The following is a 70,834-nucleotide window of genomic DNA, read 5'->3' as shown; positions in this document are numbered from 1 at the left end:
CGACCCGAGTTCAATTCCTCCGCCCCTCTCGGAGAGCCCGGCAAGCTACTGAGAGTATCGAGCCCGCGTGGCAGAGCCTGGCAAGCTACCCGTGGCGTATTCGATATATTCGATATGCCAAAAGCAGTAACAATAAGTCTCTCAATGAGAGACATTACCGGTGCCCGCTTGAACAAATTGGACAGTGATTCAAGGGCATAAAATCCCCACCCCCAACCCTCCAGTGGGCAGCAAGTAAAATGGGTTACAGACACCATTTAGATGTTCAGCTATTCACGGACAAATGAGCACAGGCTATCGGTCACACATTTGTCTCCGGTTTACAAATCATTTGCAGGAAACTTTCCATATTCATCTCACGCACAGGTATCAAATCACTTCTCTTTGCTTTTTTTTTTTTTTCTGGCGAGGGGAGGAGCAAACTCCACAGACAGCATAGCACGCAGCTTCCGAAGCAGCAGGAAGTAGAATGACCAGGCCAGGGGTGACCCCCACCTTCAGATCCCCCCCAATTTCTCCAGCCGGGGCTTATGTTCCAAGTCCTTCTTCCTTGCCTGCCTCGGTTGGTCCCGGAGGCAGCCTGTTCCCCTTGGCTGAGTGTCCATACGGCGGGTGGTCCATTGTCAAGGCGAGGAGAAGATTCTAGACACTTCGACTGGATTGAGCAGGTGTGGAGAGCCTGGCAGGAGAGGCCGTGGCTAAGTCATTCTCCTTCAAGAGCCAAGGCCTCTCAGGGGCTGGAGCGATAGCACAGTGGGTAGGGCGTTTGCCTTGCACGCGGCCGACCCGGGTTCTAATCCCAGCATCCCATATGGTCCCCTGAGCACCGCCAGGGGTAATTCCTGAGTGAAGAGCCAGGAGTAACCCCTGTGCATCGCCGGGTGTGACCCAAAAACCAAAAAAAAAAAAAAAAAAAAAAAACAAGAGCCAAGGCCTCTCTCTTTCTGCTCACAATTTGGGTTGCTTCTCTGGAGTCTTTGTCACTTGTTTTGTGACTTATTTCTCTCCTGGTGCAGCTTCTGCACTGAAAACTTGCTGGTTTTTTTTTTTTTTTTTTGGAAGGGGTAAGAGTTGTAAAATAGTATGTATATAACATGAGCCTCTTTACAGAGCCCCTTTACGGAAATACAGAGTGTGTGTGTGTGTGTGTGTGTGTGTGTGTGTGTGTGTGTGATGTTTGCTAAAAGGTTAATTATAGTTCAATCCTTGGTCTTCGGGCCTAGCTGGGTGACTTACTGGGCTGTGGTGTGGGAGCCTCTGTATGGAAATGCAGTGTGTGTGTGTGTGTGTGTGTGTGTGTGTGTGTGTGTGTGTGTGTGTGTGTGTGTGTGTGTGACGTTTGCTAAAAGTTCAAACCTTGGTTTGCGGGCCCAGCTGTGTGACTTGTGTGACTTACTGGGCTGTGCTGTGGGACCAGGGATTACAAAACCTCTCGAGGGTGATTTCCTTATGCCCGGAACCAGGCTATCGAGCCGCTGTTGGGGTTACGTAAGACAGCCAGCCCTCCTCCGAGTCCCTCACGGATCTGCCCCGGACCCTGAAGAAACGGTCCCCGCTGTCAGCACGCCACAGGACAAGTGTGCAGGTGACACCGAAAAACACTTCCGTGGGCCACATGCTCTCAACTTAGCAGGTTCCGGGCACATAAGGGCTGTCGGCGTGCAGGGCACATGACCGGGGCCCTGGGTTCCAATCTGGATACAACTGCACCTCCCCCCCCAAAAGCTATAAGCCACAACTCAGTGACATCAGGTGCCCCTTGGAGGGTGCTCAGCCCAGGGAATTTGACTCAGCCTCCCGGTTTGGGGCCAAGTTCAAGGAGAAGAGAGCGGAGACGCACCCAGGGCCACGGGGCTGTGACATTCCAGGGCTCTGTGGCCTGCTCTGAGGCCTGAACCTTCACTTCCAGGAGGCCAAACCACGGAGGGAATAAGACACCGCTTCTGGAACATTCTAACCGCCACGCCACACACACCGTTTCACTTGCTGAATCTAGCTGCCCCATCTCCCACGGAGGAGAGTACCTGCCTGTTTACAGATTCTTGGTGCTGGGCGGTAGCTCCTGGTGTTCTCCTCGACCAGCAGGGGACAGGGAGGGACTGGCCAGCCCCAGGCACCGCGTGGTCAGACCAGGGCCGTCTCTCGCACGCACCGCCACAGGAAGCCCCGTGTGACTCTGTGACTCTGTGACTCGGCGTTTTCTGTGGCTGGCCTGGCCGCGCTCCTTCGGGCACATTTTTGAGATGTGTTTTAGTAACGCCAGAGGGTTTGGGTAAATACCTCCGGCTCCTGATCTCCAGTTACAGCCACGGCTGCGTCCAGTGGCGCCCGCCTTCCGACGGGGCCTTGGCGCCTCTCTCTTCGGATCCCGATGTGTTCGCCCGGGGCTCTGAGTTTCCGGGGAGGGGGCAGGATGCCCAGCTATGTTCAGACTCAGAGAAGCAGCAAGGACCTTTGGGGTGCTGGGTCCTGCCCAAACTAGCTGCTCAAGGCTTCCTCCTGGCTCTGTGCTCCGGGATCCCTCCTGGCAGGGCTCTCTTGGAAGGACCCTCTGCAGTGCCAGAGGTCAGACCTGAGTCGGCTGTGGGCGAGGCAAGAGCCTTATCCTTAAGCTGGGCTCTCTCTCCACGCCCTGAGATCTAAAACACACAGTAGGGGAGCAACGAAAGGCCAGCGGCGAAAGAACTGGAAAGCTCATCCGCAGGACTGAGCCGGGAGGTTGGATGGGACGATGTCTTGGCGAGCAGGCGGGGGCAGGAACTTCATTTTTTTATTAATTTATTTATTTTTTGCTTTTTGGGTCACACCCGGAGATGCACAGGGGTTACTCCTGGCTCTGAACTCAGAAATTACTCTTGGTGGTGCTCGGGGGACAATATGGGATGCTGGGAATCAAACCTGGGTCGGCCGAGTGCAAGGCAAATGCCCTACCCACTGTGCTATCCCTCCAGCCCCAGGTGAAGCACTTCAGTGGTTACAGGTATTGAACCACTGGGTGCAGGGAGTTGTCATTAACAATGAACAGCATTGGAAGCCACTGTGTACCTCAATAAATAAGGGGGAAAAGAGGGAAAGTAAGAAATAAAAGGAAGGGCAGAAGGAAGGGGAGAGGGAGGGAGAGAAAGAAAGAGAGAGACAGAGAGAGACTGGAGAGATAGTACAGCTGGAGCTGGTGAGGCGCTTGCTTTGCAAGCAGCTGACCTGGCTTCAATTCCTGGCACCACACACGTCATACACCCACCACCACTGTCCCAAGCAAGCCAGGAGTGATCCCTGAGCACAGAGCTAGGAGTAAGTCTTGAGCACCACTGGGTATTGCCCCCATCCCCAGAAAATAAAAATATAGGGGCTGGAGTGATAGCACAGCAGGTAGGGCATTTGCCTTGCACGCGGCCGACACGAATTCGATTCCCAGCATCCCATATGGTCCCCTAAGCCCTGCCAGGAGTAATTCCTGAGTGCAGAGCCGAGTCACCCCTGAGCATCGCCGGGTGTGACCCCCCAAAAAGCAAAAATAAAATAAAATAAAATAAAAACAACAGGGGGGGTGGGAAGGAGAGAGAAGGAAGGAAAGAAAGAAAAGAGGGAAGGAAGGAAAGAAGGAAGGAGGTGGCTGGGGGCTGGAGTGATAGCACAGCGGGTAAGGCGTTTGCCTTGCACGCGCCCGACCCAGGTTCGATTCCCAGCATCCCATATGGTCCCCTGAGCACCGCCAGGGGTAATTCCTGAGTGCAGAGCCAGGAGTGACCCCTGAGCATCGCTGGGTGTGACCCCCAAAAAAAGCAAAAAAAAAAAAAAAGAAGGAAGGAGGAGGGAGGGAGGGAAAGAAGGAGGGAGGGAGGGAGGGAGGAAGTTGTTTTGGGCGCTGAATCCAGGCTTCTGCCACCTTGAAACAGGAGGATCCGGGGAGCTTAGAGGCAGATCCCCCACTCCCGCCCAACCCAGGAACCGCAGAGGTGGGTGCTGGGTGCTGCTCCTGTGTGATCTCAGGGAGGGGCACTGGGCCAGGAGAAAGGAGGGGCCCCCCTCTGAATTCGGGTGCAGGGAGGGCCCTGGGCTTTGGAGAGGCCTGACCTTGGGGGGAGCAGGGGGCCGGGGTATTCACGCAGGAGCCAGCCCAGGGCAGAAGCAGGGGCGCAGGGCTCCCGCCCCCGGGAGGGCGAGAAGGAGCTGGGGACCGGGAGGCAGGGGAGAGACACGAAAGTGGGCACTGGGACCCGGCTCGGGTCCAAGTTGGGCCTGGCTTGGGTCGGCCACGGACCCCAGCCACACAAGCACGTAACAGTTGCTCAGGAAGTGTCTGCTGGACAGGTGGACTTGGCTTCTAGGACATGGAGGGGGGTGGCCGCGGGGAGTGTGTGGACACAGAGGGGCGTGGACAGAGAAGGAAGCTTGGAGTCTCCCCCAGGGGAGGAGACAGGGAAGGTCGGGATGGGGAGGGGGCAGCGCAGGTGAAAATAAAGAGGTAGCTCTTCAGCAGCGGGAGCACTTTAAGGAGCACTTCTGCAGTGGGAGCACCTTAGGGTGCTTTAGGGAGCACTCATGCAGTGGGAGCACCTTAGGGTGCTTTAGGGAGCACTCATGCAGTGGGAGCACCTTAGGGTGCTTTAGGGAGCACTCATGCAGTGGGAGCACCTTAGAATGCTTTAGGGAGCACTCATGCAGTGGGAGCACTTTAGGGAGCACTCATGCAGTGGGAGCACCTCAGAGTGCTTTAGGGAGCACTCATATACAGTGGGAGCACCTTAGGGTGCTTTAGGGAGCACTCATGCAGTGGGAGCACTTTAGGGAGCACTCATGCAGTGGGAGCACCTCAGAGTGCTTTAGGGAGCACTCATGCAGTGGGAGCAGAGGGGCCTGGGGGACCTGGGCTCTGGCCAGCTGAAGAGGCTGGACGTGACTGTTTCCTCTGTCGGAGCCTTGGTGCTGCTGAACGCTGGTGACTCATGTGACGCGTAGGTGGGTGGCCTGGGGGCGGAAGGGCCATCCAGGGTCAAAGACGGTTGTGAGGAAGGTGGTGGAGAGAATGAGGCGCCTGTCAGCAGAAACAGGAAGTCAGGAGGAGGGTGAGCAGGGGAGGTGACACATTTGCTGCTGAGGAAGTTTGAGGGGACCAGGGCACATCTCCGGGCAAGGGGAGGTGTACGCACAAGCTGGACCGTTTCCTCTGGGTGCCCACAAAGGCTCCCCACATCCTAGTCTTTGGGACCTGTGAAGGTGACTTAATGGGGTGGTGGGCGGTGCATGCAACAAGACCTTTGCAGATGTGATTAAGTGAAGGTCTTTTTTGCTTAGTCTGGTTTTGGGGACCAAAATTTCTCATTCTTACCAGGCACAGATCGTGTCCTTCAACCAGCCTGCAAAATCCTGGGGAAAGTGGCCCCAGTGCCTTTGCACCTGCGCAGTCTTCTTAGTCTTCCCTGATGTGCTCCCTACCTTCCATCCTCCTGACAGATGGGGATCTTCTGGTGCTGGGGGCTGGGGAATCATTTCTCCCCTCCAACTAGCTGTTCAGTTCAAAGAAAATTTTTGTGTCTACGCTCATCCACCATGCGGCCTTTGTTTAATTTGTTTTTATATTATGGGGCGGGGGGGGAAGCTTCCAAACAATTCTCAGAGGAGCCTGGGGGCCCCTCCAGGTGATTCTCTGCCAAGCAGCCTGTTGGCCCAGTGCAAAGGCCCGAGGGTGTGGTGCTGCTCAGACTCTGCCACGCTGGGGAACCCCCAGGATATCCTGGTGGTGCTCAGAGGCTGTGCCCAGAGCTGCTTGGGGGACCCTGCGGTGCCGGGACTCGAACTCAGGTCAGGCGTCTGCCAGGAAGCTCCCTAACCACTGAACTCTCAGCTGGCCCCTAGAGCAGAACTTTCTGGTTTAATTTTTAGTGTTTGGGCCATACCCAGTGGTGCTCAGGGCTTACTCCTGGCTCTGCGCTTAGGGATCACGGCTGGCGGGCACAGGGGGCCGTGTGGGATGCCGGGGATCGGACGGACAGAGGTCAGTCGTGTGCCTGGCAAACACCCTCCCTGCTCCCTCTCAGCTCAGCCCCCAAGGGGAGGTCTTGAACTGGGGGACTGTTCTGGATTATCCGGGTGGCCGTGCAATGTTCCTTAGAACAGGGAGTCCCGGTGGATCCCATCAGCAGAGGGGAAGGGAGAGGCGCGAGCTCGGTGGTCTTGCAGGTGGGGGGGGGGGCACGAGCCCAGGAGAGTGAGCAGCTGCCCCAGAAGCAGAAGTGGTGAGACTGACACTCCGGGAATGGTCGCGGGCAGCACCCTGGTTCACAGACTCCCAGAAGTGCGACAGGGGGAGGTTTCTGGGGCTCCCGACCACCAGGAGGGCGTGCCGTGATTTGTTGCAGCGGCCGTAGGCCGTGAAGACAGAAGGCCCTGGTGATCCCCCAAACTTGGGGGGTTGTTTCCAGACAGCTGCTGCCCTCCTGCTCGGGCCCCCCGAGTCTTGGGAAGAGAAGACAGGCAGAACTTCAGACAGGATCCGGGTAATTGGGTCCCCCACAGAACCCACACACGGCCACGCCAGGCCGACCAGGGGACACCCCAAAGGTTAATTCTTCAAACCACGTGGCCAGGCTTTCTCCCAGCGGAGAGCGTTTTCCTAACCACAGTCACGGGTGCGAATCCCCGGGTCCCCGGAACGCAATGCGAGTCTCGCCCTTCTGAGGTAGACGTTTCACTTCCTACCGCATGAGCCGGCCTCCCGTGGGCCAGGCAGACTTGCAAAGGTCGCGGGAGCGCCCTCGAAAATAACTAGGGCAGGAAGACACCCCCGCAAATTCCACTTGATCACACCTGGTGGGGCAAAAAGAGAGGAGGACTGGGGGCCAGGCCCCACCCCCCGCCCCGAGATCCCGTTTTCTCTGTATCCACCTTGCCTGGATTAGAAAAGTTTGTGAATGGAGGGGGCGGAGCAATAGCACAGCGGGGAGGGCATTGGCCTTGCACGTGGCTAACCCGGGTTCGATCCCCGGCATCCCACCTGGTCCCCCAAGCACCGCCAGGAGTAATTCCTGAGCAGCTTCTCCATCGTATGTTTCCCCACAAAGAAAGAAGAACTGGACGTCACGGACATTCACCGAGTCACGATCCATGTTCGTGGTGCTTAGCCACTCACGTCAGTATTTTGCGGACATGTATTTTGCTGACAGATCCTAGCACTCTAAGACCAAGTTCAACTGCTCACGAGCCCTCCAGCCAGCCCCGGAGACCCACACAGCTCTTGCCTCGGGGACCTTAGCAGCGACGTGGCACCTCTGAGTTGCAATGGTCTTTGGAGACTTCTCGATGTCCAGCTCTTTTATTTATTTATTTGCTTTTTTGGGTCACACCCGGCTATGCTCAGGGGTCATTCCTGGCTTTGCACTCGGGAATCACCCCTGGCAGTGCTCGGGGACCATATGGGATGCTGGGAATTGAACCCGGGTTGGCTGCGTGCAAGGCAAATGCCCTACCCACTGTGCTATCGCTCCAGCCCTCTTTTATTTTTTAATTTGTATTTATTTGTGTGCTTTTTGGGTCACACCCAGCGATGCTCAGGGGCTACTCCTGGCTCTGCACTCAGGAATTACCCCTGGCGGTGCTTGGGGACCCTATGGGATGCTGGGAATCGAACCCGGGTCAGCCGTGTGGAAGGCAAACGCCCTCCCCGCTGTGCTATCACTCCGGCCCCTCCAGCTCTTTTAGGAGGAAGTTAGGAGGGCGAGTGGGAAAGCGGGCAGGGACAGGAGAATGAGACAGGGAGAAGGGAGACAAAGATGCCCCCGGGAGTGGGATAGACAGAGACGAAAACAACTGTCGTGTCCTCGCCTTCCCATCCCCTGCTGGGTACTGCGGCCGCTTCTGCTCTCCATGTCTCATAAAAATAATACTTTGGGACTGGAGCGATACACAGCGGGGGAGTAAGGCATTTGCCTTGCATGCGGCCAACCCGGGTTCGATCCCCGGCATCCCATAAGGTCCCCAAGCACTGCCAGGAGTAATTCCTGAGTGCAGAGCCAGGAGTAACTCCTGAACTTCTCTGGGTGTGATTCAAAAAGGAAAGATAAATGACTTCATCAATGAAGCAATCGGTGGCCAGAAAGGCTTAGTTATTTGTCCAAAGTCACACAGCTCGGTGAGTGGAGGAATGTGCGCATGAATCCAAGTTCATCTTCAAAGTTTTTTGGGGGGAGGGGAGGCGGGGGGCCACACCAGGTGGTGCTCAGGGATTACTTCTGGCTTTGCACTCTGGGGTCACTCCTAGCAGGCTCAGGATCCATATGAGTTGCTGGGGATTGAACCTGAGTCTGCCACATGCAAAGCAAGTGCCCTACCACTGTGCTATCACTCTGGCCCCAAAGTTCTCATTCTTACCAGGCACAGATCGTGTCCTTCAACCACCCTGCAAAATCCTGGGGAAACTGGCCCCAGTGCCTTTGCACCTGCTCAGTCTTCCCAGTCCTCCCTGAGTCCTTCTCAGTCCTCCTTGGTGCTGGGGGCTGGGGAATCATTTCTCCCCTCCAACTCCCTTCAGAAGCTGTTCAGTTCAAAGGAAATTTTTGTGTCTACGCTCATCCACCATGCGGCCTTTCTTTGATTTGTTTTTATCTTATGGGGCAGGGGGAAGCTTCCAAACAATTCTCAGAGGAGCCTGGGGGTCCCTCCAGGTGATTCTCTGCCAAGCAGCCTGTTGGCCCAGTGCAAAGGCCCAAGGGTGTGGTGCTGCTCAGACTCTGCCACGCTGGGGAACCCCCAGGATATCCTGGTGGTGCTCAGAGGCTGTGCCCAGAGCCGTTTGGGGGACCCTGCGGTGCCGGGACTCGAACTCAGGTCAGGCATCTGCCAGGAAGCTCCCTAACCACTGAACTCTCAGCCGGCCCTAGAGCAGAACTTCCTGATTTAATGTTTAGTGTCTGGGCCATACCCAGCTGCGCTCAGGGTTTAACTCCCGATTCTGTGCTCAGGGATCATGGGGGACCATACGTGGTGTCGAGGATCGAACCCTGGTCACCTGCCTGCAAGGCAAGGGTCTCCCCCGCTGGACTGGCTGATTTTATAGTAGACACGACATGTGTGGTGCAGGCCTGTTTCTGGCACTTCTGCAGGGCGCACGGGCCTCGGCTGGGTCGTCTCTGCCTTCTGGGAGTTTCGTTTTCACTCCGCTCCAGGCAGAAAACAAAACCCTTGCACACGTGCTGCGTGAGGGAGACAGGGCGGGCCAGTGGCAAGCAAGCGAGAGGCGGCTCTGTCCTGCTGCTCTGTACAGTCGCCCTTTGATTGGCTGATTGATTGATTGATTGATTGATTGATATTGAATCACCGTGAGATGCAGTTACAAACTCTCATGATTAAGTTTCAGTCACATAGTGATTGATCACCCATCCCTCCACCAGGGTACATTTTCCACCACCAATGTCCCCAGTATCCCTCCTGCCACATCCCCCCGCCCCATCCCATCCCACCCCCTGTCTCCACGGCAAGCACCTTCCATCTTATTCTCTCTCTCCTTTTGGGCATTATGGTTTTCAGTACAGATGCGGAGAGGCCATCATGTTTGGTCCTTGGTCTACTTTCAGCACGCATCCCTCCGACCATCACTTCCTTGGTGGTCCCCTCTCCATCCCAGCTGCCTTCTCCCCTGACTCAGGAGGCCGGCTTTCAGCCGTGGAGCCATCCTCCTGGCCCTGTCTCTACTGTCCTTGAGCGTTAGTCTCCTATTATGCTACTTCATATTCCAAATGAGTGCAGTCATCCTATGTCTGTCCCTCTCTGACTACAACTGCCCTTTTATTTATTTTATTATTTTATTTTTTTGCTTTTTGGGTCACACCCGGCGATGCACAGGGGTTACTCCTGGCTCTGCACTCAGGAATCACCCCGGCGGTGCTCAGGGGACCATATGGGATGCTGGGAATCAAACCCGGGCCGTCCACGTGCAAGGCGAACACCCTACCCGCTATGCTATTGCTCCAGTCCCCTACAACTGCCCTTTTAAACACTCATTCTGTGGATGAAAATAACAGATGGGCTCCGGGGGAAACGGGAAGATGGAACGCAGATGGGATCTAGGCTGGGCAGTGGTCCCGGGGACGGTGTGCGGGGCTTTTGCGGGCGGGCGAGGCCCTGCGCTTGATCCCCAGGACTCCAGGCGACTCCCAGCCCTGCTGGGCGGAGCCCTTCTGGCTGCCGAGGGGTGGCCCCGCCCCTGCCAGCAAGCCCTCTAAAAATTCATAATGAATAAAGGAAGATGAAATGCCTCCTGGCGCTCTCGCGCTGGTAGAGAGGTGACACGTTGGGGTCTATTTGTGGCCGTGATGTCACAGGCATTGTGACATGTCACACACCAAAAGGCTCAAATTCTTTTTTTTTTTTTTGGGTCACACCCGGTGATGCACAGGGGTTACTCCTGGCTCTGCACTCAGGAATCACTCCTGGCGGTGCTTGGGGGACCCTATGGGATGCTGGGACTCGAACCCGGGTCGGCCGCATGCAAGGCAAACGCCCTACCTGCTGTGCTATCGCTTCAGCCCCTCAAATTCTTTTTTTTGCTTTTTGGGTCACACCTGGCAATGCTCAAGGGTTACCTCCTGGCTTTGCACTCAGGAATTACTCCTGGCAGTGCTCAGGGGACCATATGGGATGCTGGGAATCGAACCCGGGTCAGCCTCATGCAAGGCAAACGCCCTACCCGCTGTGCTATTGCTCTAGCCCCTCCCTCAAATTCTTAAAAGGCTTGATCGTGCCTGGAATTCCCAGTCTAGAAAGAAGGAAGGGATACAATTCAGTGGCTTTCATACCCACACAAGAGCTCTGTGTGACCTAAGTGGAGAGAGGGGTCCTCACCCCCCAAAGAAGGCCCAGGCCAGCCCGCCCAGGCCACCAAGCCCGGTCCATGTTCGGTGTCTGCAGACCTGCTGGTCTGGACACGTCCCACCCTGGCACAGGGCGGCAGAGATTTCGGGGCGGGGGGGGGGGGTGGCTGCTTTCATTTACCATCGTGGTTTCATTTTCTCTTTTCTCGGCTTTTGAGCCACACTCGGGGGTACTCAGGACCTCCTCCTGGCTGTGTGCTTGGGGGTTGGGGGGTTGGTCAGGCCGAGCGGCACTCTTAGACGGTGTGGGGTGCCGGGGATGAAGCCCAGGCCTCCCGCATGCAAAGCATGCACACGGGCCCACGGGGGTGCCACCTCCCTGGGGCCCCCTGTCACGCTTTCAAGGCTCATCTCTGCGGTAGCCCACGACCACACTTCCTAGTACCTCTGAGTAAGAGCCTCCATCCTTGGGTTCCACTCGCCAGCTGGACACGTGGGCGGTTTCCATGACTTGCCGATGATGACTAGTGCTGCGGTGAGCACGCAGGTTCACCGCTTTGTACGGTGGGTTTTCATTTCGCCCAGGCACACATTAGGCAGAAGCTGCTGGGTCAAACACTAGCCACTTAATGGCGTTTTGGGATGTGTGTGTGTGTGTGTGTGTGTGTGTGTGTGTGAGAGAGAGAGAGAGATGGGTGTTGGGCTATTCTCAGCGGTGCTCGAGGCTTTCTCCTCTATGCTCAGGGAGTGTGTGTGTGTGTGTGTGTGTGTGATGGGTGTTGGGCCATTTTTGGCGGTGCTCAGGGCTTTCTCCTCTCTCTATGCTCAGGGCTCCCTCCCCGCTGTAACCAGGGGACCATCTGCAGAGCACTGGCCAGGGACAACCACATGCAAGGCAAGTGCCTGACCCCCGTGTACCATCTCTCCGGCCCACGTCGAACATTTCCATGCCAACACTTGAGGGTCCTGCTCTCCGACTCACCCATGACAAGGGGGGGTTCCAGTTCCTCCAGAAAGGCCTGGAGTGAACCAGCCTGAGTCCAGACATCAGAACATACTCACGCCGGCTCTGCCGTCCCCCCAAGTGGGCAAAGCCCATCACTGGGCTGTGGCAGTGCCCACTCGCCCGCCAATACGCGCCAGGTGAGACAAGGAATACGCCAGCAGTTCCCCAGTCACTGTGAACGCTGCTCAAGCTGCCAAGGAGCGAGGCTAGTGGGCGTCCCGCACAGGACTTGCGAGAACAGCCTTTCCCTGTGCCCCCCTCCCCGCCCACCGAAAACCTCATCTGGCCACCAAAAAAGCACCGGGCAGATGCCAACAGTGACAATCCTGAAGGGCTTGGGTAGCATTCCTCTCCCCAGAACCGCCAAGGGGATCAGAGCCGAGGGAAGCATGGGACACAGATGTCAGAGCTGAGGGGGACACCCCGGAGATACCCCGAGTACCACCGAGGGCTCACACTTGGGTGTGGTTTAATGGCAGCTCCAAAACTGACGTTACAGCGACAGGACAGTGGCCTGGCTGAACTCTGGACTAGAAGGGGTCGTCAGGGAAAGACGAAGGGAATGGGAGCCAAGCATGGGCATCCCTTAATTTTTTTAAAAAAAAAAGGTATCGCATTTGGTCCATCAACTTTAACAAATGCATTTTTGCTCGTTCGAGATGCAATTAGGGGCAAGCAATTTTTAAAATATTTTTGCTTTTAGACCACACCTGGCCTGGCTCAGGTCTTATTCATGGCTCTGAGCTCAGGGATCAGTCCTGGCAGTGCCGGTGGTGGTGGGGGGGGGGCATATGGGATGCAGGAGGTCAAACCCAGGGAGGTCAGTTGCAAGGTAAACACCTTCCCTGCTGGACCAGCTCTCGAGGCCTCTTCTGCAGGCGAGAGAGTTGGGAGCCCACTTCCTTGGATGTGGTCCAGGCCTGCATCAAGTGCAGCCTGTGGACGTGTCCAGGCGGCTTCGTGTGCCCAAAGGCCGGGTCTGCAGTCGGTGGCCTGCCAACACTTCTCAACGCCAGCACCAGATGTTATACGAGTCTCAAAATCGAAGTTTAAGGGCTGTAGTGATTGTCCAGCGGGGAGGGCAGTAGCCCCGCACACAGCTGACCTGTGTTCAATCCTTGGCACTGCCGATGGCCCCCCAGACTCCGTCCAGGGGTGGTCCCTGAGTCAGAGACAGAAGCAAGCCATGACCACTGCCGGATGGTCCAAAACTTAAAAAAAAAAAAAAAAATCAAATGCAATCTACCTTGGTTTTTTTTTTTTTCTTTTTGGGTCACACCCGGCGATGCACAGGGGACCATATGGGATGCTGGGATTCGAACCAGGGTCGGCCGCGTGCAAGGCAAACGCCCTACCCGCTGTGCTATCACTACAGCCCCTGGTTTTTGTTTCTGCCTTAGCCATGTCAGCTGGTGGGTGAGATATTTTTCCTTTTTCCAGTGAGAAGGCATAAAAAAGTGGAAGAAAGCTGCCTCAGGCGCTAAATGGAACTTCAGCTTTCCGACTTCAAACCAAGATTCTGTCTTACGAGTCACATGGATCAAACTGTCAATTTAAATACCATTGTAGTACTGGGTAGTTTGTAAATGTTTATTAAACGTCAGTATTTTTTTTTACAAAGCAAATATTAATAGCAAGAGGCAAAAATTTTGCAAACTATGTACAAAAGTAAAAAGCCTTAATTAATGAAACCAGCCACTTATTTTTATAAAACCAGACCATTCTTTACCACATGTACAGCTCCCTTAGAAATCATTTATTGCCGGTCCCAAACACAAGCCATTTTACAATATCAGATCGTGTGCTTAGTTCCAGGAGTTATAAAAAGATAAATGTGTAAAAAAAAAAAATCTCAAGGCACAAATACTTTTATACAGAGCTAATACAAATCATGTTTTTGTTAGGTACAATAATGATGAGGTTGTTACAAAATATACTTTTGGATAAGGCTTCTCCTGGGGAGTGGGCTTCTAACCACCTCCGAGCACAGGAGATCCAGAGAACATTTTGCGATTGTGCTTTCAAGTAAAGAGGTAAAAGAGAGGGGAAATGGCAGTTTGTCGCACTGCTACAGACAGATACTTTCAAAGACTCCAGCCTACCCAGCCCTCCCTCTTTTATTCCCTGTACCATCAACTAGAATGAGTGGGGGGTAAATGCATCACCTAGGACCGCGAGAAATCGTCTCCGCGAGCTTCTAAACGCAACCCCCAAACACGTAGCAAGTAGCACACTGCCAACACATCCCTTCATTGAAGATGTTCGTGGGCCGGGTCTTGTCTATCGCAACGCATCTGGGCATTTTCATCGACAATAGATTTGGAAAACTTACAAAATCTGTTAGCCCAGCGGGGGGTGGGGGAGGGGCGGGGGGAACTGCCTTATCATTAATGCTTTCTGATCTGCCTACATTCTGGTATTTGAAATCAGGTTAGACCTGGATGTCTCAAGAGAGAACCTATTTTAGCATGTTAACGATACATTCAAGTACAGACAGAAGGCGGCTAGTGGTACAAACACGGGTCTGCAAGTGGGTTATCACATACCAGCCGCAGGCTGGCATCAACCTGACGGCACGAGGGAGCCATCAAACCCCGCCTGTTTACATGGTTCCATACAGACACCTACTTCAACCTCTACTCTGCATTTAAAGTCCTATCGTACCATAAAAGAATGGACATGTTCTTTATCATTATTTGGAGATGCACACACGTAGTACAGACACACAGACACACCACGCTAGAGTGAGAAACCGACCTGTCTCCGATTGGCTAAAAATAAAATCAGTACGTCAAGCAGCACAACACATGGACAGAGCGTCCATGCCAAGTGACATCTACAGTGGCCAGAGATGGCGACCCAGTATTGAGTCAGAGCTCCAGGTGAAAAAAAAGACATTGGCAAATTTCTGTTCAGACTCCTCCCAGGAAACCAAGAGAAAAGAGCAGGGAACAGAGCAACTTTCTCTAGATTTATTAGGGAATTCATTACAAATGTTTGACTGAGCTTTAACAGGCACGATTTCGTGGATCCAAACAAGAAATGAAGAGTTAACACTGATATTTAGTCTTCTCATTACATAAACAGATAATAAAACATGGCTACAAACTGCACGGGCAGAGGTTCTTGGTCCAGGGCTGGTTTGGGGTTTTGCTGAATGTGTCATTATATAACAAAAGCACCCGCGCGAGGGATTTTCAGAGTGATTTGAGCTTCAAGACGTTAAGTTGGTAACTTTATTCTTCATATAAATAAGGCATAATCAGATATGTGTACTAATGCTGAAAATACATCTTATCAAAAAGCATAAATACAAATACTTGGGTTTACACTGGAAGTTAAGATTGATTCCCTCTTACCAAAAAAAAAAAAAAAAATTATAGGGCGTATGATTTCGGTTGCATTTGATTCAATACTTCTAGTTATTCTTGTTTTGGTATGAAGGTAATCTTCCTTCTTTCGACTTGAAACCGAGTGAGGCGGATTTCCCTACACAACCTCACTGGGAAGGCTGGCCAGAGACTCTTTCCTGTGAAAATCAAGGCCCAAGGCAAGTTCCCAGGAAACAAGGACTCTGCCACTCTGGCAGGCCTTCCCTGGCGGCCAAGTGTCCTTTCCAGCTAATGCAACTGGAATGAAAGAAGTTCAATCTCACACAGGACTTGGCAGAAAGCAGTCATTTGGGCTAGTGGAAATTATATGGAAGTGGCACGGGCATATCTTAAGGAAACATGGCACAAAGCAACTTGCCCCCATAAAAGTCAAGGCCCAAATCTGTGGTGTTCTTTGATTTATAAGGCAACTCTGTATGGTATACATTTCCTCAAAGTCAATGAAGACACTTGTGTGAGAGGTCTTAAGAAGTCACCGAGGAGAACTTTTAGATTCAAGAACAGAAGGGAATAGAAAATTAGGCACGTTTTATTCCAAATCACAAGCACGAGAAAATCAAACACATATAAAAAAATTCTAAATGATCCTTTTTAAGGGGAGGGCAAGGGGATTCAGCAGAGTGAAAAATAAGAGCACCCTTTGAATTCCATTCACTAACGTTCATCTCCCTCTTCACTTAGTGGTTCTTTAAAGGCTCTCTGTTTCCATGCTTTAGTCATCAAACTTATCAAAGGGATCAAAACCAATCTGTGAACCTGGAGACCTTCCGATGGAATCAGACGGTTCTACTGAGGGTGTAAACAGGCCTGCTAGGAGACACTGCCCCCAGATCACACTCCATACTTACTGGAAAAGAATGGTAACTCTGAGACATCACACACCCGAGGAACGAGAATCGCCAGCGCCCTACAAGACTCTTATCCCTGTGGTAGTTACTATTTCTCTGTGGGAGTCAACGTGGGGAAACGTGGATGCTTTCTGCTTTGTCAGGCACAATTTATTATCTATATTCACAGATGTGACCTTAAATATAACTTAAAGAAGACTAAGTTTTCTCTTGACACCGAACACTTAACTTTGGCCTACACTGGAGTTAAAGAAGTTAAAAGTTATGCCTATTTGATAAAACTCTGTGTGTTCCACTTACGAGTAGACTAGTTGAGAAAAAAGTCCAAATGTTACTGTGCATGTATTCAGATATTCTTGACAACTGAATGATTCTGATCCTGTGTATTTAATCAAATGTACTTGCTTTCTTTTTTTTTTTTTTTGGCAAGAAGCTCTAGCTGAAGAACTATGCAACATGCATGGCTTCTACTCTGAGCACTTGGTAGGGTGTCGGACTGCTATGCTGTAGCTCGCGCATCCCCGCGGCAGGCAGGCGCTGGGGACACAGTGACGGCGGAGCTTCAAAGGCAGAACAGGTCAGGGCTGGGACGGGCGGCCCTGGCCACTCCGGGGAGCCCTCCTCCTGTCGGGCCGGGGGGGCCCCCACAGGGTGAGAGCTGCCGTCCAGCGAAGGTGGGTATAAGCCGTATTTCTGACCAGTCTGTGGAGGACTTTCTAGCCAACAAAATACCTGAGAACAGTCAGCAATACAGTAAAGTGACAGATATCACAGTCTTCATCACAAGTTTCAGGAAAAGGAGAAAAGCTGTCAGGACTTCCCAAGTGCCCCCACCGTGGCATTCTGCTTCTCCCATCCGATTCCCAGCCCGCTCCCCACCCCCGAGGCAGCAGCCCCTCGGGCAGACTCGCTGAGGACATTGTGGCGGTCACCAGGCTACTACATGGGCGCGTTTCCATTGCTAAGTGGTGGTGGTGGGGGTAGGGAGCCAAACGTAAATCCTCTTCCGGTGTGAACCGAGAAAGCGACTCCTACTCACAAGCATCCTTAAGACATTCAAGAAAAAGGTACCTCAATAAAGCTGGACTTTTCACAAACAATAATGATACAAACATGTACATACTGTAGTTTTAGAGACACACCAAGAATAAATAGGAATCTCAAATAATGCCTCCTCGAATAGACTTGACAGAGAAATACTGCCCTTGGCAACCACCTCGTGAACAGCCAAAAAAAAAAAAAAAAAAACCAAAACAGTCCCTCACATGCCACAGAGCAGGGCTGCGGGAACGGCCAGGGGGGACACACAGGCCACGAAGAGCCGGCAGGGAGCGGCCGAGCCCCAGAGACAGGACTTGGAGTTGAGTGGAGGCCCCCCTGGTCCCCAGCGGGCAGTTCCCGAGCCAGCCCGGCCACCAGCTTGCCCGCCCTCTCCCGTGGCTGCCACGGCCACGGGAACAGGGGCGTGCCCGTTTCCCCCGAGACCCCTGCCCGCCTTCCGCTCCCTGTACCACTGCGAACGCCCACCGGCACCAACCAGAAACCCTTATGTAAACTTTAAAACTCGAAGCACACGACCTTCGGACACCCGCGAGATCTGAGCAGGCGGGAACAGCAGTGGACCTCGGCAAGCGGAAGAGGAGGAGGGTGGGACCTGGACACCACCCCAGCCCGCCCCCCACCCTGAGCCCGGGCGGGGCGGGGCGGGCGTGAGGAACCTTGTTTGGGAAGCGCGTAGGCGTGACCTCGGACTGCAGGCCCGGAGGGACGCCCGCTCTACTTGGCACGACAGGAGAGAGAGTTCAGTCTGCGAAGTCGGAGAATTTAAAGCCCGGAGGACACCTCGGCTGCGGGCTGGCAGGAAGCGAGGCCGTCCCCTCCCCCGCCAGACCCCACCTGCAGTGGACACCGGCGATGCGTTACTCAGCAGCTTTCAGCCACAAACCCAAGTCCGCAGAAGGACTAAGATTTCCAAGAAGTTAAACAAGAAAATCAAGGCCTCTTAATTTTTTTTTCCTTTTTTTCCTAATTCCTATTGTAAACGGCTATTTAAAAAAAAAAAACAAAACCAACAGGAAACAATCGAAAAGACAAAGAGCTAGGAGCAGAGCCCGCCCCACGGCCGTCACTGCAGCATGAGCTGCTTGAGGTTGTCGTGCAGGATGGTGTCCTTCACGTCGCGGAAGACCAGGCGGATGTTCTCGGTGTTGATGGCGGTGGTGAAGTGGTGGTACAGCGGCTTCTGCTGCTGGTCCCGGCGCTTGCTGCGGAAACACTCCACCAGGAACTTTTGGACGTCTCTTAAGCAGTGCGGGTCTCCTTCGAACTCCAGGAAATAGTCTTTGATGCTCACGATCTGCACTTTCTCCTCAAGCAAGTCTGTCTTGTTCAGGAAGAGAATTATGGAGACGTTGCTGAAAACCCGGTTGTTGACGATCGTCTCGAAAATGTTCAGGGACTCGGTGAGGCGGTTGGTCAGTCGGTCTTCCATGAGCACCTGGTCAAATTCACTGGAGGAGACGAGGAAGAGGATTGATGTCACGCTGTCGAAGCACTCAAACCAACGTTTCCTTTCTGACCTCTGCCCGCCTACGTCAACCATTTTGAAAGGGACGTTTTTAATTTCAAAGTCGTACTCATGGATGCCCTTGGTGGGTCTTCTCGCGAGCAGAATATCCTGTTGGGATGGAATGTAATCCTGGCAAAGAAAAAAAAAACAATTGTTCTGTATTTAGCAAGGCAGATGGAACCGATGTTACGTGTTTGTCGTGCATGCACTGTCAGTCTGGTGAATTAAGAGGTTGGCACAATCACCTAACAGCGCTGACTACAGGAAAACACCAGGCTGGAGCCACAGCAGAGCGGGTTGAGCGTTTGGCTTGCACGTGGTTGACCCAGGTTTGATCCCCGGCATCCCATACGGTCCCCTGAGCACCTCTAGGAGTAACCCCTGAGCATCACTAGGTATGACCCTCCCCCCCCAAAAAAAATGACCATCACCACTGTTCTCATTAAGAATTGTCAATACTTGGGGCTGGAGCGATAGCACAGCGGGTAGGGTGTTTGCCTTGCACGTGGCCGACCCGGGTTCGATTCCCAGCATTCCATATGGTCCCCTGAGCATTGCCAGGAGTAACCCTTGTGCAACGCCGGGTGTGGTCCAAAAAGCAAAAAAAAAAAAAAAATTGTCAATATATTATTCTTAACAAAGACTGCCTTAGGGGTCAGAACAGCAGCACAGTGGGTGTCTGCAGTGGTTCTAGCCCTGGCGCCCACTATGGTTCTCCGAGCACTGCCAGGAGTAACCCTGAGCATCACTGGGTGTGTCTCCCCACCCCCACTGCATAAAAAAAAACCCAAAACAACCACAAGCGCTTCAAACGTCACTGCACATGAGCCACATCTCCGCTTTTTCTGGCTCCTGCACTGTAATCCTGCTCCAAGTCTAAGCCGACACATCACGGCCGCCGCCACCTGTGCACCTCGCCGACTCCCTGGCACCGCCCACTTTCCGGCAGAGCCGAGTGACGAGCAGCTCACACATCCTCCCGAGCTACAAGGTGTGAAACGCCTGCGGGGACCAACCCCCAGTTCCCGTTCTCGGTTTCTCTTCTCCCCCGCCCCCCTCCCACCCTCCCTCCCACTCTCTTCTTCCCCTTCTTTGGACGGGGGCTGGCAGTGCTCAGGGCTTACTCCTGGCTCTCGACTTGGTGATTAACCACTGAACCATCTCCCTGGCCCCTCTTTATAGCACTTTTGAAATAAACGGTTCTGCAGTGCACCCCTCCAAGAACCCCCCCAAATCACACTTTCACCAGGGCACTGCATGGCGCCGCTCGTACTGGACAGCGTGTGTGGGAATCACTTTCTCAACCGGCGCCCACGAGCCCAATGTCCTTGGGGTCCTTTCCTGGTTCTGCCCAGGACAGTCCAGTAGCCGTCCCAAACTTCTCACCTACCGGACACTGCCAGGGGCTCGGGCCAGAGCTCTGCCAGAGAGACAGGTGACCACACGTGGCCTGCTGCCTGGAGGGCGGGCGGTGCCAGGGGCCACTGTGCCCGCTGGGGGTGGGGTCGGCCTGAGAGCCCAGCGGCGTGGCCTGCCCCCCACCCCCCTCACTGCGCTGCCCTCCCCACACTAACCTGGGCTAGTATTTTTCCAGAACTTTCAAAGAGCTTTTCTGGCCACGGAACAGAAGAGCTCTTAATGATCAACATCAAAATCCAGACAACTGAAAAAAATTAGAAAATCAAGGCAAGATTTAAAAACAGTGCCAATGGGACTGGAGCAATAGCACAGCGGGGAGGGCGTTTGCCTTGCACGTAGCCAACCCAGGTTCGATTTCCAGCATCCCATAGGGTCCCCCGAGAACCGCCAGGAGTAACTCCTGAGTACAAAGCCAGGAGTAACCCCTGTGCATCGTCGCCGGGTGTGACCCAAAAATAAATAAATAAATGATAATAATAAAATAAATAAAAACAGTGCCGACGGCTACATCCAACACTCTTATCTGAACGCCTTCCCGACGCGCGTGGCGGGGTCTGGAGCCCACTCCAGTGTGTGTGCACACCTATCCGGACGGTGTGCAGGGGGCCCACGAGAGCGAGGAAGCAGGCAGGGCCCAGCTCCTGCAGGTCTCGGTTATCGGCAGCCGAGGCCCCTTAGAAACTCTCGGTCTCTGAGGCTCGGGCAAGCGCCCGGCACGCTGCCTCCTGGCTCCTCCCCGAATCCTTTCCGACCTGCATTCTAACTGGGCAATCACACTCCGCGGCACGACTGCACACGTTTTAACCTAGCTCCAACACTCCATGGGTCAGGGCCAGAGTGACAGTGCAGAGGGCAGGGTGCTTGCCGTGTGCACAGCTAGCCCGGGTTCGATCCCTAGCACCCCAAATAGCCCCCGCCCCGTGCGCTGGCCCTGAGCACGGCCGGGGGTGCCTCTCCACAGCTGTCCCCCAAATTTTCATGCATGATTCCAAATGCTGACGCAGCTGTGTTTCTTTTACATATATACAGCAAATGGACTAGCGTGCTATAATTTATAGGAAATTCTACCAGTGATCCTTTGGGTTCTTTTCCACGTTTCTGCTTTAACGGGAATGGCATGGTTAGGATCTGGGGAGAGGGCAGCGGGCATGCTGTCCGACTCTGGCTCCCCATATGACCGATCACCTGAGGGCAGAGCCAGGAATAAGCCCTGAGCACAGCCAGCCGTGCACCCCCGCCCTCCGCCCCTGCAAAAAAAAAAATTAAAAAAGAAAGTGCCATCATTAAAATTTCACAGTCATTTTCTTTTATTTTTTCTTTGGAGCTATTTCCTGAGACTAAACAGACTAAAATCAGAAACTAGAGTCTGAGGCCAAAGGTTACAAGCGTTTGAGTGGCCTTGGACACGGAGTGCCCCAAAGGTGGGGCAACTGACCGTGCAGACGCGTGCCCCGCGGCCTCAAACATGCCAACCCGACCTGGCCCTGGAGCTTTCCTAGTTCCCGGAGAGGAAGGGTTCTCTGCCCCGGCTGTGGCGAGCCAGCCCCTGGGGGGGGGACGCCAAGACTAACCCCCGCACCCCCCACACGCACAGAGCACGCGGCGCGAGGGCCACAGTGCAGGGCCGTGTAGGGGAAGAGCGGGCTGGGACTCCCGGAGCCCTCGCTCGGCGCTCGGCAGCCACCTCCGGCCCGGGCAGACCCGCCACTGCGCCCGTGTCCCCACAACCCATCACTAAAATCCTAACCCCCCCTCCCAGGACCGGATACGCTTCAGGGCTTTTAGGAGGGATTTGTTTACATGAGGCTGTAAGGAAAAAGCACACAAGCCCGGCTCAAAGAGGAAACGGCTCTCACTGTCTCTGTCTGTCTGTCTGTCTGTCTCTCTCCTCCCCCTCCTTCCCGCCCCTCAGTCCCTGTGACTCGGGGCCCCTTGGCAAGGCTAGACTCCCTCTCACCAGACCTGCCCCCCCCTCCCCCGGCACCGTATCTGGGCTTGCAGCCTTCAGACCTGAGAGGAGATCCCTGCTAAGACACAGTCTCGCTTCCTTTGTTACTCTGTTGCGCAGCCTGAGCCGAGGCCCCAGCTCTGGTTCCCACGATCGCCCGAGAACCCTAAGCCCCAGGTGCCCAGGGTCACACACCTGGGACCTCTGGGCCGGGCCGGCTGCGGCGTCGGTGTCCGCACCCCAGAAGGCCAGGGGGCTGAGAGCACCGCAGGTGTCACCGGCCCTGGCACTTGTGAGAGGGACAGGAAAGGGTGCCCAGCTGCGGGGAGCGCCAGGGTCGACCCCCTTCCTCTGGACAGCTCCCCGGCACCCTGTAATTTGTTCCAGACACGGCATCAGTCTTGCTCCCAGCCCCAGCTGACCAGAGAGGGTCTAGACTTGCCAAGTGTCCACGGCACGCCCCGCCTTGTCACGGGCGTCAGAAATGCTTTACGACTGAGAGATGACCTTCCGGCCCATGGGGGGGGGGGGGGTGGCAAGGGGCAAGCGGCAGTGTGGCAGTGTGGCGACGGTCATAGAGGACCCACATGGCTGGAGTGCGCTCAGGGCAGGCCCCCTGGAAAGGCAGACGGAGGGGAGCAGGCACACGCGCACCAGCTGCAGCAGAAACACGGAGGGACTCTTCCCGATCAGCTGATCAGAGCTGGAGACATGGCACCGTCCCCCAAGCACCACCAGCAGCAAGCCCCGAGCACCCTTGGGTGTGGTACACACACACACACACACACACACACACACACACACACACACACACACACACACACACGCGTGCGCTGGTACGGCATCTCTGGAATTCTTGCCTAGGTAACAAGCAGGAGAAACCCGGTGGGCCTAACTGCAGAATGAAGTAGACCAAATTATGGAGAAAATACAAAAACGATCCTGCAAGAAAATAAGGTATTTTTTCCCTCTGTCTGAGATAGGAGATGTTATTTTCCTACTTCCAACAGTTTCATTTTGCTTTCCCTTCTGTTAGTTTTAAAGTTACAGACCTCAGTAACACACAGGATACATTAATATCTGTAACAGAAATTTGCTGAAGGGGAGGGAAGTGAAGGGATACTAAGTTCAGCTGATAGCAAATCACCCATGGGTCCATGCAAACTTAACATTTCTTTTTCCTTTTTTGGCCCCACCCAGAGATGCTCAGGAGTTACTCCTGGCTCCGTACGCGGGGGACCATGTGGGATGCTGGGGATCGAAGCCCGGGCGGCCGCGTGCAAAGCAAACGGCCCACCTGCTGTCCTACCAACACTCTCTAGGCAAGCAGCGGAGACCTTCCTCCCAGCGGCACCTGCCTGTGTGTCTAACAGAAGAAGCCGAAGCTGCCCTACTGCGGTGTGAGGGCGCGGGGCACGGCCGGGCGGGCGCGGGGGCACAAATCAACTCAGGCACGGGCAGCTCCTGATCCCGCAGCGCGGACAGCGTCTCTCTGCGGCCTTCCCCTCAGCCCTCCTGCCCGCTAGAGCAACGGGCACCCCAACTACAGAAGAAATCTGCTGGAAAGTTTTGATTTTTTCTGCTTTTTTTGCTTCTGCTTATTTAAAAAAAAAGAAGAAAAGAAAAAGATACCGAAGTAGAGTAAGTCGTGTGCAATCTCCTTTTCCAATGTACGCATCTTCCTCTAAGCTACTTTACAGCGCAGAAGGCATTCATTCTTCCAGGAATGGGCAGGAGAGGACGGCAGCGGAGAAAGAAACATTCCAAATAAAAACTAGAAATGGATCTGCACCTTGGAAAAGTGAAAAATCTTTCCCTTTCCTTAGCTAAGAATTTACTCTCCACTTTATTCCTCTAAAACAAAGCAGGAAGAATCCAAATTCTGGGAAATAGGAAGAAGCCAATACCTTAACACATAATTAAAAAAAAGAAAAAAAAGTTTTCCAGCACTGATATCCTGACTACTGCTTTTAAACAGTAAATAAACAAACCTTAGTTAAAAAAAAAAAACTTACTTGTTCTCCAAGTTTATCCAAGTTATCCAGGAAATATTTTACAGATTCACCCTAAAAACAAAAAAAGAAAATATATAGTTATTAGGGCTTAGAAATGGCAGTTGGTCACAACAGTTTACACTGCGCCGTCTGGCTGTGCACGTAACCCAAACACAGTCTGTTTAGTCACCCACTGCAGGCGGGGCGGCAGGACCCACTACAACACGAAATGTCCGTTTCTGCCCCAAAGTGCTCGGCCTGGCTCTTCTCAAACTGTCTCAGAGGGGGCCGGAGCAGCAGCACAGCGGGGAGGGCACTCGCCCTGGACACAGCCAACCCAGGTTCGATTCCCGGCACCCCCTAGGGTCCCCTGAGGCCCCGCCAGGGGTGACCCCTGAGCACAGCACCAGGAGTCCACCCTTGAACAGCGCCGGATATGACCCCCCCATAAAAAAAGTCTCAGAAGAGGGAGCACCCTCGACGAGCCTCTATTTGGCGGAGACTAAATGCAAGCATGCTTTGTGACAGAGACACGGAGAAGGCATGAATAAGAAGGGCCAACTTTTCAGATCCACTGAAGCCTACAGTTAGAACGGGGCATCACTTTTGCCCACGTCGTTCTGTTTGTTCAATGCCGGGCAGCTCCAGGGACAGCAGCCAGCCGGGCGGGGAGGCCGAGCAAGACCCAGCAGGCCTCGCCCCGCAGTTCCCACCCCCACCGCCCCCCCCCCCGAGACTCCCCAGCTCTGGCTGCCGGCACAAATCCCACAGCGGGAGAACTGGGCCCTCTGGGGAGAGGAGGGGCCCAAGTCTCGTGGCCGGGGCAGCTTCCCCCTTCCCGGGGGTGTTTCTGCTCCCGCCACCCAAGGTTCCGGCACTTCAGGTGATTTCTGGGGCGCCTGGAGTCACGAGGTCTGGAAGCAGCAGCGCCCCGACTCTGGCTCTCGGGTTTCCATTGCTCACCCTGAGATTCTTGGGTTTCTCAAAGGGCTTTTGTTTCCGTGCGCCCCGGCTATCAGCCTTTGCTGCAGTAGAGAACAGCGGCAAACTTACGGGAAATTTGTTCCTGCTAAAACATCCCCAATGAATCACGCCCAGCTCCAGCCCTCCGCGCAAGACAAGGGGCTGCCGATGCCGGCCGCTCGGTCACGGGCGGGAACTCCGGCGGGCAGCAAGGCCACAGCTGGGGACGGGGAGAGCGCCAGGGACCAGGTGCGTCTGGGTCCAGGGCCAAACTCGGGCCTGCTCGGGCAAAGCGACCTCCCTGGATCCCTGGGCTCTCCCGCTAGCCTGGGGAAGCGTTTCAGATCATCGTCAGCTTGCTTCTCCTGCTACCCCCTAAGAGGTGGCTTTCCAAAAGCTAGTCCACCGTGGGACAGAGGCCATACCCCTCGTTACACGAAGACTCACTGGTCCGGGCCGGGCCGGGCTGGCCTGGGAGCACTTGCCGCGTGTGGGAGAGAGGCCGGGTTCGGGCTGAGGGACAAGGCGACTCGGTCACGGCCCTCAATTGTGCAACATCAGGGCTGATCATCCACAACCTTCGTTTCTCAACTGCCACCTGGCCGACACAGGCCCCCAGAATATGCCAAGGGGCATGCGTAGGAACTGCAGTGACTGCGGGTGGGTGGGGGGAGCACTCCACGGGCTGAAGGGGAGAAGGGGGCAGGCACAGGGAAGGAAAAAGGCTGGAAGGGAGCCGGGGTCAGAAGGAGGCTGAGAGGGGCTGGAGCGATAGCACAGCGGGTAGGGCGTTTGCCTTGCACGTGGCCGACCCGGGTTCGATTCCCAGCATCCCATATGGTCCCCTGAGCACGGCCAGAGATAATTCCTGAGTGCAGAGCCAGGAGTGACCCCTGAGCCTCGCTGGGTGTGACCCAAAAAGGAAAAAAAAAAAAAGGAGGCTGAGGACCGCTGCTCCGGAACCCAGGTTAACGGAGTGACCCGGGCTTCCCAACGACTCACAGGGCCATTGCACAACATGAAGAAACCTGCACGGGGACTCTCCCCGCTGCCGGGAGCACTGGGGAAGCCACTGGCTCACCAGGCCAGGCGGAGTCACATGTGCATTAAAACCCAGGCCTTCTTGTATGTCTGCTTTAAACCCTGGAGCCCGCATTTGACCAACGGCTACAAACGCTAATTTCCTCTGTGTGATGGGTTAACTGTGTCGAGTCACTGAGAAGCATCACGTGTCCCCAGTCTTTGTTCCTCCCCCACAACAGGCCGGGAAGCTCAGCGCACGGCCCGAGCTGTCCACCAAGCACTCTCCCTGAGCCCCGCCATGCTGCTAGAGGGCGGGTGTGGGGCGTTGGAGCAGGGGCGGGTGTCCAGCCCCCGGCACTCCGGATCATCGGGGAGAAGAGCCCGTGCTTCGTCAGAAAGAGGGAAAAGGTTCCCGGGGCCCCCGACAAAGAGCCGGTGATCCCCCAGTCTCCCGGGGAGGTCAGGGGCGGGGGGGCACTGAAGGGGGGACTCAAAATGGCCTGTTTTCCTGGACTTGGAAAACTGGTATCATGTTTAGGGATCAAAGACGGTTCTTAAGAGAGGGGAAAAGAAAAGTCATCCAGGAATTCATCTGGGGCTAACGAAGAGATTACCTGGTCCAATCTGGGTATTCTGAATTTCACTTTTTGTTTTTTGGACCACGCCCAGCAGTCCTTAGAGCTTATTCCTGATAGGGCTTCGGGGACCCCCTGGGGTATCGGGGATCAAACCCCAGCCTGCTGCATCTAAGCCCGACCAGCTGTACCCCTGATCCACCCCAGGGTGTTCATCTTCATGAAGAAATGATACTCTTTGTGTTCTGATGGATAACAGCTCTCAGCCAAAAAGGGTATCTGAGATGAATCTTTAAAGAACACCAGTATTTACTTACAGAATTATTCGTACTAAGACTGCAGATGTAAAGCAGTTAAAAATACAATTCTGCCCTGGAAAGAGACGCACAGGCGTTAAGGAGCTTCCCCGCCTGTGGTCGGCTCTCGGTGAGGCCCAAAGCAGGGACGGGAGTGGCCCCTGAGCCACACTGCCGTGCCTCTCTCCGCTAGAGCTAGCGCTCAGGTCAGCATCGATAACTCTGACTCATGCTGCAGTTCTACGTAAGTCTTGTGCACAAATATGACACTCAGTTACTCTGCGTACAGTCAAACCGTGAGCCTTTCAAGTAATGTACGTATTAAAAACTTTTATAATGTGGAATACATTAAGTGAAATGTAACACCTCCTTTAGTCTTTTCTGTTTTGGGGGTCAAACAGGGATGCTGGGCAACTGCTCCCCGTTCTGCTGAGGGTGCTCCCCGCAGTGCTCAGGGCACCAGAGGGGCTGGGGATCAGGCCCGAGTCTCCTGCACACGAAGCCTGTGCTCGGCCTGTTGTGTGAGCGCCCTCCAGCCCCAGAGAGGCAGTTTCTCCTGGCGATACTGCATGCACCATTTACTTTTTCCTCTCGTTTTAGAATGAACATAAATTCACTGTCAGAAACAGATACAAAGGAGAAACAGGAGACAGTCATGAGCTCTCCCATTCACGGATAACCAGAGCGAATATCCGAGGACCTTTCCTTCTCATTATTTCATGCACTTTACATGAAGTAGCAGACAACGTTCGCGCTCTGAATTCTCCACTTGAGTGAATTTCACTGGTCGTATTACCAGTAGTTATATCTAGATGACTAAATAAACCCACTGCTTGATGGCTGGCGAGTTGACTGATTTCCTCCTTTTAATACAATTTTACTCATTTAGAAGTGAGCGCCAGGATACACAGCTCTGGGGGTTTGTTTGCTATGCCTGTGGGGGTCTCGGCAGAGTCACAGAGGCGAAGAGACGAAGACGATCAGGACAGCTGAGGTGCCACCCATTTGCTGCTGCAAGGGTTCTCGTGTTCTCCTACCCACAGCAGCTACAGCCCTGGGCTTACTAATACCGAAACCAGGACGGAGACAAACGAAGCCAAGATCATGAAAGCGTCTTGCAAACACTTCGCTGGGGAAACAGGGTGCAAGTTCTGCGAGGCTCAGCAGGGTGGTGGCGGGACGGCCCGCGGCGGAAGGCCTCAGCACGGGCGCGCTCTTCCCAGGGAGGACGGGCACGCCCCACACGAAATCGGGACTGCTTTTCACCTTAACTTAGGGGCCAACCGGTCAGCGGAAGCTCAGATGCCCTAAGAAAAATACATGATCTAGGACAGCACGCCACCCCCCGCCCCTACCTGCAGCACAAAGACTCAGGGCTCAGGGATGTGGTCCAGGAGGCCGAGTACTTGCCCGGAGTACTGGCCCTGGCACTGCCACCTGCGAGTCCCCGCACCGCAGCTCGGGGCTGCTTATTTCTACTTAGGATGAAGTAGGCCTCGTGCATTGATGAAGCACGGTTTGTGCAGTCCTACTCGCACCCGACGCCACCGAGCTGGAGTGAAGATACTTGTAACTCACTTCCACACATTCAAATGAGTGTAAGCCCTAATAAAGTGCCCTATTCTTTATCTCCTCTGCCACCCGGCATCTATTCACGGAGCATCACTATAGTCACTGTCATCCCGCTGCTCACCGATTTGCTCGAGCGGGCACCAGTAACGTCTCCATTGTGAGACTAGCTGTTACTGTTCTTGGCATATCGAATACGCCACGGATAGCTTGCCAGGCTCTCTGAGAGGGGCAGAGGAATCGAACCCGGTCGGCAAAGCAAACGCCCTACCTGCTGTGCTATTGCTCCAGCTGTCGCTCTTTATCTTCTCTATCACCCAGTATCTATTCAGGGAGTATAAACCATTTATTTATTTATTTATTTATTTATTTATTTATTTATTTTTGGGGTCGTACCTTTTATCCCCTTGGAATATGTATTTGGTTTAAGATAATCCCCCAACCAGTCAGAGCTATGTTAACTTGCCATCTTGTATCAAACAGGATACTACAGATCCCTCCCTTAGTAAAAAGGAAAAAAAAGAAAAAGAAAACCAACACTGAGAAGGGGAGACAATACTGAATAATAGTTAATGTATGTGGTTATCAACTAAAGCCTCATACTATTAAGAGATCAGATTTCTCCCAATTAAGTTACTCTGGAACAATTTTAAACACACAAATGCACAGACAAATGCATGCTATCAAGCATGCTATATGAAAGTATGGCTGCGGGGCTGGAGCAATAGTACAGTGGGTAGGGCGTTTGCCTTGCATGCGGCTGACCCGGGTTCTATTCCCAGCATCCCATATGGTCCCCTGAGCACAGCCAGGGGTAATTCCTGAGTGCAGAGCCAGGAGTAAGCCCTGTGCATCGCCGGGTGTGACCCAAAAAGGAAAAAAAAAAAGAAAGTATGGCTGCATCACTGAATTAGGTAATTGAGTGAGAATTTCACACGGCAACTTTAGAGTTTTAACTAGAAAGAAAACAAAAGAGAAACCCTTTCTACAATCTCAAAAATGCTCCAAATTAAGAAATATAAAATGGCGGAGGTCATGCCCAGTTCAATCAGCTTAATCAAGGGTTGAATAAACAGCAGTACTCCGACATTTAAACAAACGAAAAAAAGGAAATATAAAATGTGTGCTGTAACTTCACTGCGCAGGACACAGAGCAGCGGCGTCTGAGAGCAAGGCCCAGGGCTCCCGGGCACTGTCCCGTGCACGAGTGTCCGTCCGTGTCGCTTCAGACCCAGCTCACGGCCAGCAATCAGCTTCTCTTCGACTTCCCAGCAAAGTAGTCGGAGACCCAAGTATGAATTCCTGGGAAATTCCCCCAACAGTTCAGAAGGATCAAAAGGCTTCTTGTTGTCGGAGATGAACTGTTCAGGAGATGTGGATTCTAGTCCTTTTCAAACATCAGCGGATTCTGGCAAGTCTCTAAATGTTTTCAGATCTCAAGTTAACCCTCTGTTAAATAAGGAAGTCCCATGGTTCAATGGACAATCCCCACAGCTATTCCCGTGGCAACCATTTCGTTTGTATGGCTGATTTCAAGTTCTCCTTTCCTCATACACTATGTGTCTATTAATCCACGGTTCACTTTGCTGTGACTCATTCAAGATACACTACTACAATGCCTAGTCTCTTACGGGCCCATTGTAACTTTTTATGTTACTGAAGATAATTTTAAGTAAAATTCCAAAGTAAAGCCATTTCACACTTAGGGTTGATTAAATTTATGGGGCTGGAGTGATAGCACAGAGGGTAGGGCGTTTGTTTGCCTTGCACGCAGCCGACCCGGGTTCGATTCCCAGCATCCCATATGGTCCCCCGAGCACCGCCAGGAAGTAATTCCTGAGTGCAAAGCCAGGAGTAACCCCTGAGCATCGCCGGGTGTGACCCAAAAAGAAAATAAATAAATAAATAAATAAATAAATAAATAAATAAATAAATAAATATATAAATCTAAGACAACTTATTCTACCTCTCATTCCCCCCTCTCCCCCTCCCCCAGCCCCGTTTACAACTCTAGGATGAGTTTCTGAATTTTTGTGTAAGCCTGACAATTATAACACAGTATGGAACTTGGGAGAAGTCTACCCGTGAATATTTAGGTTCCATCTAAACAAGGACACAAGAGCCAGTTGGCTGGATTCCAAACAAGATCAGCCTCACTGCTGACAAAGCTGATGAACACTGGTGAGATTAACTAAAGAATAAAATGTGTGATGACAGATGACATTCATGAGTTTTTCAGTGTCCCCTGAATTTAAAAATTCTCCGTTCCCTTAACTAGATTTTTCTGTTTTACAAAATGGTATCTAAACTGAGAGTGGCCCCATGTTGGCTCCATTAACAAGAATCCTGTGTTATGAAGATTTCTCTTTTGCTTGCAAGTAAAAATGGGTCAAAAGGGGCTGGAGCAATAGCACAGTGGGTAGGGCGTTTGCCTTGCATGCAGCTGACCCAGGTTCGATTCCCAGCATTCCATATGGTCCCCTGAGCACCGCCAGGGGTAATTCCTGAGTGCAGAGCCAGGAGTAACCCCTGTGCATCGACGGGTGTGACCCAAAAAGCAAAAAAAATAAAAATAAAAATAAAAAAGGGTCAAGGGCATAATTTAAAGACAACAGAAAAGGACACTAATTTTAAAGGTAACAAAAAGTTGAGAACACAGAGTAGAAAATAATTTCCACTACACAAATGTGTAATTTAGGGAGACTTGGCAATTTTTTGCCCAGTTACTGAACAAGTGAGAGATTTAATACTTCTTTTTCTGCACAGCTAAAGTATTAAAAAAAAAAAAAAAAGGACAGGACTTAGAACATAGTACTTCAAAAGGATGTGGAACTGAATTTAGACAGCTAAAGAATACAGAACAAGAAATTCTCTGCTTGTTTAAAGACGATTACTCAAAATATAAAATGGTGACAGCTCCGTGTTAACAGGAACGGGGCAACCCTCTCATATAACATAGATACACAGCAGAGACTTTAACATCAAATTCTGATCTTAGCGTCTGTAAAGATGAGATTCAAATTTCTGCCTTAGAGGCATGTATCAGTAACCACAAGCTACCGCCTAGAGTATGTATCTAGAATATACATGCATATATATATACATATATATATATGTATATAAGGAAGTAATCTGGTACCAAGCACCAACAACTTTTAAGGGCCAGAGAGATAATACAGGGCTTACGATGTCCGACTTGCATGCGGAAAGGCCCTGGTCGGATTCCTAGGCCCATACGGAGCTGCCCCACGACACAGGGCTGGGGGGACTCTCCAAGCACCACCGGGGGTGGCCAAAACCAACCAACCCCAAAGCAAAACCTTTCTGACCACGGCACTGCAGGCACAAGACAGCCGTGGCGTGAGAAGGGACCGGAGGGAAGGCTGCTGGACAGCCACTGCCTAGTCCTGTCGTTCCTTCAGCTCAGGCTGCCGGCGGACCCAGCCCACTGTGCCGTCCCTGCTGGTACCTTGGGACACCTCAGAACAGAGCACCGGTGTCCGTGAGAGGAGTGCATCAGACCACGATGCAGCGCCGGTGCCTCCTCTCGGCGCCGCTGCCCGCAGCACAAACCACACCAACAGGGTGTACCCTGAAGAGCTGGCCGCGTCACGGGCACTGTCATACCAGGAAACCAGAACCAAAAAGGAGAAGAGGCTCTCACGGGCACGCTTTGACGGCACACTGGACCGGGCAGGATCCTGGGCACGGACTCAGACCGAGCTTACCACGCACGGCCATGGGAGCTGGCCTGGCTCTCGTAGGCCGGCGCCGGCAGCCGCAGCTCTTCGGAAGGATTCCCCTTCACAAACGTTCCAAGAGGAAAAACGCTGATCTTGGCAGAATTTTTTTCACCAAGATTAAAAAAAAAAAAAAAGTGAACACGGGACGGGCAAAGTAAGTTTCAAAGTGGGTTTGTATCTGCCAGCCAAGAGAGAACGACCACTCAGCGCTCGGCTGGCCCGGCCGTGCAGGCCAAGGGACCAGAGAACTGGCCTGTGTGGGGCGGTGGTGTGCAAGAACTGCCCACGAGAGCACGTTCACAGCAGCCGAGAAAACACGCGGTCAGTTCCGCTCCAGCAGGAACCTGCTACGTGTTCTGCAGTGGATGACGGTACAAATATGTTCAGCCACTTGGCTGAGTTCAACGCACGGAGCACGGACGGGGAAGCGGTTCTGACAGGCCTCACGCGCCTGCGGGAACAGTCCCAAGCCAGCAGTGTCAGCGCTGAATCTGACTCGCTCCTGGACCTGCCCACCACCAGGACCCTCAATTTCTGTCAGCAAGCTGCACAGGCTACCTCGGCCCAGTTTAAAAGTTTGACAGGAGAAGTTCTTGCTTTTTTGTACTAACGAGTAACACGGATAGTTTTTTCAAACACTATCTTCGACTGCTAATACAGGACTCTAATAGTGGCTCTGAAAATGAGTTTCAGTGAAGCTATGATTGCTCTATCTTTATTAAGATAGCTAATTATTATTAGCTAATACCAAAGCGAGAAGGCAAAAACCAGTTTTGACAAAACGTATACTTCGGTTAAGCTAACCCCACAACCAAAGCTTACTTGAGTCACAAGCCAACGTTGAACCGCCTTTATTCAATTTGCTGTCAAAAGTGTAAACAAGTGGGCTAGAGCGATAGTACAGCGGGTAGAGCGTTTGCCTTGCATGCAGCCGACCTGGGTTCGATCCCCGGCATGCCACATGGTCCCCCGAGCACCGCCAGGAGTAATTCCTGAGTGCAGAGCCAGGAGTAACCTCTGAGCATTGCCAGGCGTGACACAAAATGCAAAGAAAAAAACAAACAAGCAAACAAAAACCCAAAAGTGCAAACAAGTGAGGCCTGACTGGATTTACAGTACAGTGGGGAAGGAAAGCGTGTGGCTGGGCCCGGTACGGTCCCCGTCAGAGTGATCTCTGTCTGCACACGGGATAAAGTCCTGAGCACAGCCAGGTGTGGCTGCCCCTTGGCCACCACCTTCCCTCTCCCCCGTCCCGCCCCACCAAAAAAAAATGAAGCCTCCCTTCCTCAAACAGATGGGTGACAGGTATCTATTTCCAAAACCAGACACCAGCCCCAACAACATCTTTCACCACTAAATCCCAAGGCAAAGGAAATTTCCATATTTCAAAACCCATTTCACAGCGCCCCGGGGAGTGTCCCTGAGCCCCGGCTGGAAATGATTAACCTGCCATGCAAACACCGCAGCGGACTGAAGAGTAGTAATTCCACAAACATCTACTAAGCAATGACCCTGTTCAAATAAACTATATGTCTATCTGGCAGTAACTCTTTGCCAAACGTTCTCAGGATGAAACGCGTCAAACCTTACTACAGAGAGACAGCTAACGAATTAACAGTTGCGACAGATTCTGGTCGGGGACAGTAAATGTTGGCACCCCACCTGAGTAAAACGTGTTCCCCTCCAAAAGGACTCCATTCTTCTCATTAGGAGATCTCCACCCCAGAGTGTCATACGCAGTTCTAGTTTTAATCTAGTCAATAAAAACGTTGTGGAGATTCATGTTCTCTCCCGTCAAGAATACCCTGGCTTTTCCGGCACAGCCAGTCTAACCGACATGATGGCGGCCCTCTGCAGAGAGAGTATGACTTTTCTAGCAAGCTCTGGCACCGTCAGAACGGGGTGACATGCTTGTAAGAGACAGTCCCCATCACACGGCTGCGGAATCAATCGATTACACCAGAGCAGCCGGACGGCAGCGCTTTCCAAGATCTTGTAAAATGAAGAGAATTAAGAAACAAGATTAGAAACAACTATTTTTCTCTTTCTGCAGAAAGAGGTTTCAGGAGACATTACGTATGACTAGATAGCACAAGAAAAATCACTGGGCCTTCCTCTGACACCTCAATAGCAACATACGGGCAAATTAAGTTTTTTTTAACAATAGTGTGCCTGTTCTCTTTTTAAAAACAGATTCAGCAGGGATCTGGGCGGTGGCTCAAAAGGCTCGTGTCCCTGCTTTGTATATAGGAGTCCTGGGTTCAGGCCTCACCTTCGGGGGTTGCCCCTAAACCAGCAGAAAATCAACCCACAAAAAAAACCTGTTCTGTTATTGAACCAGCAAATCAGAACTCAGACATACCTGATTACAGATGTAGTTAGTTGCCTTCTCCTATACCAAGGACCTATTTTTAAACGTCTACCTGAGTCTTTTAAGATAACTACCGGATGTGTGTAGTTAACAATCAAACACCCTGGTACTCCCATTGTAAATAGCGAAGTTACTAGTACTGCTACTTGTATTTTTGGCAATAGAACCATTAGGAATTTACAATCTCAAACTTAAAAATTCTTTGCTTCAACAGATAACGTGGACTTTATACGATTGGCAAATAAAGTAATTCAAAGTGCTTAGTAAGAAACACCTTTTTTTTGTAGTAATCAAGTAAAAATAACAGTTTGGGAATAAAAAAGCAAATAAAATTTAATCAAATTTAAAAATATGCATCAAGGTATATATCAAATATATCAGGATTCTGTGTTACTAAAAGAGCGATTATTTCTTAATCTCAGAAAGTGTCTAGCATTCAGCTGCAGGTAAACTCAGTCCATCTGTAAACAGAGGGCTGGGCAGGAAAGTGTGGGGGGGGAGGTGCTTGTTTTAACAAGCGGCCAACCCAGTTTGATCCCTGACACGCACACGGTCCCCCGAGCACTGCAGGAGTGACTTCAGCCCAGTGAGAAGTTAAGCGTGGCCCCAACCCTTCCCCCCAAAAGGAAAAGTGCATCTGTAAAAGGCGTCACTTCACTGTCAAAAATAACCCCAGGAAGGGGCTGGAGCAATAGCACAGCGGGTAGGGCGTTTGCCTTGCACGCGGCCGACCCGGGTTCGATTCTCAGCATCCCATATGGTCCCCTGAGCACTGCCAGGGGTAATTCCTGAGTGCAGAGCCAGGAGTAACCCCTGTGCATCGCCGGGTGTGACCCAAAAACCAAAAAAAAAAAAAAAAGAGACTAGCAGTATCTAAAATTGTTTTTGCGAAAGTAAACATACTATTAAATACCAAAATCTAGAGGAAATCTGTATCAACAAGAAAATTAAGGAGTAATTAACAGCATTTCAACTTTCTTTTGAAATACAATTATAAAGTGTGATTCTGCAAATGACAGCTTACTTCTAAGTTAGTATCTTTTGCTTTTTTTAAAATACCGAGAAAGCAGGCCATGCTCTATAGACAGCAAAACATTTCCCGGAGAAGCACAAGGAAGCTACAGAAGAGATGTCTTGTGTTCTCCAACAGCTGAGCTGGACGGGCTGAAGGAGTTTACGCGATTCCCCATGCATATTAAACCCTGCTATTTACAAGTCTGGGAAAGGACCGCGGCACCATTCTGGCTGAAGAATGCCACTTGTATACCGGGTGCCCGTCTCTCCCACCCTGGGCTTTCACTTCCAAGAAGGAGGCAGCATCACACACAAGGGAGGAACCCCCTTCCGCTGCCGGCTCGGAGACTTGTAGGCCCGTCCCGGCACTGACAGGGCCCTCTCTGCCCGACACACGGCCCACTTCTTCTTTCTCTTAGAGGTGACCTGCCCTGCCGCCCTTCATCCTACCCCCTTCTTGCTCCGCTCATTTTCCTCTGGGGTGGGGGGAGAGAATTACCAAGTGTTGATGTGACACATGGCACATGTCTCTAGAATGGGCAGTGGGGAATGCGGCCATCTTTCATTCAAGAGTACGTAAAACACATTCACTCCTGCTTTTCCTTCTGGCTCGGGAAGAGAAAGACACCAACTCTATTTCTTAGAGCCAAAGGAATGAAAGCAATTTTGTTTTGTTGTGTAGATAAGCCAAAAATTAAAATGGACTCCAACTAAATGTAGTTTTAACTGCATGATTTTTCTATGCGCATCACTTGAAATGTCTCAAAGGGCCAAAGCCAGTGACAGTCTTATAAACCACTCAACATTTTAAGCCATTGTTCAAAATGATTTTTCCTTTTTTGGTGCCGGGGCATCTCCCAGGCAATGTGCTCAGGGACAGCAGAGTCGGGGGACACCGAGGCCACCACAGGGCCCCCAGCATCCAGCCTGAGGTCTCCAGACTCCAGCCCACTGGGCTACCTCCATGGCGCCTCAAGCTAACTAACTGCTTTCCAGACTAAAGGCGGTACACGAATAGCTGCGGGTTTTTGAAAGGTGTTACCTTTGCTTAACTTCAACAACCAACTTCCATTTTCCTTCTTGCATATATATCGCCAAGACGAGCTGCTACACAACATTAGAAATAGAGTTTGGGAAGAAAACCGTTAACAATATTATCCTGCCAACAGTCCTTCCACACATACAATTTTTAAAGCTTCCCCATTAATTTATAACAGAAATATGCAACAGGGATCATGTAACATGTTGGTGCCACCCGGTACGATGGGTGGCTCATACCTGCATGCGGCCACATCAGCACAATGGCAGAACCGGCGTCGGCGTGTTAATGGTTAACGATCTCAGTGTTCCGAGTATTGCTGTAGTCCCACCAAACCCCACCTTCCACATAACACAAAGTATACGATGTCGTTTCGTAATTAATTCTATAGAAAAGTCGCAAAAAGGGGACAGCATTTGAATAAGGAAAGATTTAGTCACATGTCCAGTAAGCCTTTAGAGACACATATGTATCTTATATGTATGCCTATGTACCTGAGCACTGCTCAACGCAATTATCTCCAAGTATCAATTACTCCTGGCATCCCTATGTAAGAACTACACACCCTTCTTTCCTTTGAGGGAAACAAGAATCCCTTTTTTTTTTTGCTTTTTGGGTCACACCCAGCGATGCTCAGGGGTTACTCCTGGCTCTGCACTCAGGAATCACTCCTGGTGGTGCTCAGGGGACCATATGGGATGCTGGGAATCGAACCCGGGTCGACCGCGTGCAAGGCAAACGCCCTCCCTGCTGTGCTATCGCTCCAGCCCCAAGAACCCCTTCTCTGCGGCTGGGTTCCTGAGGGTGCCGGGTGGGCGCGTGCTGTGTGATGGCCCTGGCCCCTCTTCCTGGGCAGGGAGGGGGCTGACAGGGTTGCTCCCCCACCTCAGCATCGCCGAGTCTGAGCAGCACACAGAACTCTCTCGCCTTGAGGGGCCCCCACGGCCCCGGGACCGGAGCCTTGAGGAAGAAGACTTCCTCAGCCCGGCCCTCCCGCCCCCGGAATAAAGACCCAGAAGCCACACACAGAGATTTCAGCATTTCTGCTGACACACAGGGGACAGAGACGGTCGAGAGTGAAGGCACATGCCTCGCGTGCGGCTGCCCCGCTCAGTCCCCAGTACCACACGGTCCCCTGAGGACTGCTGAGTACAGCCCCGGGGGCCACGAGGCCCCCACTCGAATGGAACACGAATTTCAATGCGAGAAAAGAGTCTAGTAATACAGCGACAGGCTAGCTCTGACATAAAAGAAGCTTGTTTGCTAGAGCGGTAATATGGTTAAGATGTGTTCCCTACTTTGTTATCATCTCACACCATCACCTAGACTTGTAAGATAGGTGTGAGCGTGTGTGTTTATACAGAGGAAAAGCACCTCTCACTGCAGCGACAATGGCCACCCATTCCTAGAAAAACGCCTCACCTGTGCTCTGAGAAAAATCACCTCCCCCAGGAAATGCTCGTGTTCCAATGAAACGAACAGGATATAGCAGTGTACAGGAAGTACAGAAAGGCGTATCTCAATATCCAACATAGATCTAAACCCAAAGGGAAACGTCTAGAAGGATGCCTTGGGGATGGGCATAGAGACAAACTGGGTGGCTGCTAAAATGAACATCAGAATTCCAACCTTAAAAAGTTATTTTGGATTCTAGAGGCTGTAATTCCCTCAATCCCGCCCCCCCCCCCGCAAGGGGAAAAAAAAAAACCAGAAACAAAATAATACCTACTTTTCAGTTTTCGTTTCAGTTTTCATAATAACACTAAAAAGCTTAGGGTTTTTGTTTTTTTTTTTTTTGCTTTTTGGGTCACACCCAGCGATGCTCAGGGGTCAGTCCTGGCTCTGCACTCAGAAATTACTCCTGGTGGCGCTCAGGGGACCATATGGGATGCTGGGAATCGAACCCAGGCTGGCTGCGTGCAAGGCAAACGCCCTACCCGCTGTGCTATCACTCCAGCCCCTAAAAAGCTTAGTATTTGAGCCCTGAGAAAGTCCTTAAAATACCTTTATTGTTTAAATTTTTTGGGTTTGGGGCCACACCTGGCGGTGCTCAGGGGTTACTCTTGGCTCTGCACTCAGGACTTACATCTGGCAGTGCTCAGTGGACCATACGGGATGCTGGAGATTGAACCTGGCTTGGCTGCGAGCAACCCAAGTGCCACCCCTGCTGCACTGTCACTCCAGCCCTAAGAGACTTTTCTGAAGCCTCGATCATTTATAACCCCAACAGCACATACAGCTCATCTCTTGACAGAACTAGGAACTTCCCATGGTTTTTCTTTTTTGATTCTCAAAAAGTGACCTCAATTGTTAAAAATAAAAAAGGAATATAGTTTTCCAATTGAGACATACTTCCCAAATATAGTTTCAATTCCCCTGCAATCCAAACAGGGGCCATTAAGAACATTTCATAACACTCCTAAGTCCTCCTGAACACACACCATGTGGAAAGTTCTACTCCATGAGAATGTGCTAGAGGGCATCTTGAAATCCCCACAACTCAAACATTACACAACAACCAAATGAACACCAGCAGTCAACGTTAATTACTCAAGTAATGCCACACCTAAAATAGCACAGCAGGTGAGAGGTAAACCCAGATTAGCTTACAAGTGTTCAATCCATCACCCCAAATCTCTCCCAGCAGAAAAGGTGCAACTGCCCACTTTACAAAGAAACCAATTACCCCCTCCAACCCCCAACGTCAGACAGCAACGCACTGCCTGTTTTCTGCATGTTCCCAAATCCGGATGAATGTAGGAAGCAGAAAATTTGCACGGGCATATATGAGTTCCTGTTTCCAATTCACTATTTGGTCGATGGTGGTGGGACAAGCAGGAGAGCACAGCAGCGCGTGTCAGACACGGGCTAAGGGATCCGAGAGTGACCCGGGATCTGTCACGGAAGTGAGCAACAATCCCAGCCTTCACGCGCCCGTGTTTTATTCAGAGACCCAAGTGACTGGACTGCGCGTGCTCTGCGGCCTCTTCCGGGCTACCCCACGCTCGGCAACTCTGCGTACTCCGCGTCGCTGGGGCACTGGAAGGTCCCATGAAGGCAGCTGGAGGCGCGGCTGGAGTCCCAAGGGCGCACAGGTATTCCAAACACGCTTTCTCAGGGCACAGAGCCGAGTCAAGCACGTGACCGATGAGGAGAGGAGCGCGCTGCCCTCGGGAGAGGGACGGTCACGGGACCCAACACCCGAGAACCCGGTGAGCAGCTCTTCGCGGCTGGCCGCGTCACAGGCTGACCGGGCCGGGAACTGTCACCCGCTCCCCTGGGATCCAAGAAAGCGGTGAAGATACAGGCAATGTCCTCTTTGAACTCTTAAAGGGTTTGGGAAAAAAACCCAACCTAAGAGGCCAGGTGGTTGCAAGGACCGCAAAAAGGAAACGAGAGCAGTCAGCATGATTTCAAGTGAATCTTCCCCACTTCCTCCCCGCTCTTCCCTCTTCATCCCTCCATCCTGGCCGCTTTCTCACCACGTCCCCCCCGCCAGTCAGCAAGAATCTCTGGCTGCCAAAAACCAAAGGACCGGGCCTGGGGGAGGGGCTCCAGGCAGATGGACACCCCCGATGCCATTTGTCAGCTCTGAAATACTGTCCTGACTTCCTCTGTGTAAAATACCCCCAATCTCGACCCTTTTCCCTCCTTGGTCACCTCTGCCAGTGTCCCCCGACATCCTCAGCAGGCCCGGAGTACCTCGAGACTACCCCGTGCCCCTCTCTCCACGCCACACTCCCCCCGAGGATGCATGCATTCTGGACACATTCGCTACCGTCTCCGAAACGTCCACTTCTGGCCGAAAGCTCTGTTCTACGGGCCAGACTCATGTATTAAACAATCTAATTTTAAAGGAATGCCTCAGTGAGTTCACGATCGAATACACCCACGTCTGTTTTATTCCTCCCCCTCAAGTCTCTTGTCTGCAGAATCTTGGCACTCCATCCCAACACACCACCAATGACCGGGCAGTCAAAGGCGAGGAGCCCGAATCGCTCGAACGTCCACCGCCTCCTTGTCTCAGGTCCAGCACTAGAATCCCAGTGATCTTCCCCAGAACCTGATGCCTTAGCTCCAACGCCTTCCCCTCAGATCTACACTAGCCTCTGGCCTTCTGACCCGGGAACTCCACACGATGGCAGGCCGCCCGCCCTTCCTCCCCGTCAGAGACGCGGCAAGCTTTCTCCGCCATAGGCACTGCACTGGACATGTGGTGCTCGGGGAAGGGGGCGGCTATGGAAACCCCCTTCCCTTCCCTCACCTGCCTGAGGTTTCCGATCCCTGTCTCAGACCATTTTCCTGTTCCTGCGCTGCACACTTTTCTTTTCAGCACATGCTGATTATCTGCGTATTCTGATGCAGTTTCCCTAACTGGCATCTACGATCAGTATGAGGAGAGATTGCTTTCATTTAGTTTGCTGGCAGACACAAAGCCTGTAAGAGTACGCCTCGCCCACTCCCAGGTTTCGGCACCATGTCATTAGCCGGCTGCGGAGAGCCGCCCGTGAACTGTGGCCGGACCGGTTAAAGAACAACAGCTCTTTCTGGAATCTGCTACCCAAGGGTTTCTTGTCCTCGATGCCTTTTAGATTTGTCCTTGACTTTTGACGTTGGGGAAGAGGACTCAGATCATAATGGAAACAGGTGCTTTTAAAGTCAGGTGCAAAATTGCACTACTCCCATAGAGCTTAAGTTATAGTTACATGTAAAAACACCAAACAATTATGTACATATTCCTACCAAAAGAATGCATTTCCAGAATGAAGTTGTTCTCTTTTTTTTTAAAAAAAAAAAAAAAAGGAGTTTTCCTATAAAATGCATCTTCTTAAAGACAAATGGGTCAAGTCAGGCTGGAGCAACAGTGCAGCAGATACTGTGCTTGCCTCACACAGATGAGCTGGGTTTGATCCTGGGCACCCTCTATGGTCTCCCAAGTCGCACCAGGAGCGATCCCTGAGCACAGAGCCAGAAGCAAGCCCTGAGCACCACGGAATGTCATACAACAAAACCTAAAAATTATACACTAGTTGGAAGAGTGTTTCTTACTGAATTACAGTATCAACCTTTGAGGCAGTTACAGTTAGTTGTACCTCCGTGTTCATGGCAGCACTAGTCCCAACAGCCAGAGTCTGGAAACAACCTGAGAGCCTCAGAATAGACAACTGCATAAACAAACTATGATACACTTACACAATGGAATACTACACAGCCACAAAGAAAAATAAAGTCATACAATCTGCTTATAAATGGAGGGACACGAAGAGTACCATATGGAGTGAAAAGAATCAGAGAAGAGAGACAGACACAGGATAACTTCACTTTTTCTGTCACTGTCACTCCGTTGCTCATCGATTTGCTCGAGCGGGCAGAAGTAACATCTCCATTGTGAGACTTGTTACTGTTTTTTTGCATATCGAATACGCCATGGGGAGCTTGCCAGGCTCTGCAGTGCGGGCGAGATACTTTCAGTAGCTTACCGGGCTCTCCGAGAGGGGCGGAGGAATCAAACCCGGGTCGGCCGTGTGCAAGGCAAACAGCCAACCACTGTGCTATCACTCCAGCCCTATCCAAGGACAGAAAAAACAGGGGACAGGAGGACTGGTCCATGGTTGGAAGCTTGCCACAGTATGTGGGAGGGGCGATGGCAATTAGAATGGAGAAGGAACTACTACGACAGTGCCAGCTGGAAATGATCACTCTGGACAAGAACTAAGTGCTGAGAACAGGTGAACGGCTATACTTTATAACCGCTCAGTATCCGTATCGCAAGCCAACATGTCCAAAGGGAAAGAGAGAAGAAAAGTGTCTTTCATGAGGCAGGCGGGGGGGGGGGGGGTTGGTGTGTGGGAGGGAAACTGCGGACACTGGTGGCGGGAAATGTGCACTGGTGAAGGACGGGTGCTGGAACACTGCATGACTGAAACCCAATCACGAACAACTTTGGAACTGTGTACCTCACAGTGACGCAATTGAAAAGAATTTTTAAAAAGTGGTTATAATACTTGATAAGAGAACTTTAAAAGTTGAGAAAACTTCACTTACACAAGTATATTCCCTTCACTGTTTTACAGGGCTTCTCCCTTTTTGAGGGCTGAGGGTTGGCGACTGGGCCACACTCGGGAGTTAAATACATATATTTATATGTTAAAAATCAAACCAGAGCGACAGTACAGCCATAAGGGCACTCGGCCTTGCATGTGGCTGACCCAGGTTCGAACCCAGGTATCCCAAACGATTCTCCGAGCACCTCCAGGGGTAGTTTCTGAGTGCAGAGCCAGGAGTAACCCCTGAGCACTGCCAGATGTGGTCTGAAAGCCCAAAAAAAAAAAAAAAAAAAAAGAGGAAAGTCCCTATCATTTTCAAGTTGCAGTTCGTAAGTAGTTTTGCTGTACAAGCTAGTTAAAAATAGTAAGTTATCTAAATATATTAAAAAAAATTCTCTGTATTTATATGAGGAACTGGGTCATATCTAGCAGTGTCAGCTATATGTAGGGTAGCACAGTTGTCCCGTTGTTCATCGGTTTGCTCGATCGGGCACCAGTAACGTCTCCATTCTGAGACTGGTTACTGTTTTTGGCATATTGGATATGTAGGGTTATCGCCTTAAACCCGGTACTACTCTCTAGTCCCCGTTACTGCAATATTTTAACTCAACAGGCTAAATCATAGCATGCTTTTCTCAATACTTCAACTATAATAAATAGCTGCTTTGTGTATACATGGCATTCAATTATTTAGGTTTCTAAAATCAATAAAAATGAATTGATCTTACATTTGAATCGCAATTTATTTTTTGTAAATTGAGTACATCACATAAATCTCATTGGTTAGGTCCTATGTAGCAGAATTGGCAAGGCCATCATTTGTGGTCAACTCTACAGCAACTTAGGAAGTCAGTAGCTGCTGACTGTTCATAGTTCCCCTGAATTTTTCTCTCAATATCAATAGATGAGTATCACACCACACTTCACATCATAAAAGCCTAAAAAAAAAAAAATTTTCACTTGATGAAAAATGCCAGGTTCTCTATGTGGCTTTCTTTGTTTTTGAGCTACATCCATCAGTCTAGGGGATTACTCCTGGCTCTGAGCTCAGGGGTCACTGACGGGACTCGGGGTGACGGGGACCGAATTTGGTCAGCCCCGTGGAAGGCAAGCACCGTTACCGCTGTACTCTCTCTCTCTCTCTCTGGCTCTCTGTTAACTTCCAACTGGGGGGGGGGGTTCATCCTACTTCACAGAAAAATGAATTTTTTTTTCACTTTTAAATCCAATTTTTATAGAAGTGCCATATTACAAAACTGTTAATCATACTTTTCCATGCATCATTGTTCCAATACCATATTCATCAGAAAGCCTGCTTCTCTCCACTGAACTTTTGAACACTACTTTACGTGGGTAGTAATTTTTATTTATTTTTAAATTTATTATTTTTTTTTAAATTAGAGAATCACCGTGAGGGTACAATTACAGATTTACATATTTTCGTGCTTGTGTTTCAGTCATACAATGTTCGAATACTCATCCTCATCCCTCCACCAGTGATCCTAGTATCCCTCCCACCCAACCCCCGAAAAATGATTTTTTAAACTATTACCAGGAACTAGGAAGACAGTAAGCAGTCGAGAGTAAACAGGATATTAGAAAGTCCAAGTCTTCCCATTCTTCCAACTCTCCCTACTGCTGATCCTTTGCCAACGTGGGGAGTTCAACCCTGAGGCCCGTGGCGCGTCTGCTGGGCCCAAACGCAGGGTGGACCCAATCCCAGCCCCCGACTCTCTTTTCTCTTTAGCTTTTCTAGAAGAGTTTCAAAAGAAGCTTCTTAATAAGCTGAAAAGAAGCTGCTTTGGCTCCGACCCCAAGTGCACTGCAGTTATCTGGGGGGTGGCGGGAGGGTATGTGGGGAGAAGGACCAGGAATCTGTGTCTATTCCCGACTTTGTTTCTCATGTCAGAGTGAGAAAATGTTTCCCTTTTCCTTTAAGGGGAACAAATTTGAAATTTCGTTGCTTCATGAGAAAAGGCAGGAACTGATAGGTTTGGGTAAGAGTATGGGCAGACACTCTAAAAATTCCCACAACATGCCATCTCCGAACCGTCTCTCTGTTGTGTGTGCGTCCTGGAGCAGAGGCCCGAGGGCCCTGTTTAGCCGGAGTCGTGGCGACACCCCTGCGACCGTGCACAAGAGGCGGGCAGAGCCCAGGAGGACTCGGACCAAGGACGCGGGGACACTTGGAGGGGCCTCTCCGCTGCCCCCACCGGGGAACAAGGACTTGTTCTTGGCCACTTCAGCCCGCCCTTCCCGAGCGTTCCAGAAACAGGCTCTCAACAGTGAAACAATCCTGGCGACGCTCTCAGAGCAAGTGGGAAAACGCAACCAACACTGCCGGGGTTCCACACAGCTGGGTGTGGCGCCCAGTCAAAGAGAACAAACCAAAGGAACAAAACAAAAAAAACCTCCACACACACCAAAGGACTAACCATAAAGATACAGATGCATAAAACGTTGTTTCAAATGCTTCAGAAATGACCTCTCAGGAAAACACAACGAAATTTTTTTTTTTTTGTCTTTTTCTGACTTTTGGGCCACACCTGACTGTGCCCAAATCACTCCTAGTTCTGTGCTTAGGAATTCCGGGTGGCGCTCAAGGGACACATGTGTGGGACATATATATGTGGTGCCAGAGATCGAACCAGGATTGCCACATGCGAGGCAAGCATCTTACTGCTTCTCTCTCTGCCCCCAGAGGAACTTTAATATGGATTAGAAGTTCACATATTATTTGAGGATACGGAAAATTTGAGTCAACAAAGCTAAAACTGAAGGTAAAATTTGTTCATCTGAGCATGATGATTTATGCAAGAAAAAGCCAGTCAAGCACAAAACTAATTTGCAAATGAATGCTAGGCTTGAATATCTGGATTTCTTTTGTTTCAAACACTGAGAATTCAGAAAAAAATTAAGCCAAGTTTCACAAAACGTGAATATGCTAGTGGAAAGAAATCAGGACCCCACGACCAATTTTCAATCTGAAAATCAAGCAAAATGGTAGTAGAAGGCGACAAGAACTAAGAACAAGCACCTCAGCCCTTGTTGCCTTACAATAATGCCACTAGACCGCTGGCAAGGAAAAACCGCCAACACTACCTCTGATGCATTACCTTTCTTACAAATAACACATGGCCTGACAAGACTGTAAATCACATTTTACGTTATTTAGAATTCAGAACTTACATGCTGGTAATCAAGTTCAGGGCCGCAGGGTTGGAACAATAGGACAGCAGGTAGGCTGCTTGCCTCGCACATGGACGACCCAGGTTCAAGTACCTGAGCCTGCCAGGAGTGATCCCTGAGCACAGAGCTAGGAGTAAGCCTTGAGCACCACGGGGTGTGGCCCCCCCCACAACAAAACTACTGAAAAACAATTCAGAGAGTGAATCGAATCAAAGCTGACAATGGCTTCTTTAAAGAGGACGTGTTTTATAGGCACAGAGTACATCAGGAGTATCAACAGATGTTACCAATATGGCTAACTCATGTCGGGCACCGCTCCAAAGGTCTTACATGGATTATCTCGTGTAATCCTTCAAACAGTAACGAGCAGTGGGTCCTTGGATCACTCCCCTCCCACCGCCGCCGAAGCAGAAATGCGGAGGGGCGGAGGGGACCCACTCAGGCACACAGTCCCAGTGCAGGGGCCGGGGACCCGGCTGGCTAACCGGACCCACCTCATCCCCGCAGCGAATCAGAAAAACCCCATCAAATGTCAAGGCCGTGATATTAAAACATTTGTAAAATTTCAAGGTCTGGTGATATTAAAACACTTATTGAAAAGTTTTACATTATGTAAAACACACCACTGAATTTGAACATGGTTATTTTAATCGTGTTTGGAAGCTACAAAGTCAAGTTCAACAGACCGACACCGGATATGCAAGTCCTACAAATTTAAACCAAAAGCCAAAAGACATCCATGAGGAATGATTCTACAAACTTATTCTGTGTCTACTGCAGAGAAGGTGAGGGTGAAAGAGCTCGCCCACTGCACTGATTTAAAAAGCTTCACTCCTTCTGGCCATGTAAGAGATTACAATGGGAAGAAAGATTAAGATACACAACTATCATGGCAACAGACTTGAGCCAAGACCACACTCGGGTCCACTGCTCAAAGCAGACTCATTTCCTCGGCCACTATCAGTCCATCCTGATGATGGCTTAATGTGGCTGTAACAAATACGGGGGGTGGGGAAGGCAACTTGCAACAAAGCATGATCACAGGCGAGACAAGATTTAATTGAACTGTATCATACAGGCAGGGGAAAAACTAAGAAAAAAAATCTAAGTACTTCAGTAAAGGATATAAAAATTACTGGACACACACACACACACACACACACACACACACACACACACACACACACACGGTGGTGGTGCTCAGGGATGCTTAGAGGTCACTGCATTCCCCCCTGCAGTGCTGGAGCCAAAGCAGTGCGAAGCCAGGGTACTGCACGTGAAGTCTGAGCTCTCCAACCAGGCTCGGACCAAAAATCGTGACGAGGGCAATGTAGCAGAGTGGCAAGTACAGGAGAAACGATGCACATACACAACATCGGGCGCCCTGTCCAATTCCCGCAGCCCCACATGGTCCCCCGAGCCCCGCCACGAGTGATCCCTGCATGCAGCGTCAGGAGTGCGGCCCGGGAACTGCCAGATGTGACCCCCAGACAGTAAAGAACCAGAGACTTCCGGCAGCCTCTTATCCAAACCAAGAGCAAATCTGGACAGGATGCCAGGCCTGAGCCCGTTTCCAAACCGTGCTTTCCTGTAGGGATTTACGGCTGCCCTGCAGATAACTGACGGCACCACAGTGCTGCCCTCGGCAACGTGCAGCCTGGCAGTGCAGGCCAGAGTCTGGCGCTCAGGCCTGTCCCTGGGCGCGGAAGGGGGAGGAGGGGGCGCGCAGGGCAGGGGCGAAACTCAGGGCCTTGTGCTCTCTACCGCCGGAGCTATTTCCCCAGCCCCAGCCTCTTTCCCCACTGATGGGAAAGATCGCTTTCAGGTGAGGGATGTGGGCCAGGGATGAGAGTGTCAGGCCCTGGGGTCAGTTCTCTGCTCTGCCCAAATACCAAGCGCAAACAAAAACAAAAACCCAAACAAACCCACATCCACTGATGGAAAACCAACTAGGGACTGCCTGCACAGCTCGTTCTCCGGGTGAAGATTCGGCCCTCCCCAGGCTGAATGACTGCAGTGAACTGTTAGCACACGAGGTAAATGTGTCATGAATAGTCATGTACGATTACCGACATCGGGACTATAATCTAGGTTAATCAAGTAGGAAGTTCAAAACACAACAACAACCCCGTGAAAGTGTCCTTAATGAAATCTGACACACACCCAGAGCAATGTGCTAGGAGTTAACAGGGGGTGTTAATTAGTTATTTGTATGCGTGAGTGCCAGTCAGTCGAGGCTGGGAATGAGAGCAAAGAATGTTCCACAGATGTCGCGCTGCTCGAGTGTTTGCACAACGGCCCGCTGGCCGTGACAGCCAGCAGCCGACGGAGGGCCCCGGCTCTGTCCTAGCACGGACGACCTCCATGGCTGAGGCGTCACAGAGCCCCACACTGAGCTGGAGGCGTCTCCATCACTGGCCCGTGGACCTGAGACAGCAGCACCGCTGTTTCGTTTCTTAAAAACACTGAAACGACAATGTATGTGACAGCTTTGAAAAGTACCAGGAATCTTTACCAAACCTTTTAGAGTATTAAAAAATGACAAAGTGAATTTGACAGAGAGAGATACTGATGCCTGTTTCAGCTGCGCTTGGGCAAGGCCTGAGGTTCAATGCGGTGCACCCTAGGGTTGAGCCCCAGTGGTCCCAGTACTGAACCTGCCGTCCACTTGGTGGCCGATCCAGATTCGCTCTCCAGGCCCCCCCCCCACCATGTGGTTCCCAGAAACCCGCCAGGAGTGACCCCTGAGCGCAGAGCCAGGAGGAAGCCCTGAGCACAGCCAGGTGTGACCCCCACACCAAAAAATATTTTTTCTTAAATTTAAAAACTAATTTAAAAGCAAGCATCAAACATTCTGTTTTTAACGTAAACTGTACTTTTGCTCTGAGCTTCCAAGATTTAGATAAAATATATTCTAATATGAAGCTAATCCTCACTAAAGAAACCTAATTTTTTCTTTTCCACACTCTCTGATGTTCTCTATTAGTCGTTTTCAACCTCTTTCATCTGTGGACAGGGGCTGAAGACCAGTTCTAGATAACTCCTTCCGTCACAAAGGCTAAAAGACTTTATCTCTAGAATCTGCAGAAAATGAGTTTCAGCAACTTGGTGTCAAACATTTTTCCCCAATTCATAAAGAAAATGGACCAAATCCTTCAGAAATATGACGGTTCCTAGCAAGAAGTAGTAGCAGATTCAGTGTTTAGGGCGAGTCCACGAGCTAGAGAGCGGACGAAAGCCCGAAACAATACTGCAGCGCGGGCCCCCAGCCCAGAGCGCAGGAGCGGCCTGGGGTGCACTTGGGAAAACAAGTTCTTTTCTGAAAAGGGAGCCCGTCGGCCCCAAAGTTTGGCAGCTTCTGTTCTATAGCACCGTGAATTCCTGTAGCACTGTAATCCCGTTACTCATCAATTTGCTCGCACGGGCACCAGTAACGTCTCCATCGTGAGACTTGTTGTTACTGTTTTTGGCATATCGAATATGCCATGAGGAGCTTGCCAGGCTCTGCCGTGCGAGTGGGATACTCTCGGTAGCTTGCCAGGCTCTCCGAGAGGGATGGAGGAATCGAACCCGGGTCGGCCGCATGCAAGGTGACTGCCCTACCCGCTATGCTGTGGCTCCAGCCCGTGAATTCCTGCTGCACTGTAAATAGTTGAGCCCAAACTGAAGTTCCTATTTTATTCAGAGCTAGCTTCTTTCTGCAGGTCAATGCCTGATGATACACTGTTAATACTGTTATGCAGTCTTTTTTGGCTGTTGCGGTTATGCCGTCTAAATGAATAAGCCACCTCATCAGCCCCGAGAGGTGTGACTGTCAGAGGCACAAACTATTATTTGAGTTAAGAAAAATGACTTCTCACCAAAGGGACCACGACAACAAAGCCGAGAGTTTGGGTTTTAGGGGCTGCACAGAGAGACTGGTCATTACAGGAAGTTCTACAAGTGCTGACAAGGGCACAGTGTTCACAGAAAGTAGGAAGCGTGGGGTGTCCCTCCCATGTCACACTTTCCTGTCCTATATTACTGGCTCTGGGCGTCTGCGGAGGCGCCAAAGGAGCCGCGGTCTGCCACTTCTGTCGTCACCCAAGTCACCAGATTCCCCGGCTACCGTCACACGCATTTCTCTGATGATGTCCTCGAGGCCGGGGCCGCAGCACGCAGGCAGAGCCCGACCGAGACACGCTCCAGCTCAGGCACGCCCGAGGACACGTAGCTCTGCGCACGCCGGCCCCAGCCCTTCCCCACCTCTAACCTGCTTCCTTCCTGCTCCCTTCCCCAGCCGACGGGCTCTCTAGCCTCCTGCCACGGCCCCCGTTTCTGTGACTTTCACCAGTGCCTGCTCCTGAAATATCCTGGGGGCCCACCGGGAGCCCTATAAACCCCAGCTGGGAAACACTACCGTAAGCTATAACATGAATCTTTAATTTTTTCTAGTTTCCACAATAAGCTATTTTGTTACCCATCGTCTGAAGCTAACCAGAGAAGGCGATGTTTGCCTTTGGGAGGCTGGGAAAGAAAGCATCAGTGTTTGCACCCAGAGTTATTACCAACAAAGGAATGGTCTGCAAAAACCCCAAGCTGAGCGGCCACGAGACTCTCCCCATCCCGATGGCCGCGTGAAGAAAGGGCGATCATTCATCTGCAGCGGGAAAGCCAGAGAGGTACAGCCACGGCCCCACTTGGTTTGCATTTCAATTTACAGTAGCTTAGTAGCTGTTGGTTGCAACAAACGAGGCTAATTTTAGTTATACTATCTGTGAGCTCCTCCCCTTCCCCTGGCATCTACTTCTTCTAGTCAAGATTAGAAAACATTCATTAGGAACATTTCATCCGGGGCATAATAGAGGACATAGCTGTTTATGCTTTAAAGGATGGGGCACCAGAGGCTTATTTACGATCTACGTTTAATGAGTTGGGAGACGGGGTAATTTAGAATATCTGAGACTCTGACCTTTTAACGGGGAGAGTAGTTGAGCAGACTGCGTGCGTTATTAAATGTAACGAAAAATAAGAACCGGGATCCTCTAGTAAGGCTTTCCCATCCTCCTAGAAAATGAACAAATCAACAGACAGAAAAGTCTCTCCTTTGCAGGAGAACCTTGGAATTCAGAGGCCGGGCAGCAACCAGGGCCACACAGTGAGGGCCAGGCCCTGCACTGGTGAGATGGACAGAAAGGACAGACCAAAGGTCCACACCGAGGAGCAGAAGGGTGGACACGGAGGGCAGGAACACCAGGACTGGCCAGGGGCGAGAAAGCCAGGGGGAGGAGCAGGCGCCCGCTCCGTCGCTCCTGGGAGACCCCAATCTGCTCTGTCTGAAACATTCGTTCCAGGTCAGTCTGATGCCAGGGGTTCCCGGGCATTCGGTCACGTGCAAAGGTAAGACCTAACGAACCGATAGCCCTGCACTGCACTGCCCTCCCGTGGTTCATCGATTTGCTCGAGCGGGCACCAATGGTAATAAAATAACCTAACAAAGGACTTTTATGATGAGAGCCAAGCCGGGGATACGGGACGTCAGAGTCTCACGGATCAGGGGCTCGGAGGGACCCCGAAACGGTCTGCGTTTGCACAGTGCGACCCACTTCTAAGCGTGTCGACACCACGCCCAGGGAAGGCACAGGAGACCCTGGGGGGGAAGCACCCCTGGTCCAGCGCCAGGAGGTGAGTGAGGGCAGTGCAGAACCCGGGCGCGGAGCAGCCTGGCAGACGGCTCCGTGACTCGTCTGTCGCCTCCGTCCCCAACGCAGGCCTAGGAGACAGGGCCAACAATCGCCGGCAGGACCGATTCTTCCTCTCCTCAAAAGGAGGGCGAAGACCTTTCCCTGCCATGCCTTCCCCTTCGTGAGCAATGCAAACGAGACAGGGATGAATAATGGAGGTTTCTGGCACTGGAGGCTTCCCCATCAACCTCAGGCCACGACGCAGCTCTTTGGAAGTCCTCACGGTAGGATTTTCAAGGACAACAGGGGCCAGTGTCCCTGACCCTGCCCTGCTCGAAAGTCAACTGTAGGTTGAAGGAACCCGGCTCAGCTCACCAGTCTTGACCCACAGGGAGAAGCTGAGCCCTGTTCTCCAACAGACTGACCGAAGCGTTCGGAGCAAACCCACAAGGTGTCTGGTCCTGAGTATGCGTGTCCAAGTAAGAAAGCAGCAGTAGGGCTGGAGCGATAGCACAGCGGGGAGGGCATTTGCTTTGCAGGCGGCCAACCCAGGTTCGATTCCCAGCATCCCATATGGCCTCCCAAGCACTGCCAGGGGTAATTCCTGAGTGCAGAGCCAGGAGTAACCCCTGTGCATCAACAGGTGTGACCCAAAAAGCAAAAAAAAAAAAAAAAAGTTGCAATAGATCACAATGTGGAGGAAAAGAGGGAATGAACGCACAGAGGTAGAAAAGACAGATTCTGGGGATTGCTGTACGAAGACAAGAACTAAAGATGACTGAGAAAAAACAAATTCAGTAACCCACGTGCCTTCCCGGGACAAAGGCTCTGCCAAGTACCACAGAACATCCAAACGCGTTAGTTCATTAATCCAACAGGATAACTAAGCACCTAGTCTGCGGGCCAGGCACTAGCAATGGGGACACATACAAGAGAAACACCCCTGTCCTCCTGGAGTTTGAAAGAACATCGCTTCATGATCCTCCTTTTCGTTTTGGTTTGGTGCTCAGGGCTTACTCCTGGCTCTGTGCTCAAGAATCCCTCCCGGCCGGTGGCATGACGGGACACTGCGCCTGCAGTGCTGTACCGCCTCCGGCCCCGTGTCCCTCTTCTTGGAAAGGAAACACGTCTCCAATTGTGTCTTGCTGCCTCTGACTCAGAACATTCACGTCTGTATCCCCGTGGCTTTCTGCGTCATGTGTAGTGTTTGTGTGGTGTCAGGGATGAACCCCAGAGCCTCACACATGTGAAGCAGGCAGTCTCCCGTGGATGGGAGCCCTGCCCTGTAACTACCTGGTTTTGGGTCCACACCTGGTTATACTCAGGGCTTCCCCCTGGCTCTGCATTCAGGGATTACTGGCACTTCTCGTAGGACCAGACGGGGTGCCAGGGAACAGAACCCGGGTCAGCTACATGCAAGGCAAACGCCCTACCTGCTGTAATATCACTCTAGCCTCAACCTACTTGTTCTAATGGCAAAAAAAAGCAAAGACCAAAAACCAAAAAAAAAAAAAAAAAAACCCACAAAAATACCACAAACCTCACTTAGGAATACTTTAACAACGATGCAAAATTCTTGATACGAGAAGATGTAAGACACAAGCATCTAAACTCTAAATCTTAGTGAAGCCCAATCTCAATGAAAGGAATTTATGACATTTTCCCATAGAGAACTTTTACGTTAGTTGTCACTTGTTTATGTTGATGCAAGCAATAACAGAAACAGAACACCAAATACTTGGCCAAAGTTCAAAAATCAACCACAAGTGTAATGGAGAATTGGAGAGAGGTCATTTGTCAGGTTAAATTATTAATTTCGATATATCATGCTGTCAGTTACTCGGCCTGAGTACTGATGTGACGTAGTCTCTGCCTTTCATTATGCAGCAAAATATTCCCCAAGCCCAGACACCTCTGAAAGAAGAGAACTATACCCGAGAGTATACAGCAGGCCTGTGCTCTACGGTACACCCAGGAATCCAAACTAGATGAAGATTCGGGAAATCAGCTTTATCAAAGCTATGGTGGGCACTCTTCTAGAACTGCAAATAGCCAGGCCTGCCTCTGAGTATACACTCTATTTAAACAACGACTGGTTGGCTATACAGCATATTGCAGTCACACCCATGACTTCGGCGTCCCTTCAAGGCTGGTGACATCATCAACTTCCTAAGCGGCCTTATTTCTAACTGTCACTTTATTTTGGTTTTACAGTAAAGCACATCAGATCGGAACTCCCTCCAAATTGCAGAGTCTAGATTGCTATCATTCCTGGGATCTTTCCGGTCTCTGGCAAGTAAAACTCAGAATACCATCATAAAACTCAGAAAACAATCAAAGCATTCACTATTAAATTACAGAACACTTGCAAAAAAAAAATCTATTTCAATTATTACTTTTGTAACTTTAAAGTAGGGGCTCCTTTCTTTCCATGGATCTTCAATACTTTGTAACAGTTATAATGTTTTACTTGCATTCCTATTTAAAACAAAGTAGAGAAATATATGTGAAATAAATTCAAAGTGTTTCCCAAGTTAAAAAGAGGTACAAAAATAAGATTGTTTTTATTTTCAGAAGGAACATTTTGTAGAATGTGCTGATGTTTAAAAAAAAAAAATCACAAAATGTGCAGGGCACATCGCCTGTTAAAGATTTTAAAGAAAAAAGTTTTAATATCAAAAGGCAATAATCTATGCTGTAAAATGAGCACCTCTAAGACAAGTAACATGTTTCAACAAAGAGGCTCAGTTACTGAACTCTCATTACAAAAGTAAAAGGTACCCCTTTTTAGAAAGCTAAACGGTGTTGCTGTAATTGGGAGAAATTAATTTTCAGAAAGAAAATCAGAAGGAAGATGATCACATGGCCTGACTTTCAAAAAGGAAAAATGACCAATTGAGTATTGTAAGAGTCAGTAAATGTATGGGGCTGATTTTTCTCCTGCTTTGTAAGGAGCCCATCTAAAAATGTCTGCAGCTGAAAGTTTGGATACATTGTTTTGAGTAGCTTAAAGGAAAACCAAAAAAACACTACTGTTAAAAACCAAGGGTCAGTTAAAGTCCTTAAAATCCCAACATTTAAAAAGAACGAATGTCTTACCAGTTGAAATTCCCGACGCCGGTCATAGGCATTCTGTATGCCACTGTCTGCCCACAGTGCTCTGATGGCAGGAAGATATTGTAAAAAAACTTGGGTTTCTACCATTCCCTGGGCCGCCATGGGGGCCCGCGTGTCAAATGCCATCATCTTGTCTCCATTGAGCTGGTTTGAGGTATCTCCCCAAGGAATATGAAGCTTCTCTCGAGCATCTACCAGCACTCTCATACCTTTGTTTAAAAAGAAAAAAAAAGGGTGTGATCACAGTCATTAGCTAAGTTCTAGTCCAGGATTGTGTTCTTAGGTTTCTTAATGATGCCAGCCCACCATCTCCAAAAAGAGCCCGGTATCGAACAAACCACCTGTAACTTCTCAAAACTACCAAAAAAAGAGAGAGAGAAAGAAAGAAAGACAGACAGCCTCTCAATGTCATAAAAAATCAGAACCTTTAAAGAACAGGCTTTCATAATAAAATCCTTCTTTTCGTGAAAGATCTCATCATGCTCTAATTGGGAAAATAACGAGGTAGGAGGTTGTTACAAAACCAATCTGAAAACAGATTTCAATCCACGGCACCGCTGCTGTCTGATGCACCGTGTTACACAACAGCTAGAAAGTGCTTTGTCTGGGTAATTGGGGGGTGGAGGGGGGGTAACTACCTTTTTATTTATTTATTTATTTTTTGCTGTTAATTTTCTGATCACGCCAAACCCCCAAACTAAGCTATCTGATGACTTGATCTCGGGATCAAATGCTCCAGAGCAGTGAGTGACACTCAAGAACCGGTGTCCCAACAGAACCCGGGGCTTTGCTGACCCGGCAACTCAGGTAACCCTATCACTGACGTAACATTCCTTAAATTCAGCTGCATCCGGATACAAAGGTCCCTTCAATGAGGGATGGCGAGGTCAGTGTGTGGCCTTGGAGCGGAGCTTAATTAGGCTTCAGGCTGAACGTGACCAGGGCTCCCCTAACCCCCCTCCAACCGTTTTACAGCTGAACTAACTGCACAGGACTTAGGGGGTCCGTGCCACTGGCCTCGTGCCTCTCTTACCTAGGTGTCCCCCCGCCCCACCCCGCCCCTCCACCCAGATAAGCGCGGAGCCTCCACTCAAATCTTGAGTTGGGGAGGAGGAAAAAAAGAAAAAAGTAAAAGGGGCGGGGTGGGGCGGCCAGGAAGCCCGCTGGAGCCGGTCCTTGCACCCGCATTCCACAGTAGAACCCAGGGTGTGCAAAGGCCCCGCTCAGCAGCTCAGCAGCACCCACGGCCGGGCGCTCAGCACCTGAGCCCAGAGGCGCCGCACCCCACTCCCCCCCACCGCCGAAACGCCTCGTATGCAGAAAGCATCTGAGCCCCGAGAATGCTAACTAAGGGCGCTGGAGGACCCAACCGAATCAAAAAGAGAAAGAGCAGCAGCCACAGAAACCTCCTCTCCGGCTGGGAGGGCAGGGGGAGAAACAGCTCGTGCACTCCCCCCCACCCGCTCCCCTCCCCTGACCCCACCCCACCCCACCCCACCCCCGCGAGGAACAAAGTTTTCCTTTGCAGAGCTGGGTCCCCGCACCCCAAGCGGGGGTCTGCACCTCGCGCCGGGGTCAGGCACCCGGGACGCCCCATGCACGAGGCCACTCCGCGCGCGGGGCAGCCCCCCGCCCCGAAGGCGAGGGGGCCGGCGGCGGCGGGAGGCGGGGGGGCGCGGACACCCTTAACTCGGGCGGCGCGGGGGGGCTCGAGAGGGGCGCGAGCCCCGACTCCCGGGGCTGTCACCTCCCCCCCGCGCCCTTGACCCGCGTCCCGGGCGCGCGCTGCCCGGCCCGCGCCGCGCCGAAGGGAGAGAGGGAGGGAGGGAGGGAGCCGGCGCGCGGGCCCCGGGCGGGCCGGGGGCGGGGGTCGCGGGGTCGCGGGGGTCGCCCGGCACCTTTGATCACGTTGCTGTAGATGGTGGGGCGGAACTCCTCGCGCGCGCGCTGGTCGAAGTCCTGCCCGTGGATGATCCGCATCTGCTTGAGGAAGGTGGACTTGCCGCTCTCGCCCGCGCCCAGCAGCAGGATCTTCACCAGGCGCTTCACGTAGGTCTTCTCGCGCGACAGGCACTTGTCGATCTCCTTGGACTTGCGCTGCTGCTCGGCCTCGCCGCTCGTCAGCACGCAGCCCGGGAAGCACACGGACAGCACGGAGCGCGACGGCAGGAAGTCGGCCATCTTGCCGCCGCCGCCGCCGCCGCCTGGGCGGGCGCGGCCGGCCGCCTCCACCTCCGCCGCGTCGCGGGCCGCCGGGCGGCTGGGGCTGCGCGGCTGGCGGCCGGGGAGCGCAGTGGCGGCGCGAGCGCGCCCGCCGCGGGAGGGAGGGAGGGAGCGCGCGAGCCGGGGCGCAGGGCGGGCCGGCGCGGCCGGGGAGGGGAGGAGGGCGGGCCCGAGAGGGGCGGCGGCCCCGGCGTGCGTGCGTGAGTGCGTGCGTGCGTGCGCGCGCCCGCCGCCCCGGGGAGCCCCGCCCCCTCGGCTCCGCCCCGCCCCCTCCGCGCTCGGGGCTCTGGGGCCGAGTCTCTCTCGCGCCCGCGCGCGCGTGCACGCGGGAGGCAGAAGGGCGGGGCCTGCGAGCGGGAGCGCGCGTGAGGGGGGAAGACAAGCGCTGGGCCTGCGAGCGGGCGCGCGCGGGGGGGGAAACAGGAGAAGGGCGGGGCCTGCGAGCGGGCGCGCGCGGGGGGGGAAACAGGAGAAGGGCGGGGCCTGAGAACGGGCGCGCGCGCTCGCGGGGAGAAGAAGGGCGGGCGGGAGGGGGCGGGGCCCGCCACCGGTCACGTGGGCCGCGCCCATCCCGGGCCCTGGAAGTGGGCGCGCTCCGGCCCGACCCCCAACTTTCTGTTTTCCCTTCCACCGCGAGCTGCCGCGCCCGCTTCTGGGACTGAGCATTGCGCCTTTTCTCCCCACCCCACCTCCCCCTCTCTCCGACCCCCCAATCCGGAGATCAGGGTCCCGGGCACTTGGTCTCTGGGCTGTGACCCCCGCGCCCGCTTGCTTGGTGGCCCTGGGCTGTGCCCCGTTTCGAGGCCGTTGACCGGAAAGTTGTCCCAGCTGGGAGTTCGGTGCGTTTCCCGTGAAAGCCCAGGGCCCAGGGTCCTCCGCCCCTCCCCGCGCGCTATCCCCCCACCCCCTAGTTTGCAGCCCCCCTGCAGAGGGTCTCCCCGCGAGCCGCCTGCCCGGCTCAGCCCTGCTGGGCCAGCAGAAAGCCCCTGGTTGGTGGCAGCGCGGGGTGAGGTCATGGCGAGCCCCCCGCCCCCCACCCTCCCCAACCGGACACTGCGCCGCAGACTCTTCCCTACAAGGAAGCAGATAAGCAAACAGACAGACGACGGGCGCAGGCAAAATTTAGGTTTCCTGCCAGAGTGCAGAGGATATGACCAGCACGGGGACGTTTCTTCCCGGGCCTAACCGTCGATCCGGACCCTGGACACCTGAAGAGGCGCCGGGGTCGCCGGCTTGGCAGTGGCCCCCCCAAGCCAACTTCTTCAAGTTCCAGGGGGGAGAGGGAGGACAAAGCCAGTTTTGATCTGCTTTTCAGCAGTTGTTGGCCTGGATCGGGGCCACTGGGAGCATCGGAATAACCAGCTTGTGCTAAAGGGTCTGCACTGTTGAGAGGCTTGAGAGCAGGTTTTTTTTTTTTTAAATAAGTTTTTTGGTTTTTTTTTTTTTTAATCACTGCTGATCAGTTTACTGAGGAGCTGGGTTAATGGATGAAGAGCCGCATGACTCAGGCAACTGTAGTAACAAGCCTGCAGGAGGATTATCTCCTGTTGTCCTGGCCAAACCCACGGGGGTGGACAATCTGGGGTATACAAAGCGGGGCAGGTCCAACCCGGTATCTGTGGATTGATTAGAGGTAGGAGCCCTGGGTGGTGCCCTAAGGCAGATGCATGGAAGCTCTTGCTAGTCCTCACCAGAGAGAGGAAGCGCGCCTTCCCAAACCCAGGGAAAGCTAACTTGGAGCCCTGGGTGGGTGGGAGAGCCGAGTACCCCTCCCCCTCTGCTCCAACGCCCGCACCAGCTGTACAACTGCGTGTGCAAAGGTGGGGGAGGGGCGCCTCTCCATGAGGGCCGTCCTCATTTGCGTTAACATCTTTTACCCCTTCTCTCTTCCAACCTTTCTCCAAAGGTGGTGCAACCTGGTGGAGAAACAAGGGTGCCTAGGGCGCAGGAAGGCATTCCTGCCCAGCCAGTTCGTGTTGCGACAGGTACGGCAGCCTGAGAAGCTGTTCCGGGGCCCTCCCTGCCTCCTAAACTCGCCTCAGCTCTCTCCTCTGCGCTCTAATCCCGGATTTGGAGAAAGAGCCGTCTCCCAGCCGGGGCTGGGCCACCAGGAGCACAGTGCAAGATGTCAAAGTGAGCATCCGTCCAAGGCCAGAGGGATAGCACCAGAAGGATGGCACTTGCCTGACCCTCTGGGTTTGATCCCTGGCACCACCCAGGGTTCCCCCTGGGTACCACCTCTGGTCTCCCCTAGCACCACCTGGTGTGATCCCTGAGCGCAGTTGGAAGTCGTCCCCCCCCCCAAAAAAAAAAGCAAAACGAAAAAGAAAATAAAAACAAAGTGAGTTAGAGGTTTGTTCCGATTGTAGAAAAATCAGTTACCCGGGCTGGAGCAAAAGCACAGCGGGGAGGGCGTTTGTCTTGCACGCGGCTGACCCGGGTTCAATCCCTGCATCCCATATGGTCCCTCGAGCGCCGCCAGGAGTGATTCCTGAGTGCGGAGCCAGGAGTAACCCCTGTGCATCGCCGGGTGTGACCCAAAAAGCAAAAAAAAAAAAAAGAAAAAGAAAAAGTACAGTATTGCCAGTGTGACCCGGCAATGCCATTCCCCCCGCCCCAGCCCCCCAAGAAAGAGTTGAAAACCGGTGTTGTTAGGGAATCTTAGACACCTATGTTACGTTCATGTCAGCTCTGTTCTGAATAACCAAACCAAGTAGCAACCCATCTCCCCACAGCCAAATAAAAAACACGGGTCAGCAGCTTGTGCACAGTGTCCGCAAACACAGTGGAATCCCACAGCCACTCGGAGAAATGAAGCAGCGGCGTGGGCTGCGGTATGGATGGCCCTGAAGACATGAAGACATCACGCTTAGTGCCCGCCGCCGGGCCCCCAGGGGCCGCATCTTGCCAGCTTCCCTTGCTGTGGAAGAGGCAGACTGGGGATCCGCGGAAACGGAACGCAGAGTGGGGGGTTGCCAGGCGCAGGGAAGACCAGGCAAGACCAGGGAAGACCAAATCCTCTGCCTCCTGGCCACAGGATTTCCTCTGGAGGGACAGGAAGGCTGAGGTCCGGGCGGCACGGATGGTTACAGACATCCTGAGTGCCTGTGTGCCACCGACGGTCCTGACGGGGTACCTTCCCCCTGGTCCGATGGTGACTTGATGGTAGTTAATTTAAAAAAAAAAACAACGAATTTTTTTTTTTTTAAAAGGAGGGGGCTGGAAACATCACACTGGGGCAGGGAGAAGGAAGCGTTTGCACAGGGCCAGTCCCAGTCCCATCCCTGACACCTGAGCCGTGAGCACACAGCCAGGAGGAAGCCCTGAGCACCGCCGGGTAGGGCCCAGACCCACACACCAAAACAAGGGCGTGGCATTTGCATCACTGATGGGTGCTATGCTCGGTGAATGAAAGGACAGGGGGACAGGGTGTTTATGTTTGGGGGGCCCGGTCCACTCCTCGTGCTGCTTGGCACAGCAGGCCTGGTGGCTCAGTTGTTGGACTCTTGTGTGCTTGGGTGCTTGGCCCAACCGTGCCCGGGACCAACATTCACTGCAGGTGATGGGGGGCGGGGAGGGGGGCGGGGAGGGGAGGCCGGGATATGCAGTGTCCTTGTGGGGCTTGAACTCAGAGCCTCTCACATACAAAACTTGCCTCCCACCCCTTTGAGCTACTTTCTGAGGCCCAACATTTATTTATTTATTTATTGTATTTTATTGAGGTGGGAGGTTGCCTCATTTGTGGGATATATATGTATATATATGCATATATATGATATATATGATACATATATGATTATGATTAATCATAATCACATATGTATATATATATGAACATGGGTGTCCAAGATTCCCTAGCAACACCAGTTTTCAACTCTTTCTTGGGGGACTGGGCCAGGGGGAAGGTGCATATATATATAATATATATATTATATGCATATTATATATATATATCTGTATGCACTGCACTGTCATCCCATTGTTCATCGATTTGCTCGAGCAGGCACCAGTAAAGTCTCCATTGTGAGACTTGTTGTTACTGTGTTTGGCATATCCAATACACCACGGGAAGCTTGCCAGGCTCTGCCGTGCGGGCGGGATACTCTCAGTAGCTGGCCAAGAGGGATGGAGGAATCGAACCCGGGTCGGCCGCGTGCATGGCAAATGCCCTACCACTGTGCTATCGCTCCAGTCCATACACACACACACACACACACACACACACACATATATAACATAGTATGGAACTAATACTCAAGGACAGTGAGCAAGGGCCAGGAGGAATGGCTCACAGTGGAAACTTGCCAAAAGTGGCGGGGGTGGGAGGGCAGCTAGGAGATATAAGGGACCTCTATGCCAAAGAGAGTTGGAAATGATCACTCTGGACGAGAACTGTCCAGAAAGTAGGTAAAGGGACAAACGTGATAACCTCTCAGTGTCTGTATTGTAAACCATCATGCCCGAAAGGAGAGAGACAGAGACAGAGAGCAAGAAGAAAAATATCTGTATAGAGGCAGGCTTGGGGGCAGGGGGGGAGAAACTGGGGCCATTGGTAGTGGGAAATGTTCACAGGTGAAGGGACAGGTGATGGAACATTGTAGGACTGTCACTTTATCAGAACCACCTTTGTAACTGTGTCTCACGGTGATTCAATTTAAAAAATATAATAGATATGAAAGTAAACGTGACCAGGTCACAGAGACTGCAGCCACAGATAAGGTGCTTGCTTTGTCAGAGCTGGCCCCGGTTTAATCCCTGACCCCGCATATCGCCACGAGTCCTTCATAACTGAACGTGGAGCCAGGGGTAAGCCCTGAGCACTACCAAGTGTGGCCCCCTGCCCCCCTCCCCCCAAAAAAAGAGTAGTACTCGGCATTTCAATTATCTGCACAAGAAACAAACTCTAGTGGTTGCCTTAGGAATTCCATTGTACTGATATAAGTGATTGTCGATTGTTTAATAACTGAGAAAGAAGATCCAAATTCTCTCCCGCCTTCCGTTCCCTCTGTTGTGGCGGTCACGGGTTTGCACACACGGGACTGTGCTGCGCCGGAGATCACACACTTGGCCGTGACACCAGGGCGTCCCCCGCAGCACCTGGTGTGGTTCGGGGATGACGCTTGAGGTTTGCAGTGCAGGAGCTAGCCCGAGCCGCCCCCCCCCCCCCCCCCCCGATCCTCAGCGTTTCACGGAGGTACAGGGCCCGCTGGTTGGAATAGAGTCTGTGTGGGTGCTGTGCTTCCAGTCGGCCCAGATGTGAATTCATTGGAAACATCTGCCTTGTTAATCAGCACAGGAGGGTTTCAGATTCCCCAAGAGACTGAAGCAAAAGTCCCAACGCTCTTTCCTTTTAGGAAACGCAAGACTGTGGCAAAACGGTTCTGCTAGCTAAGGAAGGAACTTGACCACAATAAAAAAAAAAAAGGTAGAGATACGTTTCCACATAGGTTCTCCCCTCTGATGTGGTCACCTGGGGAAGGGAGACAACCCTCACCAGCAAGTCTGTTGGCAGGAGAAGGCGTTCCCTCTTTCCGAAGACTCCAAGGCTGATTTTTCATGTTTTTTTTTTCCCCCGCTTGTTTGTTTTTTGCATCCACCCCCAACCCCCTTTCTTAAATGCTATTACTCAGCTCATTTAACCAAATAACTCTGGACTGTTTGCAAAAAATCAGTATTCACAAAAGACAAAAATTTGTCACCCTCAGACATATCCAAAAGAATGTGCCGGAGGCTCTAGGAACAATTCCAAAAGAGGACCTAAAAACTTCTCTCTCTCTCTCTTTTGAATGATAGGAACTGTCATTTAAAATAAAGTGCTCTGCCAAGGTGAGTCCTGGCGGCTCAGGACAGGAACAGGACAGTTTTGATGTGCTTGTTGAAGCAGCAGTCCCGTTCCTGGGTGGCTAATTCTCTAATGAGGATGACGAGAGACGCACACACAGGGAGCCGGGCAGCCGTATGCAATTGCAACTTGCCTTTGTCTCCTCATCAGCGTTGAAGAGGGGGATTCCAGACCTTTCTTACAGCCCCAGCAGGCCTTTCTCTTCAGTCCTTCCTGGCCGCAGCCTCCAGGAAGGGAAGGGAATCCCTAGCCCTCAGGAGTTGCAACCCCCTTGCATTTGCGTCTTGTGTAAAAGGCCCCAAAGCTCTCTGACCTACTTTATCTCATTCTCTGCTCACAATAGCCTGGGAAGAGAGAGGGGGGTGGGGAGAGAAGAGTGGAAGGGGCTGCCTCCAAGCCTCTCAGCCTGGTCAGTGTGTGTGTGTGTGTGTGTGTGTGTGTGTGTCTCAGATTCCAGTGCTCTTGTTACCAGATCAGGGCTGCCTCCAAGCCTCTCAGCCTGGTCAGTGTGTGTGTGTGTGTGTGTGTGTGTGTGTGTGTGTGTGTCTGCGTGTGTGTGTGTGTGACTCAGAATCCAGTGCTCTTGTTACCAGATCAGAATACCAACAGAGTCCCCCCAGGGGCCCAGGTGGGGGCGGGAAATTCAAACTTGGCTAGGGAGTAGTTAGCCATGCTCCCGGGTAAATAAGGAGCGAGGAATGGTGAATAAATTACCCAGGAGCCCAGATGTTGGCTTCTGGGCGGGTTCAGCGGAATGCCTGAATCAGCCAGTGTGTCCCGGCTTTGGGGCCCGTTCTGCTAAGAGAACGTTCTGCTGTGCTCCACTTGGGGTGGGTGGGATGTTCCAGGTGGAAAGAAGAGGAAGCAAGCCTACGGGCCTGTTGTTTATCTGACCTGCCTCGAGGTTGAAGAGGGTGGTGGGGGGGTGCTAGTTTAGAGATGCGAAGGCCCCACTTTGGGCAGATCTCATTTGTGGGTCCCCCCCATGGCTGAAAAAGCCTCGTGGGTGGAAAGTTTCCTCGGAAACTGGACATGTGGCGGGGCGCGCTTTGTTTTCGTTATTGATGGAAAACAGAACTTTAATTGCTGGTTGCATTTTCTTCAGCCTCCCAGAGAGCTCCCTGGCTGCTGTTTCCCAGCTGTGACCTTGCAGCAGGGCCCCAGCAAGTCCAAAGGCCCAGAGCTTTTTTTTTTTTTTTTTTTTTGCTTTTTGGGTCACACCCGGCAATGCACAGGGGGTTCCTTACCCCTGGCTCTGCACTCAGGAATGACTCCTGGCGGTGCTCAGGGGACCCTATGGGATGCTGGGAATTGAACCCGGGTCGGCCGCATGCAAGGCACACGCCCTCCCCGCTGTGCTATATCGCTCCAGCCCCAGTGCTGGCTGTCTTAGAAGTGCGCAGCCGCCCTCCCGGTTGAATGCCTCCACCTTGCAGGCCGCTGGGGCTGAGACGCGGTTCTGGGAAATGCAGTTTACGTGACGTGCCACGCGAGGGCTTTGCCTGTAAGTCTGAGCTTCTTTCTGGGAAACTCCAAACATCCTGCTCGCCTTCCCCCTCTCCTCAGCCTCCCCTCACGGCGTTTAAGGAGGGACGAGAAGGCTTTGAGGGTCCCCCTGGCCTGCGAAAAAGCCCCTGTCCCCGGGCAGGAGGCGAGGGGCCGGCGCTTGTCTTTGAGGCGAGTTCTGCTTCCTCAGGGACGAGAGATGCCGTCTGCCGCATCTCCGCGTGTTCCTGCCGCTTAGATTCCTCGGCTCCCTCTCCGGCCGCAGCGGGCTCCTTGCCCCTGACCCCCGCTTAGCCGGCTGGGACCAGCTGCTTCCAGGAACACGGTCCCGACGAGCAGGCTGGCCGGCCGGGGAGCGTGACGGGCCAGGGCCTAGTGCCTTAGCCCAGACTCCATCGTGGCCAGGCCTGCCGCTGGTGGAACTAACCCAGAGCCTTACTCCCTCTCTCTCTCTCTCTCTCTCCCTCTCTCTCTCTCTCTCTCTCCCTCTCTCTCTCTCACTCTCTCCTCTCTCTCTCCCTCTCTCTCTCTCCCTCTCTCTCTCTCTCTCTCCCTCTCTCTCTCTCTCTCTCTCCCTCTCTCTCTCTCTCTCCCTCTCTCTCTTTCTCTCTCTCCTCTCTCTCTCACTCTCTTTCATTTTCTCTCTCCTCTCACTCTCTCCTCTCTCACTCACTCTCTTTCTCTCTCTCTTTCTCCCTCTCTCTCACTCTCTCTCACTCTTTCTCTCTCTCTTCTCTTTCACTCTCTCACTCTCTCTCTTTCTCTCTTTCTCTTTTCTCTCTTCTCTCTCACTCTCTCACTGTCTCTCTTTCTCTTCTCTCTCTTTCTCTCTCTGTCTCTCTCTCTTCTCTCTTTCTCACTCTTTCTCTCTCTCCCTCTCTCTCACTCTTTCTCTCTCTTCTCTCTCACTCTCTTACTGTCTCTCTCTCTCTTCTCTCTTCTCTCTCTTTCTCTCTCTGTCTCTCTCTTCTCTCTCTCTTTCTCTCTCTTTTCTCTTCTCTCTCTCTCTGTCTCTTTCTCTCTCTCTTCTCTCTCTTCTCTTTTTCTCTCTTTCTCTCTCCTCTCTGTCTCACTCTGTCTCACTCTATCTCACTCTCTCTCTCCCTCTCTCTCCCCCCCTCTCTCTCACACACAGACACACACACAGACACACACACATCTGTCGCTAACCCCTGTGTCAGCTGCTCTGCGAACAGCCCGTCAGCTGAGGACTCAGGGAGAGGAACAACTGTGGAAACCCAAGCCGCTTGCACCCCGAGGCCCCGGCCAAGCCCCCTTGCTGCTTTCGTTCCTGTCGTTGAGGGAGTTAGCCGCTTTCTCCTGGCCCTGGGCGAGCTCTGCCTTGCATGTGGCCAACCCTGTCTCCATCCTGAGCACCACACGTGGCTCCGCCCTCTCCTCCCCCAGCACCCATGGGAGGCACTCGGAACCGGGAATAGTCCCAGAGCACAGCTGGGTGTGGCCCAGACACCCCTCCCCACCCCCCACCCCAAACTAGAAGAAATGGATTTACTCTTGGGTTGGGGGGCACACCCAGCCATGTTCAGGGGTTCTAGTTCTGTACCCGAGATTCGGGCAGGATCGATAGCACAGCGGGTAGGGCGTTTGCCTTGTGAGCGGCCGACCCGGGTTCGATTCCTCCATCCCTCTCGGAGAGCCCGGCAAGCTACCAAGAGCTTCCCTCCCGCACGGCAGAGCCTGGCAAGCTCCCCGTGGCGTATTCGATATGCCAAAAACAGTCACAAGAAGTCTCACCATGGAGACGTGACTGGTGCCCGCTCGAGCAAATCGATGGGCAACGGGACGACAGTGCTACACAGTGCTACAACAGGATGCACTGCTGGTAATGGTTGGGGACCCCGAGGCAGTGCCGAGGAGAGAACCAGGATCGCTCGCGTGCCCAGCAGGCGTCTTAACCCTGTGCTCTCCCTCGGGCTAGAGAGCACTGTTTTGAAGATGTGAGAGAGGAGGAGCCACGCTTCTCTAGAAAGCATCCTCCATCCCCCCGGAGAATGAGAGCATCGCCTTGTCCCAAGGCTCCGGACCTCTTGTCTGACTTCCAGGTCTGAAGCGTCGGCTCTGCTCGGGGCCAGGGGCTGTTTCTGGCTCAGGAGAGTGTGGAAGGGCTGGGGGGGGGCCTCCCGGCACCTGAGCTCTGGAGACTCCTGGGCTTCGTTTGTGTCCAGCCGCACGTGAGGAGAGCGGAGGTCCCGGGGAGATGCTGGCTCTGGCAGCTGGGCTTGTGCGTTTCGTATTTTATTTGTTTTGTGTCTGGTTTGGGGGGTGGGGACACCCGGAGGCCCTCGGGACTGACTCCTGACTGCACTCAGGGATGCTCCCGGCGAGGCCCAGGGGGACACATGAGGTGCTGAATCAAAGGCTGGTTGGCCGCAGACAAGGCAAGGGCCCTACCCACGGTACTCTCTCTCGGGTCCAGGCCTTGGTTTCCCATCTGTAAAGTGGGGGACAAGCCTCAGAATATTTGGGGGTCAGTTATCTCCACAAGCCACCAGTCTTCCTCCTGTCAGAGTTCTTCCGTCGGATTTACTGGAAGCTCATCTTCGGTGCCGTCGACTGGGGATGCGGGGCTAGCACATGGACCCCTTGCCCAGCTGCCCATGGCCTGCGAACGCCTGGACGTGCCTTTCACCAATGGCCACCACCAGATACCCCTCCAGTAGCACCAGCATGGACGGCTCAGATTCAGGAAACTGGGCTTGACCTGTTTGATTAGGGGATTTGGGGGTCCAAGGCAACTAACTGGCCCTTGCTCTAGGGGAACGTGGTCTCCGAAGGGGTCCCTTGACCTTGGCTGGTAGAGGGAGGCCCAGCCCCAGGAGATGGGGTCAGGACCCTTGCTTGGAGCTAAAGGCACTGTTGGCTGGAGAAAGTCCAGACTTAACTTCTAAACGGCTCCCAAGGTAGAGGCCTGGGACCCCAACCCTATCTCAGAGAAGGGGGTTGGTGCCCGAGCTCCAGGGCTGTGGAAACCCAGATGTTCACCGACCAGCCCCTGTGAGTCATCCACGGGTCCCTCCATGGGGGACCCGGCGCCCTGTGGGGAGAAGCTTCTTCCGGAGACTCGGGAGCCCCAGGGAGGAAGTGCTTTGGGGTTTTTGTGTTTTGTTTTGTTTCGTTTGTTTGGGCCACACCCGGTGATGCTCAGGGTTACCCTCAGCTCTGCACTCAGGAGTCATTCCCAGCAGAGCTTGGAGGGCCACAGGGGATGCTGGAGACCTGAGCTGGGTGGGCCGCGTGCAAGGCACGTGTCCTGCCCCCTGTACTGTCGCTCCAGCTTTGAGGAAGAGCAGAACAGCCTCCGCTAGGCCTCTACCCTGGGTTTCTAAGTGCCTGTGGGACAGGAAGTTGATCTGCAAGCAGCAAGGCCCAGCTGCAGGCGGAGGTGAGCTGCCTCTCACGCCACTGGAGGCAAAACTGAAAGCGCCTAGCTGTGCCAGGGAAGAGGGGGGCCAGGCTCAGGTCGGGGACAGAAGGGGCCGCTGTGTGGGTTGTTTCTCTTGCATTGAGGAACCATTGGTCCACAAGAACAGGTAGGTTTTAGAGGTACAGTGGTTTTATTTATTATTATTATTATTATTATTATTATTATTTGCTCTTTGGGTCACACCCAATGATGCTCAGTGGTTACTCCTGGCTCTGCACTCAGATATCACTCCTGATGGTGCTTGGGGAACCGTGTGGGATGCTGGGGATTGAACCTGGGTTGGTCACGTGCAAGGCAAACGCCCTCCCCGCTGTGCTGTTATCACTCTGGCTGGGGACAGTGGTTTTAGAGGTACCACAGCACAACTTAGGTGCAAGGTTATTGCTTGACTTTTTTTTTTTTTTTTAGCAGACCCCTGCCTGCCCCTACAGCAGTTTTCTCGGAATGGTGCAGACCACCAAAGTTCCTGGCTAATGGATCTCCACTAAGAGATGGGGTCAGCCTGGCCAGCTCCCTGTGGCTTATTTGATATGCCAAAAACAGTAACGATAACAGGTCTCATTCCCCTGACCCTGAGAGAGCCTCCAGTCGTTGGGAAAGACGAGTAAGGAGAGGCTGCTAACCTCTCAGGGCTGGGAGGAATAGAGACATTCCCGGTGCCCGCTCGAGTAAATCGACAAACAACGGGAGGACAGTGACATTGACAGTAACAAGAGAGTGGGATGGGGGTGGGGAGGCATGTTTAACTCCCCTTAGGATACACACACTTGGCCCAGTAGACTCAACGAAGGCAGAACAAATTCTGATAAGACACTTCACGAATTTGCGTGTCATCCTCACGCCGGGGGCCATGCTCATCTTCTCTGTATTGTTCCAATTTTAGTATATGTGCTGCCGAAGCGAGCACAGATTCTGATAAGACAGTCTGCACAGAATATGCACGCAGCTCCTTGTATGATCTGGGCTTCCCGCAGATTTGTTCTCTCAGACGTCAGCAAGTCTGCTCCACGAACGGGAGAGCAAGTAATAGTCGCGGGCACTTTATCACTTAGCTGGGAGCTGGGGGCGCAGCAGAAACCCCCTTTTTCTCTCAGGGAAGCGGCTTCCCCTCGGGGTGACTCAAGTTCCATTCCAGTCAGGCCGGCCACAGTTCTAGTCTGACCAGCGGCAGGAGGAGACGCCCCAGATCCACCCTCTAGGGGTTGTTCCTAGTGGTCGTCTCTCTCCCATCTCTCCTGTCTCTCACATCTCATCGGATTCTTCCAGAGACCCCTCTCCACCTCCAGCCCTCCCCCCACCTCCCGCAGCCTTCTCTCCTTCCCCTCCCCCCCGCTGGCTTGTGAGGTCAAGACTGCCTGGGACCCCCGTTACAGTCACGTCCCCTCTCTCGCCTCTGCCAGAGCCCGCTCACTCACCTCCCTCGGGTCTGCAGCCTGTTGTAAAGACTCCGTGGATGCAGGTGATTCCGTGGCGCGGCTCACCTGTTCCTAAAGGGCCCGTGCGGCCAAGGAGGACCCAGAGTTGGGTTTGCAGCCCTCCAGCTGGGCAGAGACCCGTGCAAGGCACTGTGGTCATCAGAGCCCCCCACCTTGCCCAAACCAGGGGCCATGGATCTTGCTGTCTGCCGTGCTAATTAGGAATGACCTGAGGATGCCCATTCAGAGACCTGGACCAGCTGGAAGTTGCGTTTTGGGGGGGGGGGAGTGGTGAGCACGGGCCATTGGTCAGTGGACATGATCCGTGGAGCATCTTTCTCAGCAGCAGATACGCTGTGTGTTGGGGGGAGTGTTGGGGGTGGGGGGAGCATTTCCAGCTCTCACGGAGCCTCTCCTTGCCCTACCCGTCACACCTCCCCAATAAAGTGCCCTGACACTCTGGCATTTCCCTCCTTTTGTCTGCCTAGAGCGCCTAACTATGCCCACACTTCTCTGAGTTGCCTCTGGGGATGAAGCATGACCCCTTAACCCAGAAGGGTGCCTGACCTTGGCAAGAAGGGAGGTTGCTGCTGGGTCTGGGGAATTCAAAGTGCACAGGCCAAGGGAGAGACATAGAAAGATTGCACTCGTCGGTGGAATATCAAGTGACAGCATGGGAGACTGACACCCAGGAACAGTAGAGATAAGGACCAGGAGGATTGCTCCACAGCTTAGAAGCCGGCCTCACGTGCTGGGGGGAAAGACAGTTCAGCTAGAGAAGGGGCCACCAAGGAAAGGGTGCTAGGAGGGCCCGCTTGGGGTGGGAGATGCGGGCTGAAAGTAGGCTATAGACCGAATGATAGCCACTCAGTACCTCTACTGCAAACCACAACACCCTGAAGAAGAGAGAGAGAGAGAGAGAGAGAGAGAGAGAGAGAGAGAGAGAGAGAGAGAGAGAGAGAGAGAGAGAGAGAGAGAGAGAGAGCAAGTGCAAAAGGGAATGCCCAGCCACAGAGGCGGGGTGGGGTGGAGGGGACGGGGTGGGGGTGGTGTGAGGGATGCTGGGATCATTGGTGGTGGAAAATGGGCACTGGTGGAGGGATGGGTACTCGACCATTGTATGACTAAAACACATTTTTAGTCATTGTATGACTAAAAATTTTTTTAAAAAAATGAAGCAATGATCAGAATAAAATGATATCACACAGATTGGGGTAAAAAAAAGTGCATAGGCCAGTGGGTGAGGCATTTGCCCTGCTCACCTCTGACCCCAGTTTGATCCTGGCATACGGTCCCCTGAGTACCAGCAGGAGTGGTCTTGGAGCACAGAGCCGGGAGTAACCCTTAAACACAGCTGGATATGGTCCCAACCCCTCCCAAATTAAAAAATATATGTATGTATAATATAGAAATTATCCCTGAAAGTATAGTCTCACATGGCAGAGCCTGGCAAGCTACCTGTGGCGTATTTGATACTCCAAAAATAATAACAATAATGGACCTCATTCCCCTAAACCTGAACGTGACAGAGATGAATGGAGACATTACTGGCGCCCACTCGAGCAAATCAATCAGCAACAGGACGATAATGATACAGTGATATATATAATATATTACACACATACATATACATATAAACTATAAGCTTAAAATAGTAGCTAGATTATATTAAAGATATACAAAGATAAAAAAATAACCCACAAAGTGGCATATGCAAAATTTAAATGAACTACACAGATAACTGTGTTGAGAATCTACAGGCTAGAATACCACTGTCTAGTGAAAATCTACTACACACCACACATATGATTTC

At 52.3% G+C, this 70,834-nt stretch overlaps 1 protein-coding gene and 1 pseudogene across 1 annotated transcript; both read right to left on the bottom strand.

Annotated features, from left to right (window-relative positions):
• Positions 1–13,387: 13,387 nt before the first annotated feature.
• Positions 13,388–56,873, bottom strand: GNA13 (G protein subunit alpha 13). The gene is made up of 4 exons (XM_055131365.1): positions 56,489–56,873; positions 54,573–54,799; positions 24,003–24,053; positions 13,388–18,749 (listed from the first exon to the last, which is right to left on the bottom strand). The coding sequence occupies exons 1-4, from the start codon at positions 56,769–56,771 to the stop codon at positions 18,177–18,179; spliced, it is 1,134 nt and encodes a 377-aa protein (XP_054987340.1). The 5' UTR covers positions 56,772–56,873; the 3' UTR covers positions 13,388–18,176.
• An 11,527-nt stretch (positions 56,874–68,400) lies between these two features.
• Positions 68,401–68,513, bottom strand: LOC129403853 (U6 spliceosomal RNA; annotated as a pseudogene).
• Between the last annotated feature and the right edge of the window lie 2,321 nt (positions 68,514–70,834).

The sequence above is a fragment of the Sorex araneus genome, chromosome 3 (genome assembly GCF_027595985.1).
Source record: "Sorex araneus isolate mSorAra2 chromosome 3, mSorAra2.pri, whole genome shotgun sequence".
Classification (NCBI taxonomy): domain Eukaryota; kingdom Metazoa; phylum Chordata; class Mammalia; order Eulipotyphla; family Soricidae; genus Sorex; species Sorex araneus.
The sequence above is the reverse complement of the archived record's forward strand: the minus strand, read 5'-3'. Positions and strand labels throughout refer to the sequence as shown.

What these genes read in the sequence shown, in the direction of transcription:
- GNA13 (XM_055131365.1), bottom strand. Translation starts at nt 56,771, where the DNA reads ATGGCCGACTTCCTGCCGTCGCGCTCCGTGCTGTCCGTGTGCTTCCCG. An exon ending in CTACAGCAACGTGATCAAAG is followed by an intron (nt 54,800 to 56,488) that starts GTGCCGGGCGAC and finishes TTTTAAACAAAG; the next exon opens with GTATGAGAGTGCTGGTAGAT. An exon ending in GGCGTCGGGAATTTCAACTG is followed by an intron (nt 24,054 to 54,572) that starts GTAAGACATTCG and finishes TTTTGTTTTTAG; the next exon opens with GGTGAATCTGTAAAATATTT.